Here is a 72,089-nt window from a genome sequence, read left to right on the forward strand (position 1 = left end):
TTGGCAGTGAACGGAACCAACCCACCGACCCACCCACCTACCTAACGACCCACCGACCCACCCACCCAACCACCCACCCAACAACCCACCCACCCAACCACCCACCCAACAACCCACCCACCCAACAACCCACCCACCCAACCACCCACCCAACAACCCACCCACCCAACAACCCACCCACCCAACCACCCACCCAACGACCAACCCACCCACCCAACCACCCACCCAACGACCAACCCACCCACCCACCCACCAAACCACCCACCCAACGACCCACCCAAACACCCCCCCACCCCCCCCCCCACCGTGTCATTCCTCGCACCAGCCAAGCGTTGGTTCAGCACCGGGCCGCCCGCGCGGTAACGACATCCCCGGCGCTACAACCACGGCAACCACGGCAACCACGGCAACCACGGCAACCACGGCGAGCGCGGCCCCCCCAGCTCCCCCCCCCCTCTCCCCAACCGCCACCCCCCCCCCCGACCCCCCCTCCACCTCCAATTCCAAGCCCTCACCCCTGGGGGGGGGGGGGGGGCGGGTCGATTTTTGTGGCCGGTGCCATCTCGCGGTCCGGGCCTCCGTCGCCGTGGGGGCTTGTTGACCGCCCGCCAACCCCGCCGGCGCCCCCAGCCCTGCCGGCGCCCGCCCTCAGCCGCTGAGCCAGTTCTTGTGAGCGCCGCCGCCGCCGCCGCCGCCGCCGGCCAGCGAGGAGCCGTCCGGCGACGGCGCCGAGTCGAAGGAGAACTCGAAGCCGGCGCCATCGAGCAGCAGCTCGCTGTGGATGATCGAGTCGACGTCACAGTCGAGGCTCCCGTTGAACATCTCCACGTCGAGGTCGCACGGGAACCTCGGCTGCTGCTGCTGCTGCTGCTGGTGGTGATTCAGCTGCTGCTGCTGCTGCTGCTGCTGCGCGAAGCCCGCGTCGCCGTTGGGCAGCGACGAGGAGAAGGGGCCCGTGGCGGCCTTGTGGAAGGCGGGCGAGGAGAGGGCGTTGCCCAGGTGGCTCGGAGCCGACGGCAGGGACGACGCCGACAGCTCCGCCATCCTCTGCTGCTGCTTGTGGAGCAGCAGCAGCTGCTGCTGCTGCTGCTGCCTCTGCTGTTGCTGCTGTTGCTGCTGCTGGTGGTGGTGGTGGAGCTGCTGCTGCTGCTGGTGGTGGTGGTGCTGGAGGTGGAGGTGGCGGCCGAGGTTCGGCGTCGCCTGCGACATGAGCGGGTCGGCGTGCGTGAGCATCGCCTTGTTCATCCGCGGCTCGTCGTCGCCGTCCAGCATCAGCATGGCCGCGGCCAGCGACGACGGCGGCGGCGGCGGCGGCGGCGGCGGCGGCGACGCCGCGGCCAACGCCGCCGCCGAGTTGTGCTGCTGCTGCTGCTGCTGCTGCTGCAGGGAGAGGCTCAGCGAGTCCAGCAGCTCGTCCATCATGGCCTCGTTGAGGCCGAAGCCCAGCTCGTGCTGGTCGTCGTCGTCGTCGTGGTGGTGGTGGTGGTGGCGGTGGCGGTGGCGGTCGGCCAACTCGGCCCGCGTGCCACCGAAGCCCAGGGCCTGCTCGGCGCAGCCGGCCGTCACCATGGCTTCGTCGTCGTCGGCGTCGTCGCAACGACCGCCACCCTCCTCCTCCTCCTCCTCGTCGTCGAGGCGGCGGTGGTGGTGGTGGTGGCGGTGGCGGTGGTCGTGGTGGTGGTGGTGGTGGTCCATGGCCGACAGATCCGGCAGCAGCGACCCGCCCCCGCCGAAGTCTCCGTCGTAGTCGTCGTAGTCGTCGTAGTCGTCGTCCAGGTCGGAGGAGTCGCGCTTGCGGCGGGCGGGCGCGGGGGAGAGGGGCCCCCCACCTCCGCCCCCACCGCTACCGCTCCCCCCTCCCCCCACGCCCCCCGCGCTCAGCGTGCTCAGCGTGCTGGCGTCCGAACTGGCGCGCGTGCGGAACTGCGTCCACGCGTCCAGATCGTCCGGCGGGCCGGGGCCCCCCGTGTCTACGAGGTCGGGGGGTTGGGTGAGGTGGTGGTGGGGGGGGGGGGGGGGGGTGAGGTGAGGTGAGGTGGTGGAGGGGGGGGGGGGTGAGGTGCCAAGGCAGGTTAGAGGCACACAAACTCCGGTCATCATCCTGGCAGTAGCTGCGGCATCTGGCTGGCCATCGTACCAAGACGGTTACCGCACAGACACCCACGCCCACACAGACCCACACAGAGCCACAGGTGAGCACGGTGCGAAAGAAAGAAGTTCAACGTACACGACAACAGCAACCGCCATTCGCCACTAAGTGGCGGTGACGTCACCGCGACGCTTGTGCCAGGCTATGTGCACCCTGAGGCCACGTGAAGTGTCGAACGCCCGCTGGCAGGAGGTCACGGGGCAGACCCAGCAGGTGCCACGGGTCGACTGACTGAGATGACTGGCTGATGCACCACCTGTGCCAACTCGCTGTGCTTTAGCCACCCGGCGCCCCGCTCCTCCCCCCTCCATTGTCGTTGGAGGGCGACTGCCTCCAGCTGCCCAGTAGCGTCCTTCACGAGCCTCCTCCACAGAGACGGATCTTGACACCGCTGGTACCAGTCATCGGCAAGTCCACTCAGCTCCACGTCCTCCTGTACCACATCACTCCATCTCTTCTCTAGCCCGTGCCGTGCCCATTTAGCCCCCTCGATCCGGCCGAACAAAAGCTGTTTAGGCATGCGGTGGCTGGGCATGCGGGCTACATGACCCAGCCAACTCAGCCTTGCCTGCCGGAGGAGCTCACCGATGGGACTTTGTCCACATCTTTCAATGATTTGTGAGCTCCTCACACAATTCAGCCTGGTTAAACCCAGGATGGATCGTAGGCAGGCCAGCCTAAATGTTTCTAACTGGCGAAGATGTTCCATTAGGGGGGTCCACGGTTCGCAAGCGTACAGAAGGGAGGGAATGACCGTTGCCGACAAGACCTGAAGCTTCGTGCGGAGTGATAGACCAGGTAGCTTCCACACAGCGGTACGCAACCAAAAGTGAACAGGGAATGGCTCCGACTCCCGGCCATGTAGTTTTACCAAGGCCCGCTCACTTTCATGCAGGTCCTTAATTATCGTGAGCAGCGGGTCAGGGACTCCGAAAGCACGAAGAACAACCCAGAGCCCAGGCCTACTGATGGTATCATAGGCCTCGACCAGGTCAATAAAGCAGAGATGTAAGTCATTTTGGAATTCCCTACACCTCTGTTGTAGCAGGCGGATAGAAAAGATGGCATCTGTGCAGGACCACCCTTTTCTGAAACCACAACCTCTGACATGGGATGCTGTAAACGATGAGAGTGGGCCTGTCGCTTTTCTCAGACAGCCTGAACACCTCCTCTGTCAGCCAGGGTCTCTGGGGAGGTCTGGACCGTGTACCCAAAGCAGCCATTGCAGCTGCATGAGTCACAGTCCTAAACCTCGCCCATTTACCCACGACATCAGGAGGAGTGGGGGACGATACCAACCCCAGCAGCAAGCAAAGATGAAATTCTCGCATGCAACTTTCATCAGATAACTGAGACCAGGCCACTTTAGGTTGGAATGGGGTCCTGGGTGTACACCCACCACCGGAGTGGAAGAATGGCAGGCGCATCTTACAGATGACTAGTCGATGGTCAGAGGGCAGCTCCACGGTAGGTCCTGGTGTCAAGGACATGGGCCCGCATCCGCTGTTCCGTCATTATGTAGTCTAGCAGATGTTCTTGCTTGGACCCAGCATGCATCCATGATGTGTGGATGCACCGATGCCTGAACAGCGTGTTGGTAATTACAAGCCCATGGGCTGCACAAAAATCTAGCAGCCTCCTACCGTTGTTATTGAGATGATCTGGCCCATGCCTTCCAATCACTCCAGACGAGGTGCCAGCATCATGACCAACTCGAGCATTGAAGTCAACCAACAAGATTACTCTATCCCGAGGGGCCATTTTAGCCAGCACCTGTGACAGGAGGTCATAGAAGGCATCTGACTCATCGGTCTTGCCTCCATCCCTCCACGGATGTTCGTCTTCGGTGGGGGCGAGCCCAAAGTAGCCTGGCGCTACACAAGCCTCTGACATGGGATGCTGTAAACGATGAGAGTGGGCCTGTCGCTTTTCTCAGACAGCCTGAACACCTCCTCTGTCAGCCAGGGTCTCTGGGGAGGTCTGGACCGTGTAACCCAAGCAGCCATTGCAGCTGCATGAGACACAGTCCTAAACCTCGCCCATTTCCCCTCGACATCAGGAGTGGGAGACGATGCAAACCCCAGCTGCAAGCAATGATGAAATTCTCGCTTGCAACTTTAGCTAGCTGAGACCATGCCACTAAGGGTTTGAATGGGGTCCTGGGTGTACATCCACCACCGGAGTGGGAGAATGGCAGGCGCATCTTACAGATGACAAGTCGATGGTCAGTGGGCAGATCAGCTCCACGGGAGGTCCTGGTATCAAGGACATGGGCCCGCATCCGCTGCTCCATCAGTATATAGTCCACCAGATGTTCTTGCTTGGACCTGGCATGCATCCATGATGTTGTGTGGATGCGGCGATGCCGGAACAGCGTGTTGGTAATTACAAGCCCAGGTGCAGCATTCAAATCTTGCAGCCTCCTACCGTTGTTATTGAGCTGATTTGCACCATGTCTTCCAATCACTCCAGACCAGGTGCCAGCATCACGACCAACTCGGGCACTGAAGTCACTCAACAAGATGACTATCCCGAGGAGCCACTTTAGCCAGCACCTGTGACAGGAGGTCATAGAAGGCATCTGACTCATCGGCTTTGCCTGCATCCCTCCATGGATGTTCGTCTTCGGTGGGGGCATAAGTAACCACGATCACCACTCCTCGCCTATGGTTGATGGGAAGGCAAACCCAAAGTAGCCTGGGGCTTACAGCTTCCCACACCTCACCGCCACGCTCCCACGCCCCGTTCATTATTTTGTTCAGAAGAAGAGCCACTCCCTGTTGCTTGGCAGTATCCTGCCCCGAGTAGAGGACTGTCCCACCCCTCATGGTGGCAGGAGCCAGAGCCGGTCCACCGGACCTCCTAAATACCACAGAGATCCAGGCGGTACCGATCCAGCTCCCAACAGAGGAGTGGCAGCCTCTCCTCCGAAGTGAGCGTTCGAACATTCCACGTGACCACCCGCAGTGGCTTTTTGCTGTTTCTGGAGGAGCCCCGAGGGTAAGGATTCAGTCTCCTGGCTCCGCCAAATGGGGTTTGGCCAGGAGACATCATAGATGCCTGTCCCCCTGGGGCCTCCGGCACAAGCTTCTTGAAAGTTTTAAATCGTGGTTTAGTGGTAATTCATTGATGGAGGAGGGGTTACCAGCCCATCGCACCCGTCCATAGCCCCCATTTAGCCGCTGTGGTGGTTACAAAAGCCATGAGGGGAATGGCCAATCTAAATTGGCCCTCCCCCCGCGGCACTGCTCACCACAGCGTTGCCGTCCGGCACCAACGAGGAGGGAGGGGGTTGTTTTTGACGGACACAGACACAGAGACCCACAGCCACCCAGACCCATAGAGACCCAGAGAACCACAGACACCCAGACCCATAGAGACCCACAGATTAGCACGGTTGTCTACGTACGGTGCGAAAGCAGTTCAACGTACACACACACACACACAGAGACCCACAGCCACCCAGACCCATAGAGACCCAGAGAGACCCACGATTAGCATGGTTGGCTACGTACGGTGCGAAAGAAGTTTAACGTACACACACACACACAGAGACCCACAGCCACCCAGACCCATAGAGACCCAGAGAGACCCACAGATTAGCACGGTTGGCTACGTATGGTGCGAAAGAAGTTCAACGTATACACCACAGAGACCCACAGACACCAAGACCCAGAGAGACCCACAGATTACCGTGGTAGGCTACGTACGGTGCCAAAGAAGTTCAACGCACACACACAGAGACCCACAGCCACCCAGACCAATAGAGACCCACAGATTAGCACGGTGAGCTACGTACGGTGCGAAAGACGTCAAACTTTCACGCGCACAGAGACCCACAGCCACCCAGACCCATAGAGACCCAGAGACCCGCAGACACCCAGACCCATAGAGACCCACAGATTGGCGCGGTTGGCTACGTACGGTGCGAAATAAGTTCAACGCACACACACACACACACATTACGTATGTACGTGGCACCAAGAGCATCGCGGCCGCTCACCGCCCCTCGCCCCTCGCCACTCACCGAGCGAGAACGAGAGGATCCCCCCTCCTCCAGTGCTTCCCCCCGCCGCTCCTGCCGCGGCCGCCGCTCCCCCCACCACCCCTGCGGAAGCCGCGGCCGCGGCTGTGGTGGCCACGGTGGCGGCCGCCCCCTTCTTGCGCGCTGCCTTGCTGCGGCTGCGCGCCAGCTTCCCGTTGCTGGCGTCCATCGACGTCGCCCGACGGCGCCCGGGTTTCGACGCCCGGGCCGCCAGCGCGGCCGCCGCCGCCGACCCTCCGCCGGGGCACGACGGCGAGGAGATGGAGGAGGTGGACGTGGCGGCGGATGACGCCGCCGACGACGACGAGGAGGAGGAGGAGGGGGAGGAGGCGGAGGGGTCGGAGGCGCCGGGAGCGCTCACCGTCCACCAGGAGCTCTTGCCGGGCCCCTCGTTCTGGACGCGCACAAAGCGGCTGTGCAGGGAGAGGTTGTGGCGGATTGAGTTCTGTGGGAGGGACAGGGAGACAGCGAGGGACAAGGAGGGAGGGAGACGGGAGACAGCGAGGGACAGGGAGACAGCGAGGGACAGGGAGGGAGGGACAGGGAGGGAGGGATATGGGAGACAGCGAGGGACAGGGAGACAGCGAGGGACAAGGAGGGAGACAGTGAGGGACAGGGAGACAGTGAGGGACCGGGAGGGACGGACAGGGAGGGAGGGATATGGGAGACAGCGAGGGACAGGGAGATAGTAAGGGACAGATGAGGGAGACAAGGAGGGAGGGAGACAGGGAGGGAGACAGGGATATGGAGGAGACAGGGAGGGAGACAGGGAGGGATGGAGACAGGGAGGGATGGAGACAGGGAGGGAGACAGGGAGATGGAGGAGACAGGGAGGGAAGGAGACAGGGAGGGAAGGAGACAGGGAGGGACAGGGAGGGAAACAGGGAGGGACAGGGAGATAGGGAGATGGAGGAGGGAGACAGGGAGGGAGAATTAGCTGTATTCATCACTACAATGCACAATTGATCACAGTAATGGAGACAGAACTGCTCCCGGTTGTGTTTAGTTTGTTGTCCTTCCCCCGCCACCTCCCGAATAGCGCGGTTGGCTACGTGCGGCGCGAAAGAAGTTCAACACACACACACACAGAGGACCCACAGACACCCAGACCCACAGAGACACACCAAGAGACCCACAGATTAGATTACACACACCACACCATATACTGCAGGTACGCGGGATAGAGTGTTGTCCCCTTGCACGCGTAGATTTCTCTCCGGGTTGCTCCGGTTTCTTCCCACGGACAAAGGCTCACCGATTGGCTGAAAATGGCTGAACATATAGAGGGCAGCAGAGCTGGGGCAACTTCTGGTAGCGCTGGCTCCTGATCACCTGGCTACTACTGCTGCCTGCCAGCTTTGCCTGCGGCTCCTCAGCGATTGTGAGATGCTGCATGAATGGCCACCATATATTACCGTTGCAGATCGTGCGTTGTAGCGATGATTATTAGCACAATAGCGCCACGGTGGCGAGGAGATATTAACTACAGTGAGGGAAAAAAGTATTTGATCCCCTGCTGATTTTGTACGTTTGCCCACTGACAAAGATATGATCAGTCTATAATTTTAATGGTAGGTTTATTTGAACAGTGAGAGACAGAATAACAACAAGAAAATCCAGAAAAACGCATGTCAAAAATGTTATAAATTGATTTGCATTTTAATGAGGGAAATAAGTATTTGACCCCTCTGCAAAACATGACTTAGTACTTGGTGGCAAAACCCTTGTTGGCAATCACAGAGGTCAGACGTTTCTTGTAGTTGGCCACCAGGTTTGCACACATCTCAGGAGGGATTTTGTCCCACTCCTCTTTGCAGATCTTCTCCAAGTCATTAAGGTTTCGAGGGTGACGTTTGACAACTCGAGGTCGTGGGTTCGATCCCGACCCTGACGATGGCTGCTGCTGTATATTTGGAGTTTGCGTTTCTCTCTCATCATCACCACGGTGGCTAGGAGATGTTATCTACCTCGCCTGGTGTGCAGGAGGTCGTGGGTTCGATCCTAACCCTGACAATGCCTGTTGCTGTATATTTGGGGTCTGCGTCTCTCTCTCTCTCTCATCATCATCATCACGGTGGCTAGGAGATGTTAACTACCTCGCCTGGTATGCAGGCGTTCATGGGTTCGATCCCGACCCTGATGTCTGCTCCTGTATATTTGTGAGTCGGTGTCTCTCTCTCTCTCTCTTTCCCCGTGGTCGCGTGGATTTGTCTCCGGGTCCTCTGGTTTTTCCCTTCACATTCATTATCAACGTCACCCTGGACTGAGCATGCCATTGCAGAGCTGCGCCTTAGCTATTGTCTGCGTGCTCTCTCTCTCTCTGGTATGTAATTCAGGAATCCATTCCCACGGGATGCCACATGCGCCTGCCTGGGGTTCATTTCTTGTTTTATACCCTACCACTAATTAATCTGACAAATAAACAAATGAGTTGAACTCTTTCAGGACCATCCGGATATCGGGTTCAGTGACATCCGGCGGGAAAAAAAAGAACACCTCGGCCTCCCCACATCTCCATTATTTCGCCGCTGGAAATGTACGAATGCCGAGGGTCACTTTGTTGAGCGGCTATCACTTGTGGTAGCGGGTTCGCTTCTGCAAAAGTAAGTAAATACCTCGGAGGCCTGCATGGACGGGGAATGGTTTTAGTGTTGTATCTCTGATGTAGTTTGGGTGAATATGTTCACCTTTCTTGTGCTTTACACTGCTGTCGTGTTTGTCTGCATTGTGTTTGATGTTGTTGTGACGTTCTCATCCCGTGCCCCTAACTGGACGTCTGTGAACAAAGAGCAGCAACACCGGATTCCTCATGCAGAAGAAATCTTCTGATTCTGAAAGTTGACTGGTACGGTCGCGATTTCCTTGGCGTTATTCACGTGTCAACGTTAAGTTGTGAATGTAATGGTCTCTATTTTTAACTAATCGTCGTAAATTGTCAACCTCTCATCTATATGAGTGAAGACCTTCAACTCTACGTCTCAGAGAAAACTTATCGGGCACTTGCCGACAAGGTAGAAAGCTCAAATGTTCTACACAGGTAGCTGTTAGGACAAATAACAGGGGAGATAAATCTGTAAATCCCAGATTTTTCATTTCAAGACACCAAAATCTCGATGTGTAAGTGCCCCGTAAACACGCCAGTGCCTGGGTTCATTCAGAAACCGTTCACAATATAAGATTGCGTTTGATTAGACAGCGTTAGACAGAAAATTAAATTAAAGTGAGAACCGTTGGTTGGGTTCTATCTTTGATCGTTTGTGAGATATTTCGGATTCAAGCGGCGGTTTTGAACAAGGAAAAGTTGCGCATTTCTTTCGACATTCACATCCGAATAATTTGAAAATGGTAAAAGCTCGCAGAGCTTCCCCTCGTAGACTAATTTAAGTTGATTGACTTTTGTGTTCTTTCTGATAACAAAAAAGAATGGAATCTTGAAATGGAGCGGTCTCCGAAGGGCACATCTATTAAGCTGGAAGAAGTTGAATCAAATTTTGATTTAAAGCTATCGTGACTGCAGGGATTCATAATTCTTGGTTCTTTCGGTAAAGTCACCACGTAGAAGGGAAACAATAAAATAATAAAAATATAAAACAATAAAATGCTCACGACATTTCGACCGCAACACAAGCAATCATCATCAGGTGTGAAAACCACAGCAAGAAAATTTGAAAAAAGTGGCGTTTTTTTTGGTGCTAACGTAAAAAAAAAACGCCACTTTTAAAAATGTTCTTGCTGTGGTTTTCACACCCTGACGATGATTGCTTGTGTTGCAGTCGAAACGTCGTGAGCATTTTTTAAAAATATTTTTATTATTTTATTGTTTCCCTTCTACGTGGTGACTTTACCGAAAAAACTAAGAATATGAATTACTGCAGTCACGAAAGCTTTAAATCAAAATTTAACCAAGAAGAAGTTGAATCAAGTCGTCGACAATTTTTGTGTATTTTTTTTGCTGGTTAAATATCAAATGTTTGGAGTAGCTGTTAAGTGGTCTGATCGCAGATACAAACCGCATAAGAAAAATCACAGGTTAATTATTATATTCAATGAAAACATTTGCCTGGCGAACACGGACCTTTATGTTTGTATATATTTTTGTATTCTTGATTTGAAGCTTTCGTGACTGCAGGAATCCATACTCTTTAATTATTATATTCAATGAAATTATTATTATATTCAATGAAAACATTTGCCTGGCGAACACGGACCTTTATGTTTGTATATATTTTTGTATTCTTGATTTGAAGCTTTCGTGACTGCAGGAATCCATACTCTTTAATTATTATATTCAATGAAATTATTATTATATTCAATGAAAACATTTGCCTGGCGAACACGGACCTTTATGTTTGTATATATTTTTGTATTCTTGATTTGAAGCTTTCGTGACTGCAGGAATCCATACTCTTTAATTATTATATTCAATGAAATTATTATTATATTCAATGAAAACATTTGCCTGGCGAACACGAACCTTTATGTTTGTATATATTTTTGTATTCTTGATTTGAAGCTTTCGTGACTGCAGGAATCCATACTCTTTAATTATTATATTCAATGAAATTATTATTATATTCAATGAAAATATTTGCCTGGCGAACACGGACCTTTATGTTCGTATATATTTTTGTAATCTTCATTTGAAGCTTTCGTGACTGCAGGAATCCATACTCTTTAGTTCTTTCGGTAAAGTCGCGCAGTGGGTAGAAAATAAAATCAAATAAAACAAATCACGACGTTTTGATCGCAACACAAGCGGTCGTCGCTTGTGCTGCGATTTGTTCAATTTGATTTCTAACTACGCGACTTTACCGAAAGAATCAAAGAATACACAGTAAAAAAAAAACCTTGGATTGCGAGGAGCATAATTCGTTCCGGAAACGTGTTTGTAATCTAAAGCACTCGTACATCAAAGCACTCCAAGTATATATCAGTTGTGTGATCACGTGACGCTCGGCAGACAAAGCGTGTCTACACGTACACTACTCGTATTGCAAGACCCTCTCGCTCGTTTATCAAATTAAAATTTATTTAAAATTTTTTGCTCGTCTTGCAAAACACTCGCAGACCAAGTTACTCGCAATCCAAGGTTTTTACTTTGTATTTTTTTTATTGTTATATAATTGTTTTTTTTATCACATTGGTAACCCAAGTGACCGTTACAAATGATTACAATCTAGGCTCCTCGGGTTTCTCGCCTGGTTATAAATAAAACGAAGCTACACGACCGACCGTAATTTATAGGTCAACAACACACGAAGCGCTAGCCAGAAACTAACCACACACTCACACACTACCTCGCTGCTGATCCCATCAAGGAGCTATAAACCATCATCATACGACACCCGCCAGTCATCCTCGCAGCAGCAGCGGCTTTTGTATCAGCAGTCGTGCGCTGCCAGATGATGTACACACTACACTATACACTACACTACACACGACACTATCACTACTTTATACACTACACTACTATACCCTACACTATACACTGCTATGCACTATACAATATACACTACACTATACACTACGATACCCTACACTATACACTGCTATACACTACAATACACAAAATACACTACACTATACTACACACTGCCATATACTACACTGCACACTACACCATACTACACTACACACGACACTATCACTACTTTATACACTACACTACTATACCCTACACTATACACTACACTACACAATATACACTATATTACACACTGCCATACACTACACTATACACTACACCACACGCTACTTTACACTTCTACATATTACAGTATTCACTACAATATACGATACTATGCACTACACTATACCCTAAACTATACACGACTATACACTAAACTTTTGGCTGGCCGTTGAACCAAGACGGTGGTCACCGCATCACCGCGCGGCACTTTCAGATGCGCTTCTGCAGCCATCTGTAACGCTCATCCTTCCTTCCGATATTCGGAAGCCACCGGAGCTATGCACTTTTAAACCATCCAGATTAACAAACTAATTTATTTATAACTGCTTGTTGTTGTTCTTGTGTCAGTTTGTTGTCCTTCAACCGCACCTCCGATCAGCGCGGTTGGCTACGTATGGCGCGAAAGGAGTTTAACATAATACACGATACACTACCATCGACACTACAATACACATTACGATACAAACTATGATACACACTACGCTATACACTACAATACACACTACGCTATACACTACAATACACACTACGCTATACACTACAATACACACTACACTATACACTACAATACACACTACGCTATACACTACAATACACACGACACTATACACTACAATACACACTATGAAATACACTATGCTATAAACTAGAATACACACTACACTGTGCACTACAATACACACTACATTACACACTACACTACAATAAACACACCACTATACACTACAATGTGCACTACACTATACACTACATTCTACACTATACACTAAGATATACACTACAATACACCCAACAATACACCCTACACTATACACTACAATACACACTACACTATACACTACATTCTACACTACACACTACAATACACACTACACTACACACTACATTCTACACTATACACTAAGATATACACTACAATACACTATACACTACAATACACACTACACTATACACTACATTCTACACTACACACTACGATACACACTACAATACACACGCGCGCATATGGCAGACACCAGCACTCCCACCTTTGACTGGAAAGCACAGGCACCAGAGGTCACCCAACAACACATTGGGTCAGACTTCGTCATGACCTTAACATTTAAACCCGCATTCTAATCAGCGGCCTCTCGCCTACCGTGAAGGGCCCGGTGCGCGAACCCATCGCCTGTTTAAAAACCTACTATACTTCACTATACTACTCAATACCATACACTACACTATACAATACTATACACTTCACTATACACTACACTGTATACTCATATACACTACACGATACAACAAACTGCATGACACACTACTCAACTATACACTACACAATATACTACACTATACACTATTATACACTGCACTATACACTACACTATAATTGTAAACGTTGTAGTGGGTTTACTCTCCAACACGCAACCAGTTAGTGCTGTACTAGTAACGAATTGGCCATGTTATGTTTACGTGACAAAACCCTTACCAATTGGCTATGCCGGGTGGTGGCGGGTTTGATGACACATTTTATATTTACGTGATCTAACCCAAAATAAATCCTTTTTAGGTAAACATTTGCAGATGGTAAGCCACTTTGTTGAACTATCATTTTGTGGCCAGGTCGCTTCTGAAAAATAAGTTAATACCTCAGTGGGCTTTGCCTGGTAGATAAAAAGTCTAGATATTTAGATATATATATTTTTTTAAACGATTTTGCGTATCGTTTGCTGTTGTAACGTTCTGACACCCGTGCCCCTACTGGACATCTGTGAAAAAAAAAGCTTCAAAGCTCTTCGGATTCCTCTGGTATAAATAAATGAAATTCATTTTCAATTTATAGTGTAGTGTATAGCAGTGTATCGCAGTGTAGTGTATCGTAGTATATAGCGTAGTATATAGCGTAGTGCGTATTGCAGTGTATGTATGTATGTTGAACGTCTATAGCAACTAACTTAAGTGTGGATGTTAGCAAGTGTATGTGTTCGCAAGTACGGGCGTTAGTGTGTGTTCGTAGGTTACGCGGTTAGTAAGTGTGTGTGTGTGTTCATAAATACGGTTGTTCGTAAGTACGGGGCGTTCGTTATGCCGGGCGTTTGTTAAGCACGGGTGTTGGAAAGTACACGGGGTTCGCAACTCGGGCGTCCGCAAGACGGAGGCGTTGCGTAAGTACGGGCGTTCGTTATGCCGGGCGTTTGTTAAGCACGGGTGTTGGAAAGTACACGGGGTTCGCAACTCGGGCGTCCGCAAGACGGAGGCGTTGCGTAAGTACGGGGGCGTTCGTTATGCCGGGCGTTTGTTAAGCACGGGTGTTGGAAAGTACACGGGGTTCGCAACTCGGGCGTCCGCAAGACGGAGGCGTTGCGTAAGTACGGGGCGTTCGTTACGCCGGGCCTTTGTTAAGCACGGGTGTTGGAAAGTACACGGGGTTCGCAACTCGGGCGTCCGCAAGACGGAGGCGTTGCGTAAGTACGGGGCGTTCGTTATGCCGGGCGTTTGTTAAGCACGGGTGTTGGAAAGTACACGGGGTTCGCAACTCGGGCGTCCGCAAGACGGAGGCGTTGCGTAAGTACGGGGCGTTCGTTACGCCGGGCGTTTGCTAAGTCGAGGCGCCCGCAACCAACCTCACCTTCCACCCGGCCGAGCTGTTGCTCTCGCCCTTGTCGCGGAAGTAGGGCACGCTCCGCACCATCCACTCGTAGATCTGCGCCAGCGTGAGCCTCCGGTCGGGCGTGCTCTCGATGGCGTGCGTGATGAGCTCCGCGTAGGACAGGTTGCCCCACGCGTTACGCCTCGAAGACGTCTTGCGCGGCGGCACCGCCACCACCGCCAGGCCCGGCGGCACCGCCGTGCCGGTGGTGACGGTGCCGAGGCCTACGGCGGCACCGGCAGATCCTACGGCGGCACCGGCAGATCCTACGGCGGCACCGGCAGAACCTACGGCGGCACCGGCAGATCCTACGGCGGCACCGGCAGATCCTACGGATGCGGCAGCACCGGCAAATCCTACAGATGCAGCAGTAGATCCTATAGATGCAGCAACGGATCCTACAGATGCAGCAGCACCAGCAGATCCTACGGACGCGGCGGCACCAGCAGATCCTACAGACGCGGCGGCACCAGCAGATCCTACAGACGCGGCGGCACCAGCAGATCCTACAGACGCGGCGGCACCAGCAGATCCTACAGACGCGGCGGCACCAGCAGAGCTTACAGATGCAGCAGCAGCAGCAGACCCTACAGGACCCGCAGAGGCAGGCGCCACGGATGCGACAGCACCTGGGGGGGTGGCCGTTCCCACGGCAGCAGACAGGAGGTGCCCTCGAGGTGACAGAACACTCCCAGGAGCAGACATCGACCCCACGGCTCCCATCATCATCACGTCGGCGGCAGCAGCAGCAGCAGCTGGTGCTGCTACGACCATCAACACCACCGCGCCTCCTCCTCCTCCTCCTGCACCTCCACACGTCCCAGGTTCGACTCCAGGACCAGTGGCGGCAGGAGGAGGAGGCTGAGAGGTGGTCGTCGTTATCCTCTGGAGCTTCGGGGTGCCATCACCACCACCACCACCATCGTCGTCGTCCAACTCGTCGTCGTCGTCTTCTTCTTCGTCGTCGTCGTCTTCGGCCGCCGGCGACTCGAGCGAGGCCTCCTCCGTCTCGTCGGCCTCGGGCCGCCGCAGAGGCCACGTACACGACCTGGGGCGGGCCTGCGGGGCGAAGAAGTCCGCGTCCGAGTTGGAGCCGGGACCACGGCCATCACCTCCAACGCCTCCACCACCTCCTCCTCCACCACCTCCTTCAACGCCTCCATCACCTCCTCCATCACCTCCTCCATCACCTCCTCCATCACCTCCTCCATCACCTCCTCCATCACCTCCTCCACCATCTTCTCCAACGCCTCCACCACCTCCTCCAACGCCTCCACCACCTCCTCCAACGCCTCCACCACCTCCTCCAACGCCTCCTCCACCACCAGCATCACCTCCTCCAGCACCACCTCCACCACCACCACCACCTCCACCACCTCCACCACCTCCTCCTCCACCACCACCTCCTCCAGCACCACCTCCTCCAGCACCACCTCCAGCACCACCACCACCTCCTCCAGCACCACCACCTCCTCCAGCACCACCTCCTCCACCACCACCACCTCCTCCACCATCTCCCTTCTCCTCCTGCTGTTGCAGCCCGGACGCTGCGAGTAGGCCTCGCGAAGCCTCCATCGCGTCGCGAGCGCTCAGCCGCCTTCAAACCCCCGGCCCCCGGCTCCCGTCCCCCGCCCCCCGCCGAGGTGTTGAGCGAGCCGCCCTGCGAAAGGATCGGGAGCCGAAACGTCGCCTCCCTCAGCCGCCAGCCGCCCGCCTCTCCCGCTCAAGCGAGACGCAACCAAGACTCGTAAACAAGGGCGGCCATTTTGTGTGGGGGGGGGGGTGTTGAGGGAGGGGGCGGGGCGGGGGTGAGTTGGGGGGGAGGGGCCGTTTGGGGGGGCGGGGCAGGGGGGAGTTGGGGGGGAGGGGCCGCTAGGGGGCGGGGCGGGGTGAATCGCGTTTTGTATTTCTTAGTGCGGATTGGCTGAGCGCGCGCGGCCAATCGGATCGCGCGCGAGGCTTATCCGTTGTGCGGTTTTCGAAGCGATCGGCCGCGCTGTGGTGGTGATGTCATCTCCCCACCCCTCCCTCTCCGCCGCCGTGAAGCCCCTCCCCCCTAATGAATATTCAGTATAGGCCGCTAGGCGGTGATGTCATCGCCTCCCCCGACACCGCCCCCAACCCAACAGTCGCGTGTGCGCGGACCGCAGTGAAGTCCCACCCCCCTCATTAATATTCAGTACTTCCCCGCTACGGGGTGACGTCACCACATAAGTCCCGCCCACCTCGCAGAACTCCGCCCCCACAATTAATATTCAGGATTACGCGACCCAGGCGATGACGTCCCCCATCGGTCGCTGACCACAATGGGGCGCACAAGTCCCGCCCACCACGCGAAGCCCCGCCCACCTCATGAATATTCAGCACGCGCCACTTAAATTATCCGCAAAAAAATATATCTATCCGCAAAAATAAATGTGTACAAATAATTTTTTGACTTAAAACTTTCGTGACTGCAGGAATTCATATTCTCGGTTCTTTCAGTGAAGTCAAGGAAATAGAAAAATAAAAATAAGTAAAATAATAAAATTACGATAAGAAAATTTTACTTTAAATAATTAGTTTAAAATAATAATAAAAGCAACTTTTTTATTTATGTATTTTTGTTTTATATTTACGTGACTTTGCCGAAGGAACCAAGAATATGTACAAATAAACACAACGATTTTCATCTCAGCAGATGTAAGGCCCACCGAGATATGAACTTATTTTTCAGAAGCGACTTAACGTGGGGACATTTATTGCAGTAATGCTGAATAATCTAAATGCACGTTTCTAATTTATTCATATTTCCCGCCTAATTAATATTTAAGAGGGCGACGTCACCACCAGCTCGCGTTATAGCCCCGCCCATAATCACTACGTCCCCGCGCACCTAATTAATATTCATAAAAAGAGCCCCAAGAGACGGTGACGTCACCGCAACGTCTGAGGGAAGGGGGGGGTCGACCCCGGTGACGTCACCGTCTTGGCTTGGGGGGAGGTGGAGTTATGTTAATGAGATGTGGGGAGGAGTGGGGTGTTGAGGTGTCCGAATGCGCTCATTGGTCAGAACGAGCGAGTAGACACGCCCCCTGCTCCTCCCTCCTACTTCATGAATAATTAATGAGCTCCGTGTTTACAAACAAAGCTGCATCATCAGCACGAGCCGCCACGTGGTCTCGGTGATGACAATGGCAGAAACTCAGCACACAAAACACGTGGCGGGGAGGGAGGAATATATGACAGGCGACGTTTCGGGCAATGGCGCTCCTTCAGAGCGCATACAATTTGTGCTTTGAAGAAGGGCCATTGCCCGAAACGTCGCCCGTTATATATTTTAATTTTGGAGATTGTTATTGACACGGAACATGTTGATGTTGTTGTTGATGTTGTTGTTGTTGATGATGTTGTTGTTGATGTTGTTGATGATGATGATGTTGTTGATGTTGTTGATGTTGATGATGATGTTGTTGATGTTGTTGTTGACTCTATCGACTCTTTGGCTGCCCCCTCGCGGCTCTTTGGCTGCCCCCTTGCGGGCAGCTGTTACATCTTCAACGCAATTTAATTTAGCGTCAAGATAATTAAATACGGCGCGGTCAATGGGTCACAATGGAACATGTTGGTGACGAGAACATGTACAGCAGTCACGAACTTTCTAATCCACGAACTTTCTTACCCACGAACTTTATTACCCACGAACTTTCTTACCCACGAACTTTCTTATCCACGAACTTTCTTATCCACGAACTTTATTACTCAGGAACTTTCTTATCCACTAACTTTCTTATCCATAAACTTTCTTACCCACGAACTTTCTTATCCATAAACTTTCTTACCCACGAACTTTCTTACCCACGAACTTTTTTTATCCACGAACTTTCTTATCCACGAACTTTCTTATCCACGAACTTTTTTATCCACGAACTTTCTTATCCATAAACTTTCTTACCCACGAACTTTCTTATCCATAAACTTTCTTACCCACGAACTTTCTTACCCACGAACTTTTTTTATCCACGAACTTTCTTATCCACGAACTTTCTTACCCACGAACTTTCTTACCCACGAACTTTCTTACCCACGGGCTTTTTTATCCACGAACTTTCTTACCCACGAACTTTTTTATCCACGAACTTTTTTATCCATAAACTTTCTTATCCACGAACTTTCTTCCCCACGAACTTTTTTATCCACGAACTTTCTTACCCACGAACTTTCTTATCCACGAACTTTTTTATCCACGAACTTTTTTATCCACGAACTTTCTTATCCACAAACAAAATAGGTTTTTTTTGGGGGGGGGGGTTAGATCCCGCAAATATGAATGTTGTTTTGATAAACCCGCCACCACCCCCACCACACGTGGTCAATTATTTACTGATTTCAGCACTCACCGGTCGTGTTGGAGAGATTAAACCACAGCTACACAATTACAATTATAGTGCAGTCTATAGTGTAGTGTACTAGTGCAGCACACTGGTTCTGTGTCGGAGAGTTAAACCCACAGCTACACAACTACAGTTATAGTGTAGTCTAAAATGTAGTGTACTAAATTTTGATTTGAAGCTTTCGTGACTGCAGGGATTCATATTCTTGGTTCTTTCGGTAATGTCACGTAGAAGGGAAACAATAACATTTTTTATGTTATTTTTTATAATGTTATTGTTTCCCTTCTACGTGACTTTACCGAAAGAACCAAGAATATGTAGTGTACTATTTTTATTATGGCCAGAAAGGGTAAAAAACTATTATTTTTTTCATACTTTGATAATGGCAAAAAAATGGTCCCATTTTGTCATCCGCCTTTCTGGTCATCGCCTAACACACATTAGTGTCAAAATATGAGAATAGGTTTAACCCTTTCTGGCAATAAAACAGGTGGTGTTAAGATGTTAAAACACCAAACGAAACCCTGTTCAATGAATCACGTCGCTGCATTATCCACACACGGTGCTTGTGGTGAGCATGCAAACAAAAATAAACCACGCTCTGGTGTACGCAGTGACACCACGATTCCCTGCAAACGGTTTCAGTTTGGTGTTTTAACATCTTAACACAACTTCTGTTTAATTATGGCCAAAGCGGTAGCTATGGAATTAACACGGAGGGGGGGGGGGGACCAAATCTTCCAGGGTGTCTGAAAACTCATTTCCTGCCTAAAATATTGAAACATTCACCAACACATGGGATGACATTTTTATTTATTTATTTACAATAATGTCTAATAATGTATTGTATTTACATTCCTCTGTTTTTACTTTTTTATTTTTTTACCATTTCTTGTTTCATTGTATGTAATGGCGGAGATTAGGGATTAATAGATTGCAACCATAACCACAATAATATAAACAGAAATCTATGCATTGATTTATATGAAGTCCAGATATTGTGGCCAAAGGTTGAGCAAATTGTTGTTTTTATTTACATAGCATAGCAATCATTTGCCTGCAATTGCCTGCAATCTACCAACCCTCGAGGACCTGCACACCACGAGGACCATGAGGCGAGCGAGGAAGATTGTGGCCGATTCCTCCCACCCTGGACACTGTTCCAGCTACTCCCCTCCGGCAGAAGGCTGCGGCCCATCAGGACCAAAACCTCACGCCATAAAAACAGTTTCTTCCCATCTGCTGCTGGCCTGTTAAACAAGGCCAAGGGCTTACACTGACTTTAACATTTTATCTACAAAATGACACCTTGCCAATATTAACTATGTTACCATATTTGTATTTTATTTTATTTATTTTAAGATTGTATCTTATGCCCCTTGATGTTAGTTAGACTTTGAATCCTTATTATTGTAAGACTTGTTTACCACTTATTTAAGATTTTAGATTTCTATATGTTGAATGTATGCACCATCCTGCCAAAGTAAATTCCGTGTCTGTGTGAACTTTCGTGGCGAATAAAACCCTTTCTGATTCTGATTTTATTTATAGCAATATATTGGGGAGGGGGGGGGGACATTTTGAGCATATTTGAATATCGGAAGGGATATGTCCCCTCCGGCTGGAGCACGCCATGTACCACACACATGTCGGTGATGTACGCGTCTTCTCCGAACGCTGGGGAGCCGGACAAGCCCCTCTCTGTACCAGCGTGGACGGCACCACCCCACGTGGTCACCTTCTGAAGCGCTCGCTCGTCACCGTGGCGTGCGCGATGACCACCACCACCACAACCACCACCACAACCACCACGTGACTTTTCTTTCGTGTTGTGCGTGGTGCATTTAGCGCCACAGCGCGTGGATTTACAGCGTTTGTTTGTGTTGCTGGTGACTTTGTGTATTTGTGTTGCTGGTGACTTTGTGTATTTGTGTTGCTGGTGACTTTGTGTGTATTTGTGTTGCTGGTGACTTTGTGTATTTGTGTTGCTGGTGACTTTGTGTGTATTTGTGTTGCTGGTGACTTTGTGTATTTGTGTTGCTGGTGACTTTGTGTATTTGTGTTGCTGGTGACTTTGTGTATTTGTGTTGCTGGTGACTTTGTGTGTATTTGTGTTGCTGGTGACTTTGTGTATTTGTGTTGCTGGTGACTTTGTGTATTTGTGTTGCTGGTGACTTTGTGTATTTGTGTTGCTGGTGACTTTGTGTGTATTTGTGTTGCTGGTGACTTTGTGTGTTTCGTATCGGAAAACGCCTCCAGTGCTGTTGCTGCTGGCGGCAATAAAAGTTGTTTAAAAGTCCAAAGTCTCTCTCTCTCTCTCTGTCCTGCATGGAGAATGGGCGAAATCGACGTGTTCGACAATGGCCTCCAATGGGGCGGTTCAGGGCAGCTTGAAGTCCGTTATCGATGGGCCCCTGACGGCTGAGGTCCAGCAGAGGGCGAGACAGACCGAAAGAACGCGCGTCTCGTGGCAGACAGACAGCGGACGGCAGCTTTGGCCCCCACGTCAAACTGAATGTCACACGTTTGGATTAGAACTAAGCTCAAAGTGAGCTGGGGGTTTTTTTTCTTCCATTTTTTTGTTATTTTACCACGTGTGCAAGGTCGAACTGGGCTGTCGTTTAGCTCTTCTTCAGAATAGGTTTGACCCTTTCTGGCCACAATAAAAAAACAACAGTTGTGTTAGGATGTTGAAACACCAAACGGAAACATTTTGCAAGGAATCCTGTCACTGCATTAACCACACGCGGTTCTTTGTGGTGAGCATGCAAACAAAAATCATGCTCTGGTAGTAGATGATGATGCATTGTCTTTGAAACTGATTGGTCCACACCAGAGACGGCTTTCTTTAGAGCCGAGTCTCAAAACGGTGTTAGACCAGAGGACAACGCCAAAAGATGAACAGCACGAAGACGATGCCACCATACTTTCTGGTTCTTTCGGTAAAGTCACGTAGGTATAAAAAAAATAACAAAATAAAATACGACGTTTCGGTCGCAACACAAGCATCCGTCTTCAGGTGTTGCGACCTGAATACGGACGCCTGTGACTTTACCGAAAGAACCAGAGAGCATGGATTCACGCAGTCACGAAAGCTTCAGATCAAGACAACGCCACTATCAGGACATTGATAGCTCAGGGTTGAGCAGCTCCATCATGGGACCTCCCTTGCCAGTATCAACATATCAGAATAGGTTTGACCCTTTCTGGCCATAATAAATAAAAAAAAACAGGAGTTATTTTGATTTAAAGCTTTCGTGACTGCAGTAATTCATATTCTTAGTTTTTTCGGTAAAGTCACGTTGAAGGGAAACAACAAAATAATAAAATATAAATCAATAAAAAATTCTCACGACGTTTCGACCCTAACTCAAACGGTCGAGTTATGGTCGAAACGTCGTGAGAATTTTTTTTATTGTTTTATATATATTTTATTATTTTGTTGTTTCCCTTCAACGTGACTTTACCGAAAAAACTAAGAATATAACAGGCGTTATGTTAAGATGTTAAAACGCCAAACTGAATCCTTTTCTCAAGGAATCCTGTCGGCATGTTCACCACACATACTTGTGGCGAACATGAAAACAAAAACCATACTCTGGTAGTAGATGATGATGCATTGTCTTTGAAACGGATTGGTCCACACCAGAGACGGCTTTCTTTAGAGCCGAGTCTCAAAACGGTGTTAGACCAGAGGACAACGCCAAAAGGCGGACACAGCACAAAGACAATGCCACTATCAGGACATTGAGAGCTCAGGGTGAACAGCTACAGCATGCAATGATGGTATGAAATGTCTCAGCATAGGAGGTCCCCATGATGAAACATGGCACACTTGTCAACCCCTGATAAGTGCCCTACCTTATTACAGACTAATTTAGACCTCATTGGTCACCCCGTGCCCCTTAGAAATCTCAACTTTCATCATACAAAGTCCCATCGCAAGGGAGGAACACAAACAAATAGACACACATTTTTTTTCTGCCCTAATTGAAACAGCTGTTACGCCGTTTCGATCTTAAAACTCAATTTCCCTGTACAAGAATACGGGGTAAACCATATGGGTTGACAGGTATTCTACTATACACTACACTACTATACACTGTTATACACTACACTATACACTATAGTACTATATAATGTTATACACTACACTATACACTCCACTATACACTACACTACTATACACTGTTATACACTAAACTATACACTACAGTACTATATAATGTTATACACTACACTATACACTCCACTACACACTACTATACACTGTTATACACTACACTATACACTACACTACTATACAATGTTATACACTACACTATACACTACACTATACACTACACTACTATACACTGTTATATACTACACTGAACACTACACTAGCACACTACACTATACACTACACTACTATACACTGTTAAACACACCACTATACACTACTGTACTATATAATGTTATACACCACACTATACACTCCACTATACACTACACTACTATACACTGTTATATACTACACTATACACTACACTATACACTGCACTATACGTTGCACTATACACTACACTCCACTATACACTACACCACTATACACTGTTATATACTACACTATACACTACACTATACACTACACTATACACTGCACTATACACTACACTATACACTGCACTATACACTACACTATACACTACACTACTATGCACTGTTATATACTACACTATACACTACATTATACACTCCACTATACACTAGTACACTACACTATACACTACACTATACACTACACTATACACTACACTATACACTACTATGCACTACACTATACACTAAAATATACATTACACTACTATACACTGTTATATACGACACTGTACACTACACTAGCACACTACACTATATACTAGTACACTACACTATACACTACACTATACACTACACTATACACTAGTATACTACACTATACACTACACTATACACTACACTATACACTAAACTATACATTACACTTCTATACACTGTTATATACTACACTGTACACTACACTAGCACACTACACTATACACTGCACTATACACTACACACTACACTATACACTACACTACTATACACTGTTAGATACTACACTATACACTACACTACACACTACACTTTACACTGTACTATATACTACACTATACACTACACTATACACTACACATTACACTATACATTACACTATACACTACACTATACACTACACTATACCCTATAGGTTCACAGGTACGGTTATCGCAAATGATCATTCAACGGAAGTGGCATCTCGTCGAGATGTGTGACGTTTAGAGTGGACGAATAACTCTGAACGCGCGTGGAGAAATGTTCGCGATGACGACTTCGTATCTGTTATGAATACCTGTGACGTCATGTGAGGCCCTGTTCAATCGGCCACGTGGTGAGGATGATCGTGGTGGTGCTGGAGTGGTGATGATGATCCTACGCCTCCAATTGGCACGGTGGGCTACGTACGGTGCGAAAAAAGTTCAACGTGCCAGCATACATACTGTGATGCTGGTGATGATTATGATGCTGGTGATGATCCTGATGATGATTACAATGGTTGTGTTTTTTTTATCTGTAACACGATATCAAACAACTCCACTCGTTCTGTAGAACAGGGGGAGATCACACAAACTCCACTCGCTCTGTACGACAGGGGCAGATCACACAAACTCCACTCACTCAGTCTGTAGGACAAGGGGAGATCATACAAACTCCACTCACTCTGTAGGACAGGGGGAGATCACACAAACTCCGCTGACTCTCTAGAACAGGGGGAGATCATACAAACTCCGCTCACTCTGTAGGACAGGGGGAGATCACACAAACTCCGCTGACTCTCTAGAACAGGGGGAGATCATACAAACTCCGCTCACTCTGTAGGACAGGGGGAGATCATACAAACTCCGCTCACTCTGTAGAACAGGGCGAGATCATACAAACTCCACTCACTCACCATGTAGAACAGGGGGAGATCACACAAACTCCACTCACTCAGTAGAACAGGGGGATATCACACAAACTCCACTCACTCTGTAGGACAGGGGGAGATCACACAAACTCCACTCACTCTGTAGAACAGGGGGAGATCACACAAAACTCCACTCACTCTGTAGGACAGGGGAGATCATACAAACTCCATTCACTCTGTAGAACAGGGGGAGATCATACAAACTCCACTCACTCACTCTTAGGACAGGGGGAGATCATACAAACTCCACTCACTCTGTAGAACAGGGGGAGATCATACAAACTCCACTCACTCTGTAGAACAGGGGGAGATCATATAAACTCCACTCACTCTGTCGGACAGGGGGAGATCATACAAACTCCACTCACTCACTTTGTATGACAGGGGAGATCATACGAACTCCATTCACTCTGTAGAATCGAGGGAGATCATACAAACTCCAATCACAATGTAGAACAGGGAGAGATCATAGAAACTCAACTCACTCTGTCGGACAGGAGGAGATCACGAACTCCACTCACTCTGTAGAATAGGGGGAGATCATACAAACTCCACTCACTCACTTTGTATGACAGGGGGAGATCATACAAACTCCACTCACTCACTTTGTATGACGGGGGGAGATCATACAAACTCCACTCACTCACTTTGTATGACAAGGGGAGATCATACAAACTCCACTTACTCTGTAGAATAGGGGGAGATCATACAAACTCCACTCACTATGTAGAACAGGGGGAGATCATAGAAACTCCACTCACTCACTCTGAATGACAGGGGGAGATCATATGAACTCCACTCACTCTGTAGAATAGGGGGAGATCATACAAACTCCAATCACAATGTAGAACAGGGGGAGATCACACAAACTCCACTCGCTCTGTACGACAGGGGCAGATCACACAAACTCCACTCACTCAGTCTGTAGGACAAGGGGAGATCATACAAACTCCACTCACTCTGTAGGACAGGGGGAGATCACACAAACTCCGCTGACTCTCTAGAACAGGGGGAGATCATACAAACTCCGCTCACTCTGTAGGACAGGGGGAGATCACACAAACTCCGCTGACTCTCTAGAACAGGGGGAGATCATACAAACTCCGCTCACTCTGTAGGACAGGGGGAGATCATACAAACTCCGCTCACTCTGTAGAACAGGGCGAGATCATACAAACTCCACTCACTCACCATGTAGAACAGGGGGAGATCACACAAACTCCACTCACTCAGTAGAACAGGGGGATATCACACAAACTCCACTCACTCTGTAGGACAGGGGGAGATCACACAAACTCCACTCACTCTGTAGAACAGGGGGAGATCACACAAAACTCCACTCACTCTGTAGGACAGGGGAGATCATACAAACTCCATTCACTCTGTAGAACAGGGGGAGATCATACAAACTCCACTCACTCACTCTTAGGACAGGGGGAGATCATACAAACTCCACTCACTCTGTAGAACAGGGGGAGATCATACAAACTCCACTCACTCTGTAGAACAGGGGGAGATCATATAAACTCCACTCACTCTGTCGGACAGGGGAAGATCATACAAACTCCACTCACTCACTTTGTATGACAGGGGAGATCATACGAACTCCATTCACTCTGTAGAATCGAGGGAGATCATACAAACTCCAATCACAATGTAGAACAGGGAGAGATCATAGAAACTCAACTCACTCTGTCGGACAGGAGGAGATCACGAACTCCACTCACTCTGTAGAATAGGGGGAGATCATACAAACTCCACTCACTCACTTTGTATGACAGGGGGAGATCATACAAACTCCACTCACTCACTTTGTATGACGGGGGGAGATCATACAAACTCCACTCACTCACTTTGTATGACAAGGGGAGATCATACAAACTCCACTTACTCTGTAGAATAGGGGGAGATCATACAAACTCCACTCACTATGTAGAACAGGGGGAGATCATAGAAACTCCACTCACTCACTCTGAATGACAGGGGGAGATCATATGAACTCCACTCACTCTGTAGAATAGGGGGAGATCATACAAACTCCAATCACAATGTAGAACAGGGGGAGATCATACAAACTCCACTCACTCACTTTGTATGACAGGGGGAGATCATACAAACTCCACTCACTCTGTAGAAAAGGAGGAGATCATACAAACTCCACTCACTCTGTAGAACAGGGGGAGAATACAAACTCCAATCACAATGTAGAACAGGGGGAGATCATACAAACTCCACTCACTCACTTTGTATGACAGGGGGAGATCATACAAACTCCACTCACTCTGTAGAACAGGAGGAGATCATACAAACTCCACTCACTCTGTAGAACAGGGGGAGATCATATAAACTCCACTCACTCTGTCGGACAGGAGGAGATCATACAAACTCCGCTCACTCACTCTGTATGACAGGGGGAGACCATACAAACTCCACTCACTCACTTTGTATGACAGGGGGAGATCATACGAACTCCATTCACTCTGTAGAATAGGGGGAGATCATAAAAACTCCAATCACAATGTAGAACAGGGGGAGATCATACAAACTCCACTCACTCTGTCGGACAGGAGGAGATCACGAACTCCACTCACTCTGTAGAATAGGGGGAGATCATACAAACTCCACTCACTCACTTTGTATGACAGGGGGAGATCATACGAACTCCACTCACTCTGTAGAATAGGGGGAGATGATACAAACTCCACTCACTCACTCACTTTGAATGACAGGGGGAGATCATACAACCTCCACTCACTATGTAGAACAGGGGGAGATCATAGAAACTCCACTCACTATGTAGAACAGGGGGAGATCATAGAAACTCCACTCACTCTGTCGGACAGGAGGAGATCATACATACTCCGCTCACTCTGTAGGACAGGGGGGGATCATACAAACTCCGCTCACTCTGTATGACAGGGGGAGATCATACAAACTCCGCTCACTCTGTAGGACAGGGGGGGATCATACAAACTCCGCTCACTCTGTAGGACAGGGGGGGATCATACGAACTCCACTCACTCTGTAGAACAGGGGGAGATCATACAAACTCCACTCACTCTGTAGAACAGGGGGAGATCACACAAACTCCACTCACTCAGTTTAACACGTAGGGAACCTCATGTCTAGTCATCTCTGCCTCATTATGTGGAAGGAGTCTAACTGCTGATTCTACCTCAGCAATTATCTCATCCACTGGAATTGTGCGTGGGGTAACGGCAAAGTTAAGGCCTTTATAAAAAGCAAAACATTACAGTAAGATTTGGTACAGTACACAAAATTCAAAGCTAGTATCTTGCACTAAAGACGCATTAAATAAATTATCAACAGAAGGTGTATATCGGATTAATTGTTTATGTGGCAGATGCTATATTGGACAGACGGGATGTAACATCAGCATAAGACTAAAAGAACACCAAAGAAATATTAAATGATCTCAAACACAACTGTCGGCAGTGGCAGAACATGCTTGTCAACAAGGACACTCAATTGATCTTGATAATGTTGCAGTGTTGTGTAAAACTAATTATTGCTGGCAAAGACTAATTAGAGAATCCATTGAAATTGAGAGGAACAAGAATAACTTTAATCGCTCTGACAGCTATAGGCTTAGTGCGGCCTGGAAGCGTATTATTAAATAATACACATTACATTTTGATTTAAAGCTTTCGTGACAGCAGTAATTCATGTTCTTGGCTCTTTCGGTGGAGTCGCGTTGGGGGGAGGCAATAAAATAATAAAATATATTTGTTGTTTTGTTGTTTCCCTTCAGCGTGACTTTGCCGAGGGAGCTAAGAATATGAATGCACATTACAATTCCTCATAGGGGAAACACATACTAATTAACGGATTACTAACATAGCATATAATCACTAACACACATTACAACTAATTACTAATCTACAACTCATTACTAATCATAACCATTGACTGATTACTAATCGATTATATAATTACAATACCCCCCCCCTCCGCCTCTAATCACTGCACCTGATATGAGTTAAGTGATGACGTCACCCTGCTGCTCTATATAAAACCGGGAGCAAGCGAGGGCTTTACCATTCTGGCGAATTGCCCGATGATGCTGGATGTATTTACCAGCGAAACGTCGAACTCAAACTGTAAATGTTGTGGATTCACTCTTCAACACACCGGTGGGCTAAAGTAGTAAATTATTTGTCTTTTGTCAACGTGACACTTTTTTTGCTGATTGGCCGTGTCGGGTGGTGGAGGGTTACGACATATTTATAAATAACGCGATCTAACCCAAAAACCTTTCTTATGAATATTACGAATCCACTCACTCACTCTGTAGAACAGGGGGAGATCACACAAACTCCACACACTCTGTAGAACAGGGGGAGATCACACAAACTCCACTCACTCTGTAGAACAGGGGGAGATCATAAAACTCCACTCACTCTGTAGGACAGGGGGAGATCATACAAACTCCACTCACTCACTCTGTATGACAGGGGGAGATCATACAAACTCCACTCACTCACTTTGTATGACAGCGGGAGATTATACGAACTCCACTCACTATGTAGAACAGGGGGAGATCATAGAAACTCCACTCACTCCGTATGACAGGGGAGAACATAGAAACTCTACTCACTCACTTTGTATGACAGGGGGAGATCATACGAACTCCACTCACTCTGTAGAATAGGCGGAGATCATACAACTCCACTCACTATGTAGAACAGGGGGAGATCATAGAAACCCCACTCACTCTGTCGGACAGGGGGAGATCATACAAACTCCGCTCACTCTGTAGGACAGGGGGGGATCATAGAAACTCCACTCACTCACTTTGTTGACAGGGGCAGATCATACGAACGCCACTCACTCTGTAGAATAGGCGGAGATCATACAAACTCCACTCACTATGTAGAACAGGAGGAGATCATTCAAACTCCACTCACTCTGTAGGACAGGGGGAGATCATAGAAACTCCACTCACTCTGTCGGACAGGAGGAGATCATAGAAACTCCGCTCACTCTGTAGGACAGGGGGAGATCATACAAACTCCGCTCACTCTGTAGAACAGGGGGAGATCATACAAACTCCACTCACTCACTCTTAGGACAGGGGGAGATCATACAAACTCCACTCACTCTGTAGAACAGGGGGAGATCATACAAACTCCACTCACTCTGTAGAACAGGGGGAGATCATATAAACTCCACTCACTCTGTCGGACAGGAGGAGATCATACAAACTCCACTCACTCACTCTGTATGACAGGGGGAGATCATACAAACTCCACTCACTCACTTTGTATGACAGGGGAGATCATACGAACTCCATTCACTCTGTAGAATAGGGGGAGATCATACAAACTCCACTCACTATGTAGAACAGGGGGAGATCATACAAACTCCACTCACTTACTCAGTATGATAGGGGGAGATCACGAACTCCACTCACTCTGTAGGAGAGGGGGAGATGATACAAATTTCACTCACTCTGTTGGACAGGAGGAGATAACGAACTCCACATACTCTGTAGGAAAGGGGGAGATCATCCAAACTCCACTCACTATGTCGAACAGGTGGAGATCACAGAAACTCCATTCACTCTGACGGACAGGAGGAGATCACGAACTCCACTCACTCTGTAGGACAGGGGGAGATCATACAAACTCCGCTCACTCTGTAGGACAGAGGGAGATCATACAAACTCCACTCACTATGTAGAACATGGGGAGATCACAGAAACTCCATTCACTCTGTCGGACAGGAGGAGATCACGAACTCCACTCACTCTGTAGGACAGGGGGAGATCATACAAACTCCACTCACTATGTAGAACAGGGCGAGATCATACAAACTCCACTCACTCTGTCGTACAGGAGGAGATCATACAAACTCCGCTCACTCTGTAGGACAGGGGGAGATCATACAAACTCCACTCACTCTGTAGAACAGGGGGAGATCATACAAACTCCGCTCACTCTGTAGGACAGGGGGAAATCAAAGAAAGTCCGCTCACTCTGTAGGACAGGGGGAGATCACGAACTCCACTCACTCTGTAGGAGAGGGGGAGATCACGAACTCCACTCACTCTGTAGGAGAGGGGGAGATCACGAACTCCACTCACTCTGTAGGAGAGGGGGAGATCACACAAACTCCACTCAATATGCAGAACAGGGGGAGATCATACAAACTCCTCTCACTCTGTCGGACAGGAGGAGATCACGAACTCCACTCACTTTGTAGGAGAGGGGGAGATCATACAAACTCCACTCACTATGTAGAACAGGGGGAGATCATACAAACTCCACTCACTCTGTAGAACAGGGGGAGATCATACAAACTCTACTCACTCTGTAGAACAGGAGGAGATCATACAAACTCCACTCACTCACTCTGTATGACAGGGGGAGATCACGAACTCCACTCACTCTGTAGGAGAGGGGGAGATGATACAAACTCCACTCACTCTGTAGAACAGGGGGAGATCACGAACTCCACTCACTCTGTATGACAGGGGGAGATCACGAACTCCACTCACTCTGTCGGACAGGGGGAGATCATACAAACTCCACTCACTCACTTTTTATTACAGGGGGAGATCATACAAACTCCACTCACTCACCATGTAGAACAGGGGGAGATCACACAAACTCCACTCACTCAGTATGATAGGGGGAGATCACGAACTCCACTCACCCTGTAGGAGAGGGGGAGATCACGAACTCCACTCACTCTGTAGGAGAGGGGGAGATCATACAAACTCCACTCACTCTGTAGAACAGGAGGAGATCACACAAACTCCGCTCACTCTGTAGGACAGGAGGAGATCATACAAACTCCACTCACTATGTAGAACAGGGGGAGATCATACAAACTCCACTCACTCTGCATGATAGGGGGAGATCACGAACTCCGCTCACTCTGTAGGAGAGGGGGAGATGATACAAACTCCACTCACTCTGTAGAACAGGAGGAAATCATAAAAAAACTCCACTCACTCACTCTGTATGATAGGGGGAGATCACGAACTCCACTCACTCTGTCGGACAGGAGGAGATCACGAACTCCACTCACTCTGTAGGAGAGTAGGAGATCACGAACTCCACTCACTCACTCTGTAGGAGAGGGGGAGATCACACAAACTACATACAAGGATCCACTCAAGGTAGCAATTGAAACACAGGGTTCCGTGTATGATTAATTTATTAATGTTTGCAACTCGACCTCGGCCTTCTATCTTCCGTGTTGTTATTAAATACTGGCTTCATTTTGTTGATGGCGATATTGCCGTTATTATTATTACGTAAGTTAATGTTCATTTGTGATGCAAAAGCCACCGCTATAAAGGATTACTGTCGACTCGTGACCGCTTCGGGAATGAATGGAGGTGGCAGTGGACCTCAGCTTCTGTCTATCTGACTCCCCACCAAAGACAAAGATCCCCCGTGTAGCCTTTAACAGACTGTCGGAGGCAAGTGCTGTTAGCGAGTAGCAGCAGCGCCTATGAACACACAAAGACAAAGATACCCCGTGTAGCATGCAGCAGACTGTCGGGGCAAGTGTTGTAGATGCTGACCACCCACCCACCCTCTCGCGTGCCGGGGGTGGGTGGCCAGCACCACGCCCGGCCGCCTTTGTCTCACCAGTGGCGATGTTTGCTACACACCGCTACACCAGGTACTCATTTGAGGCTGAGTCGACCCTAGGGGAGCCCGAAGACCGGATCAGATAATCCTCACTGGGTGTTGGCCGTGAGCGGAAATCGAACTCGGTTCACCGAGTGCGTGTCGCAGCGTAGCGCTAACCGCTGCACCACCGCTCCCCATTAACCCATGCCAACATTAGGGCCAATTGCCGTGGTGGCGACGGTGGTGGTGGTTGTGGTGGTGACGCTTGTGCTGCTGCGTTGGCGGTGGGGCACACACAAAACCATCCATAGCAGGCAAGGCACCACCGGTGCCTCCGAGATGTTGAATTCCTCGCCTGGTGTGCAGGAGGTCGTGGGTTCGATCCAGACCCTGACGATGCCTGCTGCTGCTGTAGATTTGGAGTTTGCGTGTCTCTGTCTCTTATCATCATCACCGTGGCTATGAGATGTTAACTACCTCGCCTGGTGTGCAGGAGGTCGTGGGTTCGATCCCCACCCTGACGATGCCTGTTGCTGTAGATTTGGAGTTTGCGTGTCTCTCTCTCTCTCATCATCATCATCAAGGTGGCTATGAGATGTTAACTATCTCGCCTGGTGTGCAGGAGGTCGGGGGTTAGATCCTGTTCCTGACGATGCCTGCTGCTGCTGCTGTAGATTTGGAGTTTGCGTGACTCTCTCTCTCATCATCATCACGGTGGCTATGAGTCTATGGGTCTCTGTGTGAGTCCATGGGTCTCTGTGTGAGCCTACTGGTCTCTGTGTGAGTCTATGGGTCTCTGTGTGAGTGTATGGGCCTCTGTATGAGTCTATGGGTCTCTGTGAGAGTCTATGGGTCTCTGTATGAGTCTATGGGTCTCTGTGTGAATCTATGGGTCTCTGTGTGAGTCTATGGGTCTCTTTATGAGTCTATGGGTCTCTGTGTGAGTCTATGGGTTTCTGTGTTAGTCTATGGGTCTCTGTGTGAGTCTATGGGTCTCTGTGTGAGCCTACTGGTCTCTGTATGAGTCTATGGGTCTCGTTGTGACTTTATGGGTCTCTGTGTGAGTCTATGGGTCTCTGTGTGAGTCTATGGGTCTCTGTGTGAGTCTATGGGTTTCTGTGTAAGTCTATGGGTCTCTGTGTAAGTCTATGGGTTTCTGTGTGAGTCTCTGGGTCTCTTGTAAGTCTATGGGTTTCTGTGTGAGTCTATGGGTCTCTGTGTGAGTCTATGGGTCTCTGTGTGAGTCTATGGGCCTTTGTGTGAGCCTACGGGTCTCTGTGTGAGTCTATGGGTCTCTGTGTGAGTCTATGGGTCTCGGTGTGAGTCTATGGGTCTCTGTGTGAATCTATGGGTCTCTGTGTGAGTCTATGGGTCTCTTTATGAGTCTATGGGTCTCTGTGTGAGTCTATGGGTTTCTGTGTTAGTCTATGGGTCTCTGTGTGAGTCTATGGGTCTCTGTGTGAGCCTACTGGTCTCTGTATGAGTCTATGGGTCTCGTTGTGACTTTATGGGTCTCTGTGTGAGTCTATGGGTCTCTGTGTGAGTCTATGGGCCTCTGTGTGAGTCTATGGGTTTCTGTGTAAGTCTATGGGTCTCTGTGTAAGTCTATGGGTTTCTGTGTGAGTCTCTGGGTCTCTGTGTGAGTCGATCGGCATCTGTGTGAGTCTATGGCTCTCTGTGTGAGTCGATGTGCATCTGTGTGAGTCTATGGGTCTCTGTGTGAGTCTATGGGTCCCTGTGTGAGTCTATGGGTCTCTGTGTGAGTCGATGGGCATCTGTGTGAGTCTATGGGTCTCTGCGTAAGTCTATGGGTCTCTGTGTGGTCTATGGGTCTTTGTGTGAGTCTATGGGTCTCTGTGTGAGTCTATGGGTCTCTGTGTGAGTCGATGGGCCTCTGTGTGAGTCTATGGGTCTCTGCGTGAGTCTATGGGTCTCTGTGTGAGTCTATGGGTCTCTGTGTGATGCTATTGGTCTCTGTGTGAGTCTATGGGTCTCTGTGTGAGTCTATGGGTCTCTGTGTGAGTCTATGGCTCTCTGTGTGAGTCTATGGGTCTCTGTGTGAGTCTATGGGTCTCTGTGTGGTCTATCGGTCTCTGTGTGAGTCTATGGGTCTCTGTGTGAGTCTGTGGGTCTCTGTGTGAGTCTATGGGCCTCTGTATGAGTCTATGGGCCTCTGTGTGAGCCTACGGGTCTCTGTGTGAGTCTATGGGCCTCTGTGTGAGTCTATGGGTTTCTGTGTGAGTCGATGGGCATCTGTGTGAGTCTATGGGTCTCTGTGTGAGTCTATGGGTCTCTGTGTGAGTCTATGGCTCTCTGTGTGAGTCTATGGGCCTCTGTGTGAGTCTATGGGTCTCTGTGTGAGTATGTGGATCTCTGTGTGAGTCTATGGGTCTCTGTGTGAGTATGTGGATCTCTGTGTGAGTCTATGGCTCACTGTGTGAGTCGATGGGCAGCTATGTGAGTCTATGGCTCTCTGTGTGAGTCGATGGGCATCTGTGTGAGTCTATGGCTCTCTGTGTGAGTCTATGGGTCCCTGTGTGAGTCTATGGGTCTCTGTGTGGTCTATGGGTCTTTGTGTGAGTCTATGGGTCTCTGTGTGAGTCTATGGGTCTCTGTGTGAGTCGATGGGCATCTGTGTGAGTCTATGGGTCTCTGCGTGAGTCTATGGGTCTCTGTGTGAGTCTATGGGTCTCTGTGTGAGTCGATGGGCATCTGTGTGAGTCTATGGGTCTCTGCGTGAGTCTATGGGTCTCTGTGTGGTCTATGGGTCTTTGTGTGAGTCTATGGGTCTCTGTGTGAGTCTATGGGTCTCTGTGTGAGTCGATGGGCATCTGTGTGAGTCTATGGGTCTCTGCGTGAGTCTATGGGTCTCTGTGTGAGTCTATGGGTCTCTGTGTGATGCCATTGGTCTCTGTGTGAGTGTATGGGGCTCTGTGTGAGTCTATGGGTCTCTGTGTGAGTCTATGGGTCTCTGTGTGAGTCTATGGCTCTCTATGTGAGTCTATGGGCCTCTGTGTGAGTCTATGGATCTCTGTGTGAGTATGTGGATCTCTGTGTGCGTCTATGGGTCTCTGTGTGAGTATGTGGATCTCTGTGTGAGTCTATGGCTCTCTGTGTGAGTCGATGGGCAGCTATGTGAGTCTATGGCTCTCTGTGTGAGTCGATGGGCATCTGTGTGAGTCTATGGGTCTCTGTGTGAGTCTATGGGTCTCTGTGTGAGTCTCTGGGCCTTTGTGTGAGCCTACGGGGCTCTGTGTGAGTCTATGGGTCTCTGTGTGAGTCTATGGGTCTTTGTGTGAGTCTATAGGCCTCTGTGTGAGTCTATGGGCCTCTGTGTGAGCCTACGCGTCTCTGTGTGAGTCTATGGGCCTCTGTGTGAGTCTATGGGTTTCTGTGTGAGTCGATGGGCATCTGTGTGAGTCTATGGGCTCTTTGTATGAGTCTATGGGTCTCTGTGTGAGTCTATGGCTCTCTGTGTGAGTCTATGGGCCTCTGTGTGAGTCTATGGGTCTCTGTGTGAGTATGTGGATCTCTGTGTGCGTCTATGGGTCTCTGTGTGAGTATGTGGATCTCTGTGTGAGTCTATGGCTCTCTGTGTGAGTCGATGGGCAGCTATGTGAGTCTATGGCTCTCTGTGTGAGTCGATTGGCATCTGTGTGAGTCTATGGCTCTCTGTGTGAGTCGATGGGCATCTGTGTGAGTCTATGGGTCTCTGTGTGAGTCTATGTGTCCCTGTGTGAGTCTATGGGTCTCTGTGTGAGTCGATGGGCATCTGTGTGAGTCTATGGGTCTCTGCGTGAGTCTATGGGTCTCTGTGTGGTCTATGGGTCTCTGTGTGAGTCTATGGGCCTCTGTGTGAGTCTATGGGCCTCTGTGTGAGCCTACGGGTCTCTGTGTGAGTCTATGGGCCTCTGTGTGAGTCTATGGGTTTCTGTGTGAGTCGATGGGCATCTGTGTGAGTCTATGGGTCTCTGTGTGAGTCTATGGGTCTCTGTGTGAGTCTATGGCTCTCTGTGTGGGTCTATGGGCCTCTGTGTGAGTCTATGGGTCTCTGTGTGAGTATGTGGATCTCTGTGTGAGTCTATGGGTCTCTGTGTGAGTATGTGGATCTCTGTGTGAGTCTATGGCTCTCTGTGTGAGTCGATGGGCAGCTATGTGAGTCTATGGCTCTCTGTGTGAGTCGATCGGCATCTGTGTGAGTCTATGGCTCTCTTTGTGAGTCGATGTGCATCTGTGTGAGTCTATGGGTCTCTGTGTGAGTCTATGGGTCCCTGTGTGAGTCTATGGGTCTCTGTGTGAGTCGATGGGCATCTGTGTGAGTCTATGGGTCTCTGCGTGAGTCTATGGGTCTCTGTGTGGTCTATGGGTCTTTGTGTGAGTCTATGGGTCTCTGTGTGAGTCTATGGGTCTCTGTGTGAGTCGATGGGCCTCTGTGTGAGTCTATGGGTCTCTGCGTGAGTCTATGGGTCTCTGTGTGAGTCTATGGGTCTCTGTGTGATGCTATTGGTCTCTGTGTGAGTCTATGGGTCTCTGTGTGAGTCTATGGGTCTCTGTGTGAGTCTATGGCTCTCTGTGTGAGTCTATGGGTCTCTGTGTGAGTCTATGGGTCTCTGTGTGAGTCTATGGGTCTCTGTGTGGTCTATCGGTCTCTGTGTGAGTCTATGGGTCTCTGTGTGAGTCTGTGGGTCTCTGTGTGAGTCTATGGGCCTCTGTGTGAGTCTATGGGCCTCTGTGTGAGCCTACGGGTCTCTGTGTGAGTCTATGGGCCTCTGTGTGAGTCTATGGGTTTCTGTGTGAGTCGATGGGCATCTGTGTGAGTCTATGGGTCTCTGTGTGAGTCTATGGGTCTCTGTGTGAGTCTATGGCTCTCTGTGTGAGTCTATGGGCCTCTGTGTGAGTCTATGGGTCTCTGTGTGAGTATGTGGATCTCTGTGTGAGTCTATGGGTCTCTGTGTGAGTATGTGGATCTCTGTGTGAGTCTATGGCTCTCTGTGTGAGTCGATGGGCAGCTATGTGAGTCTATGGCTCTCTGTGTGAGTCGATGGGCATCTGTGTGAGTCTATGGCTCTCTGTGTGAGTCTATGGGTCCCTGTGTGAGTCTATGGGTCTCTGTGTGAGTCGATGGGCATCTGTGTGAGTCTATGGGTCTCTGCGTGAGTCTATGGGTCTCTGTGTGGTCTATGGGTCTTTGTGTGAGTCTATGGGTCTCTGTGTGAGTCTATGGGTCTCTGTGTGAGTCGATGGGCATCTGTGTGAGTCTATGGGTCTCTGCGTGAGTCTATGGGTCTCTGTGTGAGTCTATGGGTCTCTGTGTGATGCTATTGGTCTCTGTGTGAGTGTATGGGTCTCTGTGTGAGTCTATGGCTCTCTGTGTGAGTCTATGGGTCTCTGTGTGAGTCTATGGGTCTCTGTGTGAGTCTGTGGCTCTCTGTGTGAGTCTATGGGTCTCTGTGTGAGTCTATGGATCTCTGTGTGAGTCTATGGGTCCCTGTGTGAGTCTATGGGTCTCTGTGTGAGTCTATGGGTCTCTGTGTGAGTCTGTGGCTCTCTGTTTGAGTCTATGGGCATCTCTGTGAGTCTGTGGCTGAGATCCAAAATCCAACCTTGCACCTCAGTGGTGGTGGCTCAGTCAATTATCGGCTGATGATGCTGCTGATGATGATGATGCTGCTGCTGATGATGCTGCTGCTGATGCTGCTGATGATGATTCTGCTGCTGTTGATTCTGCTGCTGATGATTCTGCAGATGATGATGCTGCTAGAGACGATTCTGCTGCTGCTGCTGATGATGCTTCTGCTGCTGATGGTTCTGCTGCTGATGATGCTGCTGCTGATGATGCTGTTGCTGATGATGCTTCTGCTGCTGATGATTCTGCTGCTGATGATGCTGTTGTTGATGATGCTGTTGCTGATGATGCTGCTGCCGATGATTCTGCTGGTGATGCTGCTGCTGCTGACGATTTTGCTGTTGATGATTCTGCTGCTGATGATGATGCTGCTGCTGCCGATGCTGCCGATGATTCTGCTGATGATGCTGACGATGGTGACTGAAACTTCAACCGAGATAATTTCGCGACGTTCAGAGTCGACTGCTGATTGCTCCCTCCTGCTCGTGCCGCTGTTATTGTTGTTGTTGTTATTGTTGTTGTTGTCGTGACCAAAGCGCACGCGACATCCAACAAAAACGCAGCCTCGCGCGCCAGTCTGCAGACAGAGGCGACCGGCGTTCTATTAATTCACGACGGACTCTGGGAGTCATCGAGAGGAGCATCCCCGCTCCGCACGGCGGCCAAGAGAGATGCAGAGGTGATCTGCATCGACAGCGACAGCTATTGTATTGTTGAAGCGGGTGATTCTGTGAATGAGTGAGTGTGTGTGAGAGTGTGTGTGTGTGAGTGTGTGTGTGAGAGTGTGTCTGTGAGAGTGTGTGTGAGAGTGTGTGTGTGAGAGTGTGTGTGTGAGAGTGTGTGTGAGAGTGTGTCTGTGTGAGTGTGTGAGAGTGTGTGTGAGAGTGTGTGTGTGAGAGTGTGAGAGTGTGTATGTGTGAGAGTGTGTGAGTGTGTGAGAGTGTGTGTCTGTGAGAGTGTGTGTGAGAGTGTGTAGTGTGTGTGAGTGTGTGTGAGAGTGTGTGTGTGTGAGAGTGTGTGTCTGTGAGAGTGTGTGAGAGTGTGTGTGAGAGTGTGTAGTGTGTGTGAGTGTGTGTGAGTGTGTGTGTGAGAGTGTGTGTGTAAGAGTGTGTGTGTGAGAGTGTGTGTAAGTGTGTGAGTGTGTGTGAGTGTGTGTGTGTAAGAGTGTGTGTGTGAGAGTGTGTGTGTGAGTGTGTGTGTGTAAGAGTGTGTGTGTGTGTGTGTAAGTGTGTGAGTGTGTGAGTGTGTGTGTGAGAGTGTGTGAGTGTGTGTGAGTGTGTGAGTGTGTGTGAGTGTGTGTGTGAGAGTGTGAGTGTGTAGTGTGTGAGAGTGTGTGTGTGTGAGTGTGTAGTGTGTGAGTGTGTGTGTAGTGTGTGTGTGTGTGAGAGAGTGTGTGTGTCTGTGTGAGAGTGTGTGTGTGTGTGAGAGTGTGTGTGTGTGAGAGTGTGTGTGAGTGTGAGAGTTTGTGTGAGTGTGTGTGAGTGTGTGAGTGTGTGTGTGAGAGTGTGTGTGTGTGATTCTGTGAATGAGTGTGTGAGTGTTTAGTGTGTGTGTGAGAGTGTGAGAGTGTGTGTGTAAGAGTGTGTGTGTGAGAGTGTGTGTGATTCTGTGAATGAGTGTGTGTGTGTGAGTGTGTGAGAGTGTGTGTGAGTGTGTGTGAGAGTGTGTAAGTGAGTGTGTGTGTGAGAGTGTGCGTGTGTGAGAGTGTGTGTGAGATGGTGTGTGAGAGTGTGTGTGTGTGATTCTGTGAATGAGTGAGTGTGTGTGTGAGTGAGTGTGTGTGTGAGAGTGTGTGAGAGTGTGTGTGTGTGAGTGTGAGTTTGTGTGTGTGTGTGAGAGTGTGAGAGTGTGTGTGTGTGAGTGTGAGAGTGTGTGTGTGTAAGAGTGTGTGTGTGAGAGTGTGTGTGTGAGTGTGTGTGAGAGTGTGTGAGTGTGTGTAGTGTGTGTGAGAGGGTGTGAGTGTGTGTAGTGTGTGTGAGAGTGTGTGTGTGAGTGTAACAAAGATCCCCCATATAGCCTTAACAGACTGTAGGGGCAAGTGCTGTTAGCGAGCACCTATGAAGGCCGGTAACGGTACACGAGGGGGTGGGTGGCCAGCACCACGCCCGACCGCCTTTGTCTCCCTAGTGGCAATGTTTACACACCGCACCAGGTACTCATTTGAGGCTGAGTCGACCTAGGGGAGGCCCGGGATCGGTCTCAGATAATCGTCACTGGTGTTGGCCGTGAGCGGGAATCGAGCCCGGGTCGCCAGGTCGCTAGCGCAGCGCGCTAACCGCTACACTTTGATCTTTGTTGTGAGTGTAAGAGTGTGAGTGTGTGTGAGAGTGTGTGTGTGTGAGAGTGTGTGAGATTGTGTGTGTGTGAGAGTGTGTGTGAGTGAGTGTGAGTGTGTGTGAGAGTGTGTGTGTGTGAGTGTGTGTGTGTGAGTGTGTGTGAGTGTGTGTGTGAGAGTGTGTGTGTGAGAGTGTGTGTGTGTGAGTGTGTGTGTGAGAGTGTGTGTGTGAGTGTGTGAGTGTGTGTGAGTGTAAGAGTGTGTGTGAGAGTGTGTGTGAGGGTGTGTGTGAGTGTGTGAGAGTGTGTGAGTGTGTTGTGTGTGTGTCCGGCAAAACAACCCCCTACCTCCTCGCGGTGCCGGACGGGCAACTCTGTCGTGGACAGTGCTGTGGGGGGAGATCCAATTTTGATTGGCTCCTCCCCTCATGCCATATGTGTCCACCACAGGGGCTAAATGGGGGCTCTGGACGGGTGCGAGGGGCTGGTAACCCCTCCACCTTCAATTAATTACCACGAAACCACTAATTAAACTGAAATATGTAACTAATAAGCTTGTGCCGGAGGCCCCGGGGGGCCAGGCGTCTATGACGTCTCCTGGCCAAACCCCAATTGGCGGAGCCAGGAGATTGAATACCTACCCTCGGGGCTACTCCAGAAACAACGAAAAGCCACTACGGGTGGCCACGTGGAATGTTCGAACGTTCACTGCAGAGGAGAGGCTGCCACTCCTCTGTCGGGAGCTGGACCGGTACCGCCTGGATCTATGCGGCATTCAGGAGGTCCGGTGGACCGGCTCTGGCTCCTGCCACCATGAGGGGTGGACAGTCCTCTACTCGGGGCAGCAGACTGCCAAACAACAGGGTGTGGGTCTTCTTTTGAACAAAAGAATGAAGGGGGCGTGGAAGCGTGGCGGTGAGGTGTGGGAAGCTGTAAGCCCCAGGCTACTTTGGGCTCGCCTTCCCATCAACCGGAGGCGAGGAATGGTGGTCGTGGTTACTTATGCCCCCACCGAAGATGAACATCCGTGGAGGGATGCAGGCAAAGCCGATGAGTCAGATGCCTTCTATGACCTCCTGTCACAGGTGCTGGCTAAAGTGGCCCCTAGGGATAGAGTCATCATGTTGGGTGACTTCAATGCCCGAGTTGGTCATGATACTGGCACCTTGTCTGGAGTGATTGGAGGGCATGGGCCAGATCAGCTCAATAACAACGGTAGGAGGCTGCTAGATTTGTGTGCAGCCCATGGGCTTGTAATTACCAACACGCTGTTCCGGCATCGGCGCATCCACACAACATCATGGATGCATGCCGGGTCCAAGCAAGAACATCTGCTGGACTACATAGTGACGGACCAGCGAATGCGAGCCCATGTCCTTTACACCAGGACCTACCGTGGAGCTGATCTGCCCTCTGACCATCGACTAGTCATCTGTAAGATGTGCCTGCCATTCTTCCGCTCCGGTGGTGGGTGTACACCCAGGACCCCATTCCAACATAAAGTGGCCTGGTCTCAGTTATCTGATGAAAGTTGCAAGCGAGAATTTCATCATCGCTTGCGGCTGGGATTGGCATCGTCCCCGACTCCTCCTGATGTCGAGGGTAAATGGGCGAGGTTTAGGACTGTGACTCATGCAGCTGCAATGGCTGCTTTGGGTACGCGGTCCAGACCTCCCCAGAGACCCTGGCTGACAGAGGAGGTGTTCAGGATGGTTGAGAAAAAGCGACAGGCCCACTGTCATCGGCTACAGAATCCCACGTCAGAGAATTAGGAGGCTTACCGCAGCCTTCGCTCGGAGGTTCGGAGAGCCGTGAGGCGCTGCAAGGATGGGTGGTGGTCGCGGGTTGCTGAGGAGATGGCGTCTGCCTCAGTGGCCTGCGATCACAAATCTCTATTTAACTCCATCAAAAAAGAAACCTGCAGCGCCACACCTATTACCATCATTACGGGAAAAAACGGTGATCCAATCTCCGACCCCCAGGAACAGGTTCGCAGATTTGCTGAGCATTTCTGTGAGGTCCTGGGAAAACATCGTGGCACAAAGTGAGGATGACCCTGCTGAGGCTGCGGTGCCTCAAATATTGGAAGAAGTCACCCCCTGTGAGTGGCTGGCTGAGGTGCCATCTGCTGAGGAAGTATTGAAGGCGATCCGGAGTCTGAGACCAGGAAAGGCAGCGGGCAGAGATGATCTCCCAAGCGAAATGCTGAGGGAGGGTGGCGTTTGTGCACAGACTGCCCTATATGACATCATAACAACAGTCTGGACCACTGGACGGGTTCCGCAGGATTGGAAGGATGCTCTGGTGGTCCCCCTTTTTAAGAAGGGGGACCGCACAGACTGTAACAACTACAGGGGCATCTCACTCCTCAGTGTGCCGGGAAAGGTCCTGGCAAGGATTATTCAGCATCGCCTTGCCAGACACGCTGAAGAGAGGCTTACGGAGCCCCAATGCGGTTTCAGGAAAGGGCGGTCCTGCACAGATGCCATATTTTCTGTCCGTCTGCTACAGCAGAGGTGTAGGGAATTCCAACAAGACCTACATCTCTGCTTAATTGACCTGGTCAAGGCCTATGATACCATCAGTAGGCCTGGGCTCTGGGTCGTTCTTCGTGCTTTTGGAGTACCTGACCCTCTGCTCACGATCATTAAGGACCTTCATGATGGTGAGCGGGCCCGGGTAAAACTACGTGGCCGGGAGTCAGAGCCATTCCCTGTACACCTTGGGGTGCGACAGGGATGTGCTCTGGCTCCCACATTATTTAACATCTATTTTGACCACGTAGTTCGTGAAGCCTTCAATAGCTGTACCGGGGGAATCTCCATATGGTACAGATATAATGGGAGGCTAATCGATGCCCGGGTGCGGTCAAGGGATGGCTCCCTATTGCTCAACCACGTTATGTATGCTGATGATTTGGTAATAGCTGCTCAGTCAGAGGAGGAGTTGGAGACGCTGCTGCTGAGACTGGATCGTGCCACTAAGAGGTGGGGCTTTACCATCAGCCCCACCAAAACTAAGCACCTGCCTGGGTATTTTGTACCATCGGACACTCCACCCCCACAACTCCCAATCGGTGATGGGGCAGTTGTGGAGAGAGTGGAGAGTTTACCATACCTGGGCAGTGTGCTTATGACTGGCTCCAGTTTAACAGCAGAGGTCTCACTCCGAATCAGTCGAGCGGCAATATCTTTTCATCGGTTGCATAACGCTGTGTGGAAGCTACCTGGTCTGTTGCTCCGCACTAAGCTTCAGGTCTTCTCGGCCACGGTCATTCCCTCCCTTCTCTACACTTGCGAAACGTGGACCACCCTAATGGAACATCTTCGCCGGTTAGAAACATTTAGGCTGGCCTGCCTACAATCCATCCTGGGTTTAACCAGACTGGATTGTGTGAGGATCTCACACATCCTTGAAAGATCTGGGCAAGGTCCCATCGGTGAGCTCCTCCGGCGGGCAAGGCTGCGATGGCTGGGTCATGTTTGCCCGCATGCCCAGCCACCGCATGCCGAAACAGCTTTTGATCGGCCGGATTGAGGGGGCTAAGCGGGCGCGGCACGGGCTAGAGAAGAGATGGAGTGATGTGGTACAGGAGGACGTGGAGCTGAGTGGACTTGCCCATGACTGGTACCAGCGGTGTCAAGATCGGCCTCTGTGGAGGAGGCTCGTGAAGGATGCTACTGGGCAGTTGGAGGCAGTCGCCCTCCAACAACAACGGAGGGCGGAGGAGCGACGCTCAGAACAACGAGCGGAGCGCCGGGTGGCTACAGCACAGCAGGTTGGCACAGTAGGGGGCACAGGTGGTGCATCAGCCAGTCATCTCTGTCAGTCGACCCGTGGCACCTGGGTCTGCCCGGTGACCTCCTGCCAACGGGCGTTCGACACTTCACGTGGCCTCAGGGTGCACATAGCCTGGCACAAGCGTCGTGGTGAAGTCACCGCCACTTAGTGGCGAATGGCGGTTGTTGTTGTTGTGTGTGAGAGTGTGTGTACGTGTGTGCGTGTGTGTGAGAGTGTGTGTGCATGTGTGTGCATGAGAGTGTGTGTGTGAGAGTGTAAAAGAGTGTGTGTGTGGGCTCTGGACGGGTGCGAGGGGCTGGTAACACCTCCACCTTCAAATGAATTACCACAAAACCACGAAAAATATCAAACGAATCTTGTGCCGGAGGCCCCATGGGGACAGGGGTCTATGCCGTCTCCTAGCCAAACCCCATTTAGCGGAGCCAGGAGACTGAATGCTTACCCTCGGGGCTCCTCCAGAAACAGCGAAAAGCCACTGAGGGTGGCCACGTGGATTTTTTGAACGCTCACTGCGGAGGAGAGGCTGCCACTCCTCTGTCGGGAGCTGGACCGGTACCACCTGGATCTCTGTGGCATTCAGGAGGTCCGGTAGACCGTCTCTGGCTTCTGCCACCATGAGGGGTGGACAGTCCTCTACTCGGGGCAGGAGACTGTCAAACAACAGGGAGTGGCTCTTCTTTTGAACAAAACAATGAAGGGGGCGTGGGAGTGTGGCGGTGAGGTGTGAGAAGTTGTAAGCCCCAGACTACTTTGGGCTCACCTTCCCATTAACCAGAGGCGATGAGTGGTGATCGTGGTTACTTATGCCTCCACAGAAGACGAACATCCGTGAAGGGATGCAGGCAAAGCCGAATGAGTCAGATGCCTTCTATGACCTCCTGTCACAGGTGCTGGCTAAAGTGGCCCCTCGGGATAGAGTCATCATGTTGGGTGACTTCAATGCCCGAGTTGGTCATGATGCTGGAACCTGGTCTGGAGTGAATGGAAGGCATCGGCCAGATCAGCTCAGTAACAACGGCAGGAGGCTGCTAGACTTTTGTACAGCCCATGGGCTTGTAATTACCAACACGCTGTTCCGGCATCGGCGCATCCACACAACATCATGGATGCATGCAGGGTCCAAGCAAGAACATCTGCTGGACTACACAGTGATGGAACAGCGGATGCGGGCCCATGTCCTTGACACCCGGACCTACCGTGGAGCTGATCTGCCCACTGACCATCGACTTGTCATCTGTAAGATGCGCCTGCCATTTTTCCACTCCGGTGGTGGGTGTACACCCAGGACCCCATTCAAATCCATAGTGGCCTGGTCTCAGCTAGCTGATGAAAGTTGCAAGCGAGAATTTCATCATCGCTTGTGGCTTGGGTTGGCATCGTCTCCAACTCCTCCTAATGTCGGGGGAAAATGGACGAGGTTTAGGACTGTGGCTCATGCAGCTGCAATTGCTGCCTTGGGAACGCGGTCCAGACCTCCCCAGACACCATGGCTGACAGCGGAGGTGTTCAGGATAGTTGAGAAAAAGCGACAGGCCCACTCTCATCGTCTTCAACATCCCACGTCAGAGAATGAGGAGGCTTACCGCAGCCTTCGCTCGGAGGTTAAGAGAGCTGTGAGGCGCTGCAAGGATGAGTGGTGGTCGCTGGTTGCTGAGGACATGGAATCTGCCTCAGTGGCTTGCGATCACAAATCATTATTGAATTCCATCAAAAGAGTAACCTGCAGCGCCACACCTATTACCATCATTAGGGGAAAAAACGGTTATCCAATCTTGAAACCCAGGAATAGGTTTGCAGATTTGCTGAGCATTTCCGTGAGGTCCTGGGGGAGGTGAAATCCCTCAGCCTGTAAAGCATCGTGGGCCAAATTGGGGATGAGCCTGCAGAGGCTGCGGTGCCTCAAATATTGTAAGAAGAAGTCACCCCCTGTGAGTGGCTGGCTGAAGTGCCATCTGTTGAGGAAGTACTGAAGGCGATCCAGAGTCTTGAACTGGAAAGGCACCGGGCAGAGATGATCTCCCAAGCGAAATGCTGAGGGAGTGTAGCATTTGTGCACAGACTGCCGTACATGACATCATAACAACAGTCTGGACCACTGGACGGGTTCTGCTGGATTGAAAATATGCCCTGGTTGTCCCCCTCTTTAAAAAGGGGTTCCTACAGACTGTAACAACTACAGGTGCATCTCACTCCTCAGTGTGCCGGGAAATGTCCGAGCAAGGATTATTCAACATCGCCTTGCCATGAACGCTGAGGAGAGGCTTGCGAAGTCCCAATGCAGTTTCAGGAAAGGGCGGTCCTGCACAGATGCCATATCTTCTGTCTACCTGCTACAGCAGAGGTGTAGGGAATTCCAACAAGACCTATATCTCTGCTTTATTGACCTGGTCAAGGCCTATGATACCATCAGTATGCCTGGGCTCTGGGTTGTTCTTCGTGCTTTTGGAGTTCCTGACCCTCTGCTCACGATCATTAAGGACTTTCATGATGGTGAGCGGGCCCGGGTAAAACTACGTTGCCAGGAGTCAGAGCCATTCCCTGTACACCTTGGGGTGCGGCAGAGAAGTAATCTGGCTCCCACATTATTTTACATCTATTTTGACCACGTAGTTCGTGAAGCCTTCGATGGCTGAACTGGAGACATTTCCATCTGGTACAGATATAATGGGAGGCTGATCTATGCCAGGGTGCGGTCAAGGGATGGCTCGGGAATGATGCCGATGATCTGGTGCTGCTCACTCAGAGGAGGAGTTGGAGGCGCTGCTGCTGAACCTGGAGCGTGCCACTAAGAGGTGGAGCCTTACGATCGCCCTACCAAAACTAAGCACCTGTCTGGGTATTTTGTACCATCGGACACTCCACCCCCGCAACTCCTATTTGGTGATGGGGCAGTTTGTGGAGAGAGTGGAGAGTTTCCCATACCTGGGCAGTGTGCTCATGACCGGCTCTATTTTGATAGCAGAGGTCTCACTATGAATCAGTTGAGTGGCATTATCTTTCTATCGGCTGCGTAATACTGTGTGGAAGCTACCTGGTCTATCGCTCCGCACGAAGCCTCGGGTCTTCTCGGCCACGGGCATGCCCTCTCTTCTCTATTCTTGTGAAACATGAACCCCTCTAATGGAACATCTTCGCCTGTTAGAAACATTCAGGCTGGCCTGCTTACGATCCATCCCGGGTTCAACCAGGCTGGATTGTGTGAGAGCTCACAAATCCTTGAAAGATCTGGACAAAGTCCCATCGGTGAGCTCCTCCGGCAGGCAATGCAGCGTTGGCTTGGTCATGTAGCACGCATGCCCAGCCACCGCATGCCTAAACAGCTTTTGTTCGGCCGGATCCAGGGGGCTACACGGGTGTGGCACGAGCTAGAGAAGAGATGGAGTGATGTGATACTGGAGGACGTGGAGCTGAGTGGAGGCTTACCGCAGCCTTCGCTCGGAGGTTCGGAGAGCCGTGAGGCGCTGCAAGGATGGGTGGTGGTCGCGGGTTGCTGAGGAGATGGCGTCTGCCTCAGTGGCCTGCGATCACAAATCTCTATTTAACTCCATCAAAAAAGAAACCTGCAGCGCCACACCTATTACCATCATTACGGGAAAAAACGGTGATCCAATCTCCGACCCCCAGGAACAGGTTCGCAGATTTGCTGAGCATTTCTGTGAGGTCCTGGGAAAACATCGTGGCACAAAGTGAGGATGACCCTGCTGAGGCTGCGGTGCCTCAAATATTGGAAGAAGTCACCCCCTGTGAGTGGCTGGCTGAGGTGCCATCTGCTGAGGAAGTATTGAAGGCGATCCGGAGTCTGAGACCAGGAAAGGCAGCGGGCAGAGATGATCTCCCAAGCGAAATGCTGAGGGAGGGTGGCGTTTGTGCACAGACTGCCCTATATGACATCATAACAACAGTCTGGACCACTGGACGGGTTCCGCAGGATTGGAAGGATGCTCTGGTGGTCCCCCTTTTTAAGAAGGGGGACCGCACAGACTGTAACAACTACAGGGGCATCTCACTCCTCAGTGTGCCGGGAAAGGTCCTGGCAAGGATTATTCAGCATCGCCTTGCCAGACACGCTGAAGAGAGGCTTACGGAGCCCCAATGCGGTTTCAGGAAAGGGCGGTCCTGCACAGATGCCATATTTTCTGTCCGTCTGCTACAGCAGAGGTGTAGGGAATTCCAACAAGACCTACATCTCTGCTTAATTGACCTGGTCAAGGCCTATGATACCATCAGTAGGCCTGGGCTCTGGGTCGTTCTTCGTGCTTTTGGAGTACCTGACCCTCTGCTCACGATCATTAAGGACCTTCATGATGGTGAGCGGGCCCGGGTAAAACTACGTGGCCGGGAGTCAGAGCCATTCCCTGTACACCTTGGGGTGCGACAGGGATGTGCTCTGGCTCCCACATTATTTAACATCTATTTTGACCACGTAGTTCGTGAAGCCTTCAATAGCTGTACCGGGGGAATCTCCATATGGTACAGATATAATGGGAGGCTAATCGATGCCCGGGTGCGGTCAAGGGATGGCTCCCTATTGCTCAACCACGTTATGTATGCTGATGATTTGGTAATAGCTGCTCAGTCAGAGGAGGAGTTGGAGACGCTGCTGCTGAGACTGGATCGTGCCACTAAGAGGTGGGGCTTTACCATCAGCCCCACCAAAACTAAGCACCTGCCTGGGTATTTTGTACCATCGGACACTCCACCCCCACAACTCCCAATCGGTGATGGGGCAGTTGTGGAGAGAGTGGAGAGTTTACCATACCTGGGCAGTGTGCTTATGACTGGCTCCAGTTTAACAGCAGAGGTCTCACTCCGAATCAGTCGAGCGGCAATATCTTTTCATCGGTTGCATAACGCTGTGTGGAAGCTACCTGGTCTGTTGCTCCGCACTAAGCTTCAGGTCTTCTCGGCCACGGTCATTCCCTCCCTTCTCTACACTTGCGAAACGTGGACCACCCTAATGGAACATCTTCGCCGGTTAGAAACATTTAGGCTGGCCTGCCTACAATCCATCCTGGGTTTAACCAGACTGGATTGTGTGAGGATCTCACACATCCTTGAAAGATCTGGGCAAGGTCCCATCGGTGAGCTCCTCCGGCGGGCAAGGCTGCGATGGCTGGGTCATGTTTGCCCGCATGCCCAGCCACCGCATGCCGAAACAGCTTTTGATCGGCCGGATTGAGGGGGCTAAGCGGGCGCGGCACGGGCTAGAGAAGAGATGGAGTGATGTGGTACAGGAGGACGTGGAGCTGAGTGGACTTGCCCATGACTGGTACCAGCGGTGTCAAGATCGGCCTCTGTGGAGGAGGCTCGTGAAGGATGCTACTGGGCAGTTGGAGGCAGTCGCCCTCCAACAACAACGGAGGGCGGAGGAGCGACGCTCAGAACAACGAGCGGAGCGCCGGGTGGCTACAGCACAGCAGGTTGGCACAGTAGGGGGCACAGGTGGTGCATCAGCCAGTCATCTCTGTCAGTCGACCCGTGGCACCTGGGTCTGCCCGGTGACCTCCTGCCAACGGGCGTTCGACACTTCACGTGGCCTCAGGGTGCACATAGCCTGGCACAAGCGTCGTGGTGAAGTCACCGCCACTTAGTGGCGAATGGCGGTTGTTGTTGTTGTGTGTGAGAGTGTGTGTACGTGTGTGCGTGTGTGTGAGAGTGTGTGTGCATGTGTGTGCATGAGAGTGTGTGTGTGAGAGTGTAAAAGAGTGTGTGTGTGGGCTCTGGACGGGTGCGAGGGGCTGGTAACACCTCCACCTTCAAATGAATTACCACAAAACCACGAAAAATATCAAACGAATCTTGTGCCGGAGGCCCCATGGGGACAGGGGTCTATGCCGTCTCCTAGCCAAACCCCATTTAGCGGAGCCAGGAGACTGAATGCTTACCCTCGGGGCTCCTCCAGAAACAGCGAAAAGCCACTGAGGGTGGCCACGTGGATTTTTTGAACGCTCACTGCGGAGGAGAGGCTGCCACTCCTCTGTCGGGAGCTGGACCGGTACCACCTGGATCTCTGTGGCATTCAGGAGGTCCGGTAGACCGTCTCTGGCTTCTGCCACCATGAGGGGTGGACAGTCCTCTACTCGGGGCAGGAGACTGTCAAACAACAGGGAGTGGCTCTTCTTTTGAACAAAACAATGAAGGGGGCGTGGGAGTGTGGCGGTGAGGTGTGAGAAGTTGTAAGCCCCAGACTACTTTGGGCTCACCTTCCCATTAACCAGAGGCGATGAGTGGTGATCGTGGTTACTTATGCCTCCACAGAAGACGAACATCCGTGAAGGGATGCAGGCAAAGCCGAATGAGTCAGATGCCTTCTATGACCTCCTGTCACAGGTGCTGGCTAAAGTGGCCCCTCGGGATAGAGTCATCATGTTGGGTGACTTCAATGCCCGAGTTGGTCATGATGCTGGAACCTGGTCTGGAGTGAATGGAAGGCATCGGCCAGATCAGCTCAGTAACAACGGCAGGAGGCTGCTAGACTTTTGTACAGCCCATGGGCTTGTAATTACCAACACGCTGTTCCGGCATCGGCGCATCCACACAACATCATGGATGCATGCAGGGTCCAAGCAAGAACATCTGCTGGACTACACAGTGATGGAACAGCGGATGCGGGCCCATGTCCTTGACACCCGGACCTACCGTGGAGCTGATCTGCCCACTGACCATCGACTTGTCATCTGTAAGATGCGCCTGCCATTTTTCCACTCCGGTGGTGGGTGTACACCCAGGACCCCATTCAAATCCATAGTGGCCTGGTCTCAGCTAGCTGATGAAAGTTGCAAGCGAGAATTTCATCATCGCTTGTGGCTTGGGTTGGCATCGTCTCCAACTCCTCCTAATGTCGGGGGAAAATGGACGAGGTTTAGGACTGTGGCTCATGCAGCTGCAATTGCTGCCTTGGGAACGCGGTCCAGACCTCCCCAGACACCATGGCTGACAGCGGAGGTGTTCAGGATAGTTGAGAAAAAGCGACAGGCCCACTCTCATCGTCTTCAACATCCCACGTCAGAGAATGAGGAGGCTTACCGCAGCCTTCGCTCGGAGGTTAAGAGAGCTGTGAGGCGCTGCAAGGATGAGTGGTGGTCGCTGGTTGCTGAGGACATGGAATCTGCCTCAGTGGCTTGCGATCACAAATCATTATTGAATTCCATCAAAAGAGTAACCTGCAGCGCCACACCTATTACCATCATTAGGGGAAAAAACGGTTATCCAATCTTGAAACCCAGGAATAGGTTTGCAGATTTGCTGAGCATTTCCGTGAGGTCCTGGGGGAGGTGAAATCCCTCAGCCTGTAAAGCATCGTGGGCCAAATTGGGGATGAGCCTGCAGAGGCTGCGGTGCCTCAAATATTGTAAGAAGAAGTCACCCCCTGTGAGTGGCTGGCTGAAGTGCCATCTGTTGAGGAAGTACTGAAGGCGATCCAGAGTCTTGAACTGGAAAGGCACCGGGCAGAGATGATCTCCCAAGCGAAATGCTGAGGGAGTGTAGCATTTGTGCACAGACTGCCGTACATGACATCATAACAACAGTCTGGACCACTGGACGGGTTCTGCTGGATTGAAAATATGCCCTGGTTGTCCCCCTCTTTAAAAAGGGGTTCCTACAGACTGTAACAACTACAGGTGCATCTCACTCCTCAGTGTGCCGGGAAATGTCCGAGCAAGGATTATTCAACATCGCCTTGCCATGAACGCTGAGGAGAGGCTTGCGAAGTCCCAATGCAGTTTCAGGAAAGGGCGGTCCTGCACAGATGCCATATCTTCTGTCTACCTGCTACAGCAGAGGTGTAGGGAATTCCAACAAGACCTATATCTCTGCTTTATTGACCTGGTCAAGGCCTATGATACCATCAGTATGCCTGGGCTCTGGGTTGTTCTTCGTGCTTTTGGAGTTCCTGACCCTCTGCTCACGATCATTAAGGACTTTCATGATGGTGAGCGGGCCCGGGTAAAACTACGTTGCCAGGAGTCAGAGCCATTCCCTGTACACCTTGGGGTGCGGCAGAGAAGTAATCTGGCTCCCACATTATTTTACATCTATTTTGACCACGTAGTTCGTGAAGCCTTCGATGGCTGAACTGGAGACATTTCCATCTGGTACAGATATAATGGGAGGCTGATCTATGCCAGGGTGCGGTCAAGGGATGGCTCGGGAATGATGCCGATGATCTGGTGCTGCTCACTCAGAGGAGGAGTTGGAGGCGCTGCTGCTGAACCTGGAGCGTGCCACTAAGAGGTGGAGCCTTACGATCGCCCTACCAAAACTAAGCACCTGTCTGGGTATTTTGTACCATCGGACACTCCACCCCCGCAACTCCTATTTGGTGATGGGGCAGTTTGTGGAGAGAGTGGAGAGTTTCCCATACCTGGGCAGTGTGCTCATGACCGGCTCTATTTTGATAGCAGAGGTCTCACTATGAATCAGTTGAGTGGCATTATCTTTCTATCGGCTGCGTAATACTGTGTGGAAGCTACCTGGTCTATCGCTCCGCACGAAGCCTCGGGTCTTCTCGGCCACGGGCATGCCCTCTCTTCTCTATTCTTGTGAAACATGAACCCCTCTAATGGAACATCTTCGCCTGTTAGAAACATTCAGGCTGGCCTGCTTACGATCCATCCCGGGTTCAACCAGGCTGGATTGTGTGAGAGCTCACAAATCCTTGAAAGATCTGGACAAAGTCCCATCGGTGAGCTCCTCCGGCAGGCAATGCAGCGTTGGCTTGGTCATGTAGCACGCATGCCCAGCCACCGCATGCCTAAACAGCTTTTGTTCGGCCGGATCCAGGGGGCTACACGGGTGTGGCACGAGCTAGAGAAGAGATGGAGTGATGTGATACTGGAGGACGTGGAGCTGAGTGGACTTGCCGATGACTGGTACCAGCGGTGTCAAGATCGGCCTCTGTGGAGGAGGCTCGTGAAGGACGCTACTGGGCAGTTGGAGGCAGTCGCCCTCCAACAACAACGGAGGGCGGAGGAGCGACGCTCACAACAACGAGCGGAGCACCGGGTGGCTAAAGCACAGCAAGTTGACACAGTAGGGGGCATAGGTGGTGCATCAGCCAGTCATCTCAGTCAGTCGACCCGTGGCACCTGCTGGGTCTGCTCCGTGACCTGCCAGCGGGCGTTCGACACTTCACGTGGCCTTAACGTGCACCTAGCCTGGCACAAGCGTCGTGGTGATGTCACCGCCAATTAGTGGCCAATGGCAGTTATTGTTGTTATGAGAATGTGTGTGTGTGTGAGAGAGTGTGTGACAATTATCTGAACCAGTCCTGGGTCTCCCCTAGGTCGACTCAGCCTCGAAGGAGTACCTGGTGTAGTGGTGTGTAGTAAATATCACCCCTCTGAATACAAAGGCGGCCGGGCGTGGTGTTGGCAACCCACCCCCTCGTGTGCCATGCCGGCCTTCATAGGCGCTGCTGCTACTCGCTAACAGCACTTGCCCCAACAGTCTGTCGCAGGCTACTTGGGGGATCTTTGTCTTTGGTGTGTTCATAGAAGCCGCTGCTACTCGCTAACAGCACTTGCCCCAACAGTCTGTTCAGGCTATCATCAAGGCCTCCCTACCCCAAACTGTGACGCCTTCATTAATTTATTTCAGCCGTTCACCATACAACGTTAAAATTAATTAAGTCATGAATAATTACATACGCCCACGATGCCCCAATGTGTGAGACAAAGCGATACTCTGTCCACACCCCACATCCAACTACTGTCGCCGATAATAAGACTACATCAACATCGTCGTCGTCAGAATCATTATCACGAAGTCGAGAAGTTATCTTTGAAGGCACTAACTCTGTTGGTCCTATCTCTGAAGGCCCTACCTCTGTTGGTCCTATCTCTGTTGGTCTTATCTCTGTTGGTCCTATCTCTGTTGGTCCTATCTCTGTTGGTCCTATCTCTGTTGGTCCTATCTCTGTTGGTCCTATCTCTGAAGGCCCTATCTCTGAAGGGCGTATCTCTGAAGGCCTTATCTCTGAAGCTCCTATCTCTGTTGGTCCTATCTCTGTTGGTCCTATCTCTGAAGGCCCTATCTCTGAAGGCCCTATCTCTGAAGGCCCTGTCGCTGAAGGCCCTATCTCTGAAGGCCCTATCTCTAAAGGCCCTATCTCTGTTGGTCCTATCTCTGAAGGCCCTATCTCTGAAGGCCTTATCTCTGTTGGTCCTATCTCTGTTGGTCCTATCTCTGTTGGTCCTATCTCTGAAGGCCCTATCTCTGAAGCTCCTATCTCTGAAGGCTTTATCTCTGAAGGCCATATCTCTGAAGGTCCTATCTCTGTTGGTCCTATCTCTGAAGGCCCTATCTCTAAAGGCCCTAACTCTGTTGGTCCTATCTCTGAAGGCCTTATCTCTGAAGGCCCTATCTCTGAAGGCCCTATCTCTGAAGGCCCTATCTCTGAAGGCCCTATCTCTGAAGGCCTTATCTCTGAAGGCCCTATCTCTGAAGGCCGTATCTCTGAAGCTCCTATCTCTGAAGGCCCTATCTCTGTTGGTCCTATCTCTGAAGGCCCTATCTCTGTTGGTCCTATCTCTGAAGGCCATATCTCTGTTGGTCCTATCTCTCTTTGTTTTTTTTCGGTAAAGTCACGTATAAATAAGAAATAATAAAATAACATAATAGCGTACGACGTTTCGGTTGCAAACGTAGTGTGCTATTATGTTATTTTTATAATTTCTAATTTATACGTGACTTTACCGAAAAAAAACAAAGAGTAATTCCTGCAGACACGAAAGCTTCAAATCAAGCCTCGGTCCTATCTCTGTTTGTCCTATCTCTGAAGGCCATATCACTGAAGGCCTTATCTCTGAAGGCCCTATCTCTGAAGGTCCTATCTCTGAAGGCCTTATCTCTGAAGGCCCTATCTCTGAAGGCCTTATCTCTGAAGGCCCTATCTCTGAAGGCCTTATCTCTGAAGGCCCTATCTCTGAAGGCCCTATCTCTGAAGGCCCTATCTCTGAAGGCCCTATCTCTGTTGGTCCTATCTCTGTTGGTCCTATCTCTGTTGGTCCTATCTCTGTTGGTCCTATCTCTGAAGGTCCTATCTCTGAAGGCCCTATCTCTGAAGGTCTTATCTGTGAAGGCCCTATCTCTGAAGGTCCTATCTCTAAAGGCCCTATCTGTGAAGGCCCTATCTCTGAAGGTCTTATCTCTGAAGGTCTTATCTGTGAAGGCCATATCTCTGAAGGTCCTATCTCTGAAGGCCATATCACCGGAGACGCTACGTCGCTCGTGTTAACTTCTGTCCTCGTGGTGTCTCTCTGCGTCGCTGCGTTGTCCGTGTAGTGTGTGTGGACCACGGGACAGCGCTGAGTCTTTCTGTCTCCATCACCGTGGTGTCTCTGTGTCTCTGCATTGTCCCTGTGCTGTGTGTGGATCACGGGACAGCGCTAAGTCTGTCTGTCTCCATCACCGTGGTGTCTGTGCGTGTCTTTGTGTTGTCCTTGTGTTGTGTGTGAATCACGGGACAGCGCCGAGTCTGTCTGTCTCCATCACCGTGTTGTCTGTGTGTCTCTGCGTTGTCCCTGTGGTGTGTGTGGATCACGGGACAGCGCTAAGTCTCTCTCCGTGTTAATCTGCCACCGTGCCCCCTGCTCGCTCACCTAATCTCGACTCGGTGAGCGGAGCTGCCGAGTCACCACGACGCGCGCTCTGCCCGGCGCCGGCTGACTGGAGCTGACTGGAGTTGACTGGAGCTGACTGGAGTTGGCTGGAGCTGACTGGAGCTGACTGGAGTTGGCTGGAGCTGACTGGAGCTGACTGGAGTTGACTGGAGCTGACTGGTGCTGACTGAGTTGACTGGAGCTGACTGGAGTTGACTGGAGTTGACTGGATCTGACTGGAGTCGACTGGATTTGACTGGTGCTGACTGGTGCTAACTGGAGCTGACTGGTGCCGACTGAGTTGACTGGTGCTAACTGGAGCTGACTGGTGCTGACTGGAGTTGACTGGAGTTGACTGGAGCTGACTGGAGTCTACTGGAGTTGACTGGTGCTGACTGGTGCTAACTGGAGCTGACTGGTGCCGACTGAGTTGACTGGTGCTAACTGGAGCTGACTGGTGCTGACTGGTGCTGACTGGAGTTGACTGGTGCTAACTGGAGTTGACTGGAGCTGACTGGTGCTGACTGGTGCTAACTGGAGCTGACTGGTGCCGACTGAGTTGACTGGTGCTAACTCGAGCTGACTGGTGCTGACTGGTGCTGACTGGAGTTGACTGGTGCTAACTGGAGTTGACTGGAGCTGACTGGAGCTGACTGGAGCTGACTGGAGTTGGCTGGATTTGACTGGAGCTCACTGCAGTTGACTGGAGCTGACTGGAGCTGACTGGCGCTCACTGGTGTTGAGTTGACTGGAGTTGACTGCTGCTGGCTGGAGTTGACTGGTGCTAACTGGAGTTGATTGGAGTTGACTGGAGCTGACTGGTGCTGACTGGCGCTATCTGGTGCTAACTGGAGTTGACTGGAGCTGACTGGGGTTGACTGGTGCTCACTGGAGTTGACTGGAGTTGACTGGAGCTGACTGGTGCTGACTGGAGTTGACTGGTGCTAACTGGAGTTGACTGTATTTGACTGGAGCTGACTGGTGCTGACTGGAGCTGACTGGTGCTAACTGGAGTTGACGGGTGCTGGCTGGAGTTGACTGGTTTTAACTGGAGTTGACTGAAGTTGACTGGAGCTGACTGGTGCTGACTGGTGCTAACTGGAGTTGACTGGTGCTGACTGGAGTTGACTGGTGCTAACTGGAGTCGACTGGAGCTGACTGGTGCTGACTGGAGCTGACTGGAGTTGACTGGAAATGACTGGAGTTGACTGGAGCTCACTGGAGTTGACTGGAATTGACTGGATTTGACTGATGCTAACTGGAGTTGTCTGGATCTGACTGGAGTTGACTGGTGCTGACTGGTGTTGACTGGTGTTGACTGGAGTTGGCTGAAGTTGGCTGGAGTTGACTGGATCTGACTGGTATTGACTGGTGTTGACTGGTGATAACTGGAGTTGACTGGAGTTGACTGGCACCCACTGGATCTGACTGGTGTTGACTGGTGATAACTGGCGTTGACTGGAGTTGACTGGATCGGACTGGTGTTGACTGGTGCTGACTGGAGTTGACCGGAGTTGACTGGAGTCGACTGGTGCTAACTGGAGCTGACTGGAGTTGACTGGATCTGACTGGTGCTGCCTTGCGCTGACTGGATCCGACTGGATCTGCCTGGATCTACCTGGATCCGACTGGCGTTGACCGGATCTGACTGGCCACAGCAGCGGCCACGCACGTGAGTTCGAGTCCGGGACCCGGTCAGGGTTATGGTGCTGACATTTGGGCCACCCTATATAACAATAACCCTATGTACCCTGACTTTAAAGGTCACCTTGTATAACAATAACCCTATGTACCCTGACTTTTGGGCCACCCTGTATAACAACAACCCCTATGTGTCCTGACTTCTGGGCCACTCTGTATAACAACAACCCCTATGTGTCCTGACTTCTGGGCCACCCAGTATAACAATAACCCTATGTACCCTGACTTCTGGGCCACCCTGTATAACAACCCTATGTGTCCTGACTTTTGGGCCACCTTGTATAACAATAACCCTATGTGTACTGACTTTTGGGCCACCTTGTATAACAATAACCCTATGTGTACTGACTTTTGGGTCACCCTGTATAACAATAACCACTATGTGTCCTAACTTTTGGGCCACCCTGTATATCAATAATCCCATGTGTCCTAACTTTTGGGTCACCCTGTATATCAATAACCCTATGTGTCCTGACTTTTGGGCCACCCTGTATAACAATAACCCTATGTGTCCTGACTTTTGGGCCACCCTGTATAGCAATAACCCCATGTGTCCTGACTTTTGGGCCACCCTGTATAGCAATGACCCTATGTACTCTGACTTTAAGGGTCACCCTGTATAACAATAACCCTATGTGTCCTGACTTTTGGGTCACCCTGTATAACAATAACCCTATGTGTCCTGACTTTTGGGTCACCCTGTATAACAATAACCCTATGTGTCCTGACTTTTGGGTCACCCTGTATAACAATATCCCTATGTGTCCTGACTTCTGGGCCACCCAGTATAACAACAACCCCTTTGTGTCCTAACTTTTGGGCCACCCTATATAACAATAACCCCTATGTGTCCTGACTTTTAGGGCTAACCCTGTACAACAACAGCAACAACCCCTATGTGTCCTGACTTGTGGGCCACCCTGTATAACAATAACCCCTATGTGTCCTGACTTTTGGGCCACCCAGTATAACAACAATAACCCCTATGTGTCCTGACTTTTGGGCCACCCTGTATAACAACAACAACAACCCCTATGTGTCCTGACTTTTGGGCCACCCTGTATAACAACAACAACCCCTATGTGTCCAAACTTGTGGGCCACCCTGTATAACAACAACAACCCCTATGTGTCCTGACTTTTGGGCCACCCTGTATAACAACAACAACAACAACCCCTATGTGTCCTGACTTTTGGGCCACCCTGTATAACAACAACAACAACCCCTATGCGCCCTGACTTTAAGGGCTAACCCTGTATAATCATTTCCTTTCAATCTACACACAGACACACACGCGCGCACACGCACACGCGCAGACTTATTTAGCGGTTTTATATTTTCAAAGATCTCAAGTTCGGATCCGATGCCAAACCGCAAATTGCCCGGAACGACCTCAAGGCCGCAGTCACCCCGCGCCCGTGTTGTTAGCGGCAGTGATGCTCAGCAGTGGCGTTAGAAGTAGCGGTATTTACCAGGGCGACTGCAGAGTTCGAACCGCGAGCCCTTACCACCGTCGCGCCCGCCCGTGCGTGCGAGGATCTCCCCTAGGTCGACTCAGCCACAAAATGAGTACCTTGTGCTTGCGGTGCGTGGAGTGAGTGAGTGAGAGAGCAAGTGAGAGAGTGATTGAGTGAGTGATTGAGTGAGAGAGGGAGTGAGTGAGTGATTGAGTGAGTGATTGAGTGAGTGATTGAGTGAGAGAGGGAGTGAGTGAGTGATTGAGTGAGTGATTGAGTGAGTGATTGAGTGAGAGAGGGAGTGAGTGAGTGATTGAGTGAGTGATTGAGTGAGTGATTGAGTGAGTGATTGAGTGAGTGAGAGAGTGAGTGAGTGAGGGAGTGAGTGAGTGATTGAGTGAGTGAGAGAGTGATTGAGTGAGTGATTGAGTGAGTGATTGAGTGAGAGAGGGAGTGAGTGAGTGATTGAGTGAGTGATTGAGTGAGAGAGGGAGTGAGTGAGTGATTGAGTGAGTGAGTGATTGAGTGAGTGATTGAGTGAGTGATTGAGTGAGTGAGAGAGAGAGTGAGTGAGTGAGTGATTGAGTGAGTGACTGAGTGAGTGATTGACTGAGTGAGAGTGGGAGTGAGTGAGTGAGTGATTGAGTGAGTGAGTGAGAGAGTGAGTGAGAGAGTGAGAGAGTGAGTGAGTGAATGAGAGAGTGAGAGAGTGAGTGAGTGAGTGAGAGAGTGAGAGAGTGAGTGATAGAATGAGTAAGAGAGTGAGTGAGTGAGAGAGTGAGTGATTGAGTGAGTGAGAGAGTGATAGAATGAGAGAGTGAGTGAGTGAATGAGAGAGTGAGTGATAGAATGAGTGAGTGATTGAGTGAGTGAGTGAATGAGTGAGTGAATGAGTGAGAGAGTGAGAGAGTGATAGAATGAGTGAGAGAGTGAGTGAGTGAATGAGTGAGTGAGTGAGAGAGTGAGTGAGTGAGAGAGTGAGTGAGAGAGTGAGTGAATGAGAGTGAGTGAGCGAATGAGTGAGAGAGTGAGAGAGTGAGTGAGTGAGTGATAGAATGAGTGAATGAGAGAGTGAGTGAGTGAGAGAGTGAGTGAATGAGTGAATGAGTGAGTGAGTGAATGAGTGAGAGAGCGAGTGAGTGAGTGATTGAGTGAGTGAGAGAGTGATAGAATGAGAGAGTGAGTGAATGAGAGTGAGTGAGGAGAGAGTGAGTGAGAGAGTGAGTGAGTGAGAGAGTGATTCAGTGAGTGAGTGAGAGTGAGTGAATGAGGAGAGGCAAATGCGACCGTGCCGTGGTGCTCTATTTTGCCCGCTGTTTGTAACTCGCTGACACCCGTGGCCCCAATCGGACACGTGTGAAGAAAGAGCTTTTCAGCTCGTCGGATTTCTCCATTGCCTCACCGGGGGAGACAAAGGCGGCCGGGCGGGGGGGGGGTGTGTGTCGGCCACCCCCTCGTGTGGCACAATGCCGGCGTTGGAGAGGGGCAGCTGTTTGCGGCTGCTCGCTAACGGCACTTGACCACACAGCCCGTCGAGGCTATACGCGGGCCCTGCGACTTTGTCTCTATGTGTGTGTGGCTGTGGGAACTGGAGTTGATAAAAAGCCACCGCAAATCGCCCTTCTGATTGGCCGCAAAAGCGGCATTGTGATTCAGGGGATTAAAGCGAGACTTGGGGTGTGAGCGTGCGTGTGTCAAAGTGTGTGTGTGTGTGTGTCAAAGTGTGTGCGTGTGTCAAAGTGTGTGCGTGTGTGTGTGTCAAAGTGTGTGCGTGTGTCAAAGTGTGTGCGTGTGTGTGTGTCAAAGTGTGTGCGTGTGTCAAAGTGTGTGTGTCAAAGTGTGTGTGTGTCAAAGTGTGTGTGTGTCAAAGTGTGTGTGTGTCAAAGTGTGTGTGTGTGTGTCAAAGTGTGTGCGTGTGTCAAAGTGTGTGTGTGTGTCAAAGTGTGTGTGCGTGTCAAAGTGTGTGTGTGTGTGTCAAAGTGTGTGTGTCAAAGTGTGTGTGTGTCAACGTGTGTGTGTGTCAACGTGTGTGTGTCAAAGTGTGTGTGTGTGTCAACGTGTGTGTGTGTCAACGCGTGTGTGTGTGTCAAAGTGTGTGTTTGTGTCAAAGTGTGTGTGTGTCAAAGTGTGTGTCAAAGTATGTGTGTGTGTGTCAAAGTGTGTGTGTGTGTGTCAAAGTGTGTGTGTGTCAAAGTGTGTGGCAAAGTGTGTGTGTCAAAGTGTGTGTGTGTCAACGTGTGTGTGTGTGTCAAAGTGTGTGTGTCAAAGTGTGTGTCTCAAAGTGTGTGTGTATCAAAATGCGTGTCAAATTATGCGTGTCAAAGTTTGTGTGTCAAAGTGTGTGTGTGTCAACGCGTGTGTATGTTAAAGTGTGTGTGTGTCAAAGTGTGTGTGTGTGTCAAAGTGTGTGTGTGTCAAAGTGTGTGCTGTGTCAAAGTATGTGTCAAAGTGTGTGTGTGTCAAAGTGTGTGTGTGTCAAAGTGTGTGTGTGTTAAAGTGTGTGTGTGTGTGTGTCAAAGTGTGTGTGTGTGTCAAAGTGTGTGTGTCAAAGTGTATGTGTGTCAAAGTGTGTGTGTCAAAGTGTGTGTGTGTCAAAGTGTGTGTGTGTGTCAAAGTGTGTGTGTGTGTCAAAGTGTGTGTAAAAGTATGTGTGTGTGTCAAAGGGTGTGCTTTGTCAAAGTGTGTGTGTGTCAAAGTGTGTGTGTGTCAAAGTGTGTGTGTGTGTTAAAGTGTGTGTGTGTGTCAAAGTGTGTGTGTGTCAAAGTGTGTGTGTGTGTGTCAAAGTGTGTGTGTGTCAAAGTGTGTGTGTGTGTGTCAAAGTGTGTGTGTGTCAAAGTGTGTGTCAAAGTATGTGTGTGTGTGTCAAAGTATGTGCTGTATCAAAGTGTGTGTCAAAGTGTGTGTCAAAGCGTGAGTGTGTCAAAGTGTGTGTGTGTGTGTTAAAGTGTGTGTGTGTCATACCTGGGCAGTGTGCTTATGACTGGCTCCAGTTTAACAGCAGAGGTCTCACTCCGAATAAGTCGAGCGGCAATATCTTTTCATCGGTTGCGTAACGCTGTGTGGAAGCTACCTGGTCTGTCGCTCCGCACTAAGCTTCAGGTCTTCTCGGCGACGGTCATTCCCTCCCTTCTCTACGCTTGCGAAACGTGGACGCCCCTAATGGAACATCTTCGCCGGTTAGAAACATTTAGGCTGGCCTGCCTACGATCCATCCTGGGTTTAACCAGACTGGATTGTGTGAGGAGCTCACAAATCCTTGAAAGATCTGGGCAGGGTCCCATCGGTGAGCTCCTCCGGCAGGCAAGGCTGCGATGGCTGGGTCATGTAGCCCGCATGCCCAGCCACCGCATGCCGAAACAGCTTTTGTTTGGCCGGATTGAGGGGGCTAAGCGGGCGCGGCACGGGCTAGAGAAGAGATGGAGTGATGTGGTACAGGAGGACGTGGAGCTGAGTGGACTTGCCGATGACTGGTACCAGCGGTGTCAAGATCGGCCTCTGTGGAGGAGGCTCGTGAAGGATGCTACTGTGCAGTTGGAGGCAGTCGCCCTCCAACAACAACGGAGGGCGGAGGAGCGACGCTCACAACAACGAGCGGAGCGCCGGGTGGCTAAAGCACAGCAGGTTGGCACAGTAGGGGGCACAGGTGGTGCATCAGCCAGTCATCTCAGTCAGTCGACCCGTGGCACCTGGGTCTGCCCAGTGACCTCCTGCCAGCGGGCGTTCGACACTTCACGTGGGCTCACGGTGCACATAGCCTGGCACAAGCGTCGTGGTGACGTCACCGCCACTTAGTGGCGAATGGCGGTTGTTGTTGTTGTGTGTCAAAGTGTGTGTGTGTGTGTCAAAGTGTGTGTGTCAAAGTGTGTGTGTGTCAAAGTGTGTGTGTGTGGGTCAAAGTGTGTGTGTGTGTGTGTCAAAAGATGGGGCCTTACCATCAGCCCCACCAAAACTAAGCACCTGCCTGGGTATTTTGTACCATCGGACACTCCACCCCCACAACTCCCAATCGGTGATGGGGCAGTTGTGGAGAGAGTGGAGAGTTTCCCATACCTGGGCAGTGTGCTTATGACCGGCTCCAGTTTAGCAGCAGAGGTCTCACTCCGAATCAGTCGAGCGGCAATATCTTTTCATCGGTTGCGTAACGCTGTGTAGAAGCTGCCTGGTCTATCACTCCGCACTAAGCTTCAGGTCTTCTCGGCCACGGTCATTTCCTCCCTTCTCTACGCTTGCGAAACGTGGACCCCCTTAATGGAGCATCTTCGCCGGTTGGAAACATTTAGGCTGGCCTGCTTACGATCCATCCTGGGTTTAACCAGGCTGGATTGTGTGAGGAGCTCACAAATCCTTGAAAGATCTGGACAAGGTCCCATCGGTGAGCTCCTCCGGCAGGCAAGGCTGCGATGGCTGGGTCATGTAGCCCGCATGCCCAGCCACCGCATGCCGAAACAGCTTTTGTTCGGCCGGATCGAGGGGGCTAAACGGGCGCCGCACGGGCTAGAGAAGAGATGGAGTGATGTGGTACAGGAGGACGTGGAGCTGAGTGGACTTGCCGGTGACTGGTACCAGCGGTGTCAAGATCGGCCTCTGTGGAGGAGGCTCGTGAAGGACGCTACTGGGCAGTTGGAGGTAGTCGCCCTCCAACAACAACGGAGGGCGGAGGAGCGACGCTCACAACAACGAGCGGAGCGCCGGGTGGCTAAAGCACAGCAGGTTGGCACAGTAGGGGGCACAGGTGGTGCATCAGCCAGTCATCTCAGTCAGTCGACCCGTGGCACCTGGGTCTGCCCCGTGACCGCCTGCCAGCGGGCGTTCGACACTTCACGTGGCCTCAAGGTGCACATGGCCTGGCACAAGCGTCGTGGTGACGTCACCGCCACTTAGTGGCGAATGGCGGTTGTTGTTGTATGTGTGTGGCTGTGTTTGTGCGTGTGTCTGTGTGTGATTGTGTCTGTGTGTGTCTGTGTGTGTGTCTGTATCTGTGTGTGTATGTGTGTATCTGTGTGTGTCTGTGTGTATGTTTCTGAGGGTGTGTGTCTGTGTGTGTGTCTGCGTGTATGTTTCTGAGGGTGTGTGTCTGTGCGTGTGTCTGTGTGTGTATCTGTTTGTGTATGTGTGTATCTGTGTGTGTCTGTGTGTGTATCTGTGTGTATGTTTCTGAGGGTGTGTGTATCTGTGTGTGTCTGTGTGTATGTTTCTGAGGGTGTGTGTCTGTGTGTGTGTCTGTGTGTGTGTCTGTGTGTGTGTCTGTGTGTATGTTTCTGAGGGTGTGTGTCTGTGTGTGTGTGTCTGTGTGTCTGTGTGCGTGAGAGTGTTCGGTGTGATCTGTGTGGTTACGTCAGGGCTCTACCCTGAGCTATTGTCCGCCCCCTGGGCTTGGCCACGGGGTTTTTGTGTTGGACATCGCCCGGGTTAATGAGAGGGGAGTCACTCATTACACGCTCTCTCTCCCTCTCCCTGCCTCCCACTCTCACTCACCCTCTCCCTGACTCCCCCCTGCCTCTCTCTTATTCACTCTCTCCCTCCCTGCCTCTCGCTCATTCACTCTCCCTCTCTCTCATTCACTCTCTCACTCACTCTCTCTCACTCACTCACTCGCTCTCTCACTCTCTCACTCACTCACTCTCTCACTCTCTCATTCTCTCACTCACTCTCTCACTCACTCACTCTCACTCACTCAATCTCTCACTTACTCTCTCACTCTCTCATTCTCTCACTCACTCTCTCACTCTCTCACTCACTCACTCTCTCACTCACTCACTCTCTCTCTCACTCACTCTCACTCACTCACTCTCACTCACTCACGCTCACTCACTCACTCTCACTCTCTCACTCTCTCACTCACTCACTCTTTCACTCACTCACTCTCCCTAACCCTCTCACGCACTCTCTCACACACACACAGACACACACGTGTACACACACACACATACACACACAGACACACACGTGTACACACACAGACACACACGTGTACACACACAGACACACAGATAGACACAGACACACACAGACTGACACAGACAGACACACAGACAGACACATAGACAGACACACACACAGACACACACACAACAACAACAACAACAACCGCCATTCGCCACTAAGTGGCGGTGACGTCACCACGACGCTTGTGCCAGGCTATGTGCACCCTGAGGCCACGTGAAGTGTCGAACGCCCGCGGGCAGGAGGTCACGGGGCAGACCCAGGTGCCACAGGTCGACTGACTGAGATGACCGGCTGGTGCACCACCTGTGCCCCCTACTGTGCCAATCTGCTGTGCTTTAGCCACCCGGCGCTCCGCTCGTTGTTGTGAACGTCGCCCATCCGCCCTCCGTTGTTGTTGGAGGGCGACTGGCTCCAACTGCCCAATTGCGTCCTTCACGAGCCTCCTCCACAGAGGCCGGTCTTGACACCGCTGGTACCAGTCATCGGCAAGTCCACTCAGCTCCACGTCCTCCTGTACCACATCACTCCATTTATTCTTTAGCCCGTGCCGCGCCCGTTTAGTCCCCTCCATCCGGCCGAACAAAAGCTGTTTCGGCATGCGGTGGCTGGGCATGCGGGCTACATGACCCAGCCAACGCAGCATTGCCTGCCGGAGGAGCTCACCGATGGGACCTTGCTCAGATCTTTCGAGGATTTTTGAGCTCCTCACACAATCCAGCCTGGTTAAACCCTGGATGGATCGTAGGCAGGCTAGCCTAAATGTTTCTAACCGGCGAAGCTGTTCCATTAGAGGGGTCCACGTTTCGCAAGCGTAGACAAGGGAGGGAATGACCGTGGCCGAGAAGACCTGAAGCTTAATGCGGAGCGACAGACCAGGTAGCTTCCACACAGCGTTACGCAACCGATGAAAAGATATTGCCGCTCGACTGATTCGGAGTGAGACCTCTGCTGATAAACTGGAGCCAGTCATAAGCACACTGCCCAGGTATGGGAAACTCTCCACTCGCTCCACAACTGCCCCATCACCGATTGGGAGTTGTGGGGGTGGAGTGTCCGATGGTGCAAAATATCCCCAGGCAGGTGCTTAGTTTTGGTGGGGCTGATGGTAAGGCCCCATCTCTTAGTGGCACGCTCCAGTCTCAGCAGCAGTGTCTCCAACTCCTCCTCTGAATGAGCAGCTATATACCCAAATCATCGGCATACATAACGTGGTTGAGCAATAGGGAGAAATCCCTTGACCGTACCCGGGCATCGATCAGCCTCCCATTATATCTGTACCAAATGGAGATTCCCCCGGTACAGCTATTGAAGGCTTCACGAACTACGTGGTCAAAATAGATGTTAAATAATGTGGGAGCCAGAGGACATCCCTGTCGCACCACAAGGTGTACAGGGATTGGCTCTGACTCCCGGCCACGTAGTTTTACCCTGGCCCGCTCACCATCATGAAGGTCCTTAATGATCGTGAGCAGAGGGTCAGGGACTCCAAACGCACCAAGAACAACCCAGAGCCCAGGCCTACTGATGGTCAATAAAGCGGAGATGAAGGTCTTGCTGGAATCCTTTACACCTCTGCTGTAGCAGACGGACAGAAAATATGGAATCTGTGCAGGACCGCCCTTTCTTGAAACCACATTGGGGCTCCGCAAGCCTCTCCTCAGCGTGCCTGCAAGGCGATGTTGAATAATCCTTGCCAGGAACTTTCCCGGCACACTGAGGAGTGAGATGCCCCTGTAGTTGTTACAGTCTGTGCGGTCCCCCTTCTTAAAGAGGGGAACAACAGGGCATCCTTCCAATCCTGCGGAACCCGTCCAGTGGTCCCAACTGTTCTTATGATGTCATATAGGGCAGTCTGTGCAGAAACGCCACCTTCCCTCAGCATTTCGCTTGGGAGATCATCTCTGCCCGCTGCCTTTCCTGGTCTCAGACTCTGAATCGCCTTCAGTACTTCCTCAACAGATGGCACTTCAGCCAGCCACTCACAGGGGGTGACTTCTTCCAATATTTGAGGCACCGCAGATTCAGCAGGGTCATCCCCGTTTTGTTCTACGATGTTTTTCTGGCTGAGGGATTTTCCCTCCCCCAGGACCTCACAGAAATGCTCAGCAAATCTGCAAACTTGTTCCTTCAGGTCTGACATTGGATCACCGTTTTTCCCCTAATGATGGTAATAGGTGTGGCGCTGCAGGTTACTTTTTTGATGGAGTTAAATAGAGATTTGTGATCACAGGCCACTGAGGCAGACTCCATCTCCTCAGCAACCCGCGACCACCACCCATCCTTGCAGCACCTCACGGCTCTCCGAACCTCCGAGTGAAGGTACGGTAAGCGTCCTCATTCTCTGACGTGGGATTCTGTTGCCGATGACAGTGGGCCTGTCGCTTTTTCTCAACCATCCTGAACACCTCCTCTGTCAGCCAGGGTCTCTGGGGAGGTCTGGACCGCGTTCCCAAAGCAGCCATTGCAGCTGCATGAGTCACAGTCCTAAACCTCGCCCATTTACCCTCGACATCAGGAGGAGTAGGGGACGATGCCAACCTCAGCCGCAAGCGATGATGAAATTCTCGCTTGCAACTTTCATCAGATAACTGAGTCCAGGCCACTTTAGGTTGGAATTGGGTCCTTGGTGTACACCCACCACCGGAGTGGAAGAATGACAGGCGCATCTTACAGATGACTAGTCGATGGTCAGAGGGCAATATCAGCTCCACGGTAGATCCTGGTGTCAAGGAAATGGGCTCGCATCCGCTGGTCCGTCACTATGTAGTCCAGCAGATGTTCTTGCTTGGACCCAGCATGCATCTATGATGTTTTGTGGATGCGCCGATGCTGAAACAGTAATTACAAGCCCATGGGCTGCACAAAAATCTAGCAGCCTCCTACCGTTGTTATTGACCTGATCTGGCCCATGCCCTCCAATCACTCCAGACCAGGTGCCAGGATCATGACCAACTCGGGCATTGAAGTCATCCAACAACATTACTCTATCCCGAGGGGCCACTTTAGGCATCTGACTCATCGGCTTTTCCTGCATCCCTCCACGGATGTTCGTCTTCGGTGGGGACATAAGTAACCACGACCACCACTCCTCGCCTCCGGTTGATGCGAAGGCGAGCCCAAAGAAGCCTGGGGCTTACAGCTTCCCACACCTCACCTCCACGCTCCAACGCCCCCTTCATTCTTTTGTGCAAAAGCAGAGCCACACCCTGTTGTTTGGCAGTCAGCTGCCCCGAGAAGAGGACTATCCACCACTCATGGTGGCAGAAGCCAGAACCGGTCCACCAGACCGGTCCAGTTCCCGAGAGAGCAGTGGCAGCCTCTCCTCCGCAATGAGCATTCGAACATTCCACGTGGCCATCCGTAGTGGCTTTTCGTTGTTTCTGGAGTAGCCCCGAGGGTAGAGATTCAATCTCCTGGCTCCGCCAAATGGGGTTTGACCAGGAAACGTCATAGACGCCTGTCCCCCCGGGGCTTCCGGCACAAGCTTATTAGTTACATATTTAATTTGTGGTTTAGTGGTTATTTATTGAAGGTAGAGGGGTTACCAGGCCCTCGCACCCGTCCAGAGCCCCCGTTTAGCCACTGTGGTGGTCACAGACGCCATGAGGGGAGGAGCCAAGCGGAATTGGCCCTCCCCTCACAGCACTGTCCACGACAGAGTTGCCCATCCGGCACCGCGAGGAGGTAGGGGGTTGTTTTTGCCGTGTACACGTGTGCATGTGTGTGTCTGTCTGTGTGTGTCTGTGTGTTTGTGTGTGTGTCTGTGCGTGTGTGTGTCTGAGTGTGTGTGTACACGTGTGTGCGTATGTGTCTGTCTGTGTGTGTCTGTGTGTTTCTGTGTGTGTCTGTGCGTGTGTGTGTCTGTGTGTGTGTGTACAAGTGTGTGTGTCTGTCTGTGTACACGTGTTTGTAAAAGAATGAAGGGGGCGTGGGAGAGTGGCAGTGAGATGTGGGAAGCTGTAAGCCCCAGGCTACTTTGGACTCACCTTCCCATCAACCGGAGGCGTGGATTGGTGGTCGTGGTTCCTTATGCCCCCACTGAAGACGAACATCCGTGGAGGGATGTATGTGTGTCTGTCTGTGTGTGTGTGTCTGTGTGTGTGTATGTGTCTGTCTGTGTGTGACGATTGTCTCAACTGGTTCTGGGCCTCTCCTAGGTCGACTCAGCCGCAAATGAGTACCTGGTGTAGCGGTGTGTAGTGAACATCGCCACTGGGGAGACAAAGGCGGCCCGGCGTGGTGTTAGCCACCCACCCCCTCGTGTGCCGTGCCAGCCTTCACAGGCGCTGCTGCTACTCGCTAACAGCACTTGCCCCTACAGCCTGCCACAGGCTACACGGGGGAGCTTTGTCTTTGATACGGTGGCTCATTGGATGAGCGCTGAACAGTTCAATTCTCGACCACGGTCAACATCAGTGACGAGATTTATTGATTCATCATAAGTGGCGAGGTTTATTGATTCATCATCAGTGACGAGGTTAATCGATTCAACATCAGTGACGAGGTTTATTGATTCATCATCAGTGGTGAGATTCATCGATTCAACATCAGTGACGAGGTTTATTGATTCATAATCAGTGATGAGGTTTATTGATTCATCATCAGTGACGAGGTTTATTGATTCATAATCAGTGACGAGGTTTATTGATTCATCATCAGTGGCGAGGTTTATTGATTCATCATCAGTGACGAGGTTTATTGATTCATCATCAGTGGCGAGATTAATCGATTCAACATCAAGGACGAGGTTTATTGATTCATCATCAGTGACGAGGTTTATTGATTCATCATCGGTGACGAGGTTTATTGATTCAGCATCAGTGACGAGGTTTATTGATTCATCATCAGTGACGAGGTTTATTGATTCATCATCAGTGGCGAGGTTTATTGATTCATAATCAGTGACGAGGTTTATTGATTAATCATCAGTGACGAGGTTTATTGATTCATCATCAGTGATGAGATTTATCGATTCATCATCAATCACGAGGTTTATTGATTCATCATCAGTGACGAGGTTTATTGATTCATCATCAGTGACGAGGTTTATTGATTCATCATCAGTGGCGAGGTTTATTGATTCATAATCAGTGACGAGGTTTATTGATTAATCATCAGTGACGAGGTTTATTGATTCATCATCAGTGACGAGGTTTATTGATTCATCATCAGTGACGAGGTTTATTGATTCATCATCAGTGACGAGATTCATCGATTCAACATCAGTGACGAGATTTATTGATTCATCATCAGTGATGAGGTTTATTGATTCGTCTTCGGTGATGAGGTTTATTGATTCATCATCAGTGACGAGGTTTATTGATTCATCATCAGTGACGAGGTTTATTGATTCAGCATCAGTGACGAGGTTTATTGATTCATCATCAGTGGCGAGATTCATCGATTCAACATCAGTGGCGAGGTTTATTGATTCTTCATCAGTGGCGAGGTTTATTGATTCATCATCGGTGATGAGGTTTATTGATTCAGCATCAGTGACGAGGTTAATCGATTCAACATCAGTGACGAGGTTTATTGATTCATCATCAGTGACGAGGTTTATTGATTCATCATCAGTGACGAGATTCATCGATTCATCATCAGTGACGAGGTTTATTGATTCATCATCAGTGACGAGGTTTATTGATTCATCATCAGTGACGAGGTTTATTGATTCATCATCAGTGACGAGATTCATCGATTCAACATCAGTGACGAGATTTATTGATTCATCATCAGTGATGAGGTTTATTGATTCGTCTTCGGTGATGAGGTTTATTGATTCATCATCAGTGACGAGGTTTATTGATTCATCATCAGTGACGAGGTTTATTGATTCAACATCATTGATGAGATGTATTGATTCTTCATCAGTGTCGAGGTTTATTGATTCATAATCAGTGACGAGGTTTATTGATTCATCATCAATGACGAGATTCATCGATTCAACATCAGTGACGAGGTTTATTGATTCATCATCAGTGATGAGGTTTATTGATTCATCATCGGTGGCGAGGTTTATTGATTCATCATCAGTGACGAGGTTTATTGATTCATCATCTGTGACGATGTTTATTGATTCATCATCAGTGACGAGGTTTATTGATTCAACATCAGTGATGAGGTTTATTGATTCATCATCAGTGACGAGGTTTATTGATTCATCATCAGTGACGAGGTTTATTGATTCATCATCAGTGACGAGGTTTATTGATTCATCATCAGTGATGAGGTTTATTGATTCATCATTGGTGATGAGGTTTATTGATTCATCATCAGTGACGAGGTTTATTGATTCATCATCAGTGACGAGGTTTATTGATTCATAATCAGTGACGAGGTTTATTGATTCATCATCAGTGACGAGATTCATTGATTCAACATCAGTGACGAGGTTTATTGATTCATCATCAGTGATGAGGTTTATTGATTCATCATCGGTGACGAGGTTTATTGATTCATCATCAGTGACGAGGTTTATTGATTCATCATCAGTGACGAGGTTTATTGATTCAACATCAGTGATGAGGTTTATTGATTCATAATCAGTGACGAGGTTTATTGATTCATCATCAGTGATGAAATGTATCGATTCATCATCGGTGACGAGGTTTATCGATTCATCATCAGTGACGAGGTTTATCGATTCAACATCAGTGACGAGGTTTATTGATTCATAATCAGTGACGAGGTTTATTGATTCATCATCACTGACGAGGTTTATTGATTAATCATCAGTGACGAGGTTTATTGATTCAACATTAGTGACGAGGTTTATTGATTCAACATCAGTGACGAGGTTTATTGATTCATCATCAGTGACGAGGTTTATTGATTCAACATCAATGACGAGGTTTATTGATTCATCATCAGTGGCGAGGTTTATTGATTCATAATCAGTGACGAGGTTTATTGATTCATAATCAGTGACGAGGTTTTTTGATTCAACATAATTGACGAGGTTTATTGATTCATCATCAGTGGCGAGGTTTATTGATTCAACATCAGTGACGAGGTTTATCGATTCATAATCAGTGACGAGGTTTATTGATTCATCATCAGTGACGAGGTTTATCGATTCATAATCAGTTACGAGGTTTATCGATTCATAATCAGTGACGAGGTTTATTGATTCATCATCAGTGATGAGGTTTATCAATTCATAATCAGTGACGA

General features: G+C 50.4%; 2 protein-coding genes across 2 annotated transcripts in view; one reads left to right on the forward strand and one right to left on the reverse strand.

The window, feature by feature from the left end:
* Positions 1-530: 530 nt before the first annotated feature.
* On the reverse strand, positions 531-16,090 carry LOC116957927 (uncharacterized). The gene is made up of 3 exons (XM_032980383.2): positions 14,495-16,090; positions 6,177-6,639; positions 531-1,970 (listed from the first exon to the last, which is right to left on the reverse strand). Exons 1-3 carry the CDS (start codon positions 16,088-16,090, stop codon positions 649-651), a joined length of 3,381 nt encoding a protein of 1,126 aa, XP_032836274.2. The 3' UTR covers positions 531-648.
* Positions 16,091-57,185: 41,095 nt separating this feature from the next.
* Positions 57,186-72,089, forward strand: part of NR2E1 (nuclear receptor subfamily 2 group E member 1) — a 133,039-nt gene continuing 118,135 nt past the window's right edge. The window contains exon 1 of the mRNA XM_076054491.1: positions 57,186-57,481. The gene's annotated coding sequence lies outside the window, so the exon portion shown is untranslated. The remainder of the gene's footprint in view (positions 57,482-72,089) is intronic.

The sequence above is a fragment of the Petromyzon marinus genome, chromosome 66, assembly GCF_048934315.1.
Source record: "Petromyzon marinus isolate PM22_M1 ecotype Great Lakes invasive population chromosome 66, UKy_Petmar_22M1.pri1.0, whole genome shotgun sequence".
Taxonomy (NCBI): Eukaryota; Metazoa; Chordata; class Hyperoartia; order Petromyzontiformes; family Petromyzontidae; genus Petromyzon; species Petromyzon marinus.

Coding starts and splice junctions, on each gene's coding strand:
- LOC116957927 (XM_032980383.2), bottom strand. CDS start 16,090: ATGGAGGCTTCGCGAGGCCTACTCGCAGCGTCCGGGCTGCAACAGCAG. Junction 6,640..14,494: donor ACAGCTCGGCCGGGTGGAAG/GTGAGGTTGGTT, acceptor TCCCTCCCACAG/AACTCAATCCGCCACAACCT. Junction 1,971..6,176: donor GATCCTCTCGTTCTCGCTCG/GTGAGTGGCGAG, acceptor CCGACCTCGTAG/ACACGGGGGGCCCCGGCCCG.